Raw genomic sequence first — 72,089 nt, forward strand, 5'->3', positions numbered from 1 at the left:
TTTCCAAATTATCCCCCCTCCCTCTACTCCCTCCCCCCGATGACAGGCAATCCCATACATTTTACATGTGTTACAATATAACTTAGATACAATACATGTGTGTAAATACCATTTTCTTGTTGCACAATAAGCATTAGATTCCAAAGGTACCTGTAACCTGGGCAGACAGATATTAGTGCTAACAATTTACATTCACTTCCCAGTGTTTCTTCTCTGGGTGTAGCTACCTCTGTCCATCATTGATCAACTGGAAGTGAGTTGGCTCTTCTTTATGTTGAAGATTTCCACTTCTTGGAGTTCTTTTTTACTATTATCTTTTTCTTATTGTCCAGATCTTATCAGGTGCAAAATATTGCTAATATAAGAAGTAGGAGCACTAGATAATCTCTGTGTTTCCTGTCAACTCTGAGATCTTATGATTCTATAAATGAATAAATGAGCACATGAATTAGTGAATGAAAACTAAAAATGCCATGCTCTTTACATCTTAATGGATTCTCTATATTATTTTTATTCCAGATTCAACATTTGCTCATTTAATATCTTAAGCATTTTTAAAAATATTATACATGCATATATTTTGTATATTAAATGCTATTAAAACAATGTGAATTATTCAAAATCATTAAAGCTAAATGGGACTTTTGAGGGTGTTTAAATTATTCACTTCCTTCTACAGATAAGAAAACTGAGGCTAAGAGAATAGACATTATTTACTCTAGGGTAATAATAAGAAATTACAGGCAGAGCAAAGAAAAAAAAATACTAACTCACATAACTGCCCTCAGAAGTAAGGTTTGCCAGTTTTATTATCTCTGTTTTACACATGAAGCAAGTAAGGTAAAGAAAATTTAAATGACTTTGCCCCAGATTGTATAGTTAGTTAGTTTCAGAATTAGTCCTTAAATAATCCCTGAGGCATATTCATTCTAGTATATCATATCATTATGTAGCATTTTATGGACAATGTGGACAATGAGTTTTAGAGATAAGAAGTGGCTTGCATTTGTGGTTACACAGTGTAAGGTGTTACCTGGGGCAAAATCTAAGACTCCACTTCTAGGTCAATTCTTAGGATTGGGGTTCAAACAGACATAATCAACTCAATCATATGTATGAATTAAATATGAGCAATGTGTAGACATCTAAATTAAATAAATTAAGCCATCTTCAGAATTTTAAACAGTTTGGAAAATACATATTTTGAGATTTGCTAGAAAAACTTGATTGTACTGTAAGCTTTTTTCTATAAAATAACCATACAATTCTGAGGCCAGATGTAGGGCTCTAGCAGCTGGAGGGAGAACAGTTCCTAATTCCTGTAATGAAATAACTTGGGGAGAAAAGAACAACTATATCCTGGATCTCATGACCAGGACATGATTTTGTGACCTTGGGTAGCTTGAGGAATTTGGATATCTCATCATTGTATTAACTGTATTTCTAAGATTGGTACTCATTTCTGCCTCAATAGTTAAGGACAAATTAAATATAATGAAATAAAGGCATTTTTTTGACTCCACAAGGAATAAGGCAGAAAACTACAATGTTCTTTAGGGAAACATTTTGAGGATTTTAACCAAAGGACTTACAGGAGCTGAGTTGACTCCTTTGCCACACATGTTCTAGTTGTGCCCTTTTTTGCTGGACTCTGTATGTACTCATGGGAAAAAAACTGCCCCAGATTTGTAGGGTTTTGCTTTTTTTTCTTTCTGGGTGGGGGGGAAAAGGAATATTTCATATCAACCTAATACAATGCTCCTTTAGTTTCTAAAAATTGTTTAAATTTGGTTGGATAGTTGATTTTAACTGATAATTTAATTGATAAATAATAATCATGGGAGAAAGTAAACTAGTGGGGGATAGTGAGTTAGAGTAATTTCCCAACCACTTTTACTTGTAGGTAACAAGTATCTAGACAAGCTCTGGGAATCAAGCTAACTGGTTCAAGTGTTAGGTAATAGCTTCAGAACATTAAATAGTATGAAATAGCATTAGTGATAACTTCAACGTTGCTTTAACTGGAACAGCCAATACCTGGGATTTATGGTAAGCTTTTTTTCCACAGAACAATTCAGTCACCTGCTGAGAGGCAATGCTTCAAAGGAAGCTGCAAAAGAATGTCTCTCCCAAGTTTGTAGTTACAAAAAAGCTCACATTTTAGAATACTTCATGGTTTATAAAGCTCTTTCCTAGCATTTTTACAGTCAAAGGTTCTGATAAAGTCCTTCTTTCCAAAACATATAGAGAATTGACTCTAATTTATAAGAAATCAAGCCATTCTCCAATTGATAAATGGTCAAAGGATATGAACAGACAATTCTCAGACGAAGAAATTGAAACTATTTCTAGCTATATGAAAAAATGCTCCAAGTCATTATTAATCAGAGAAATGCAAATTAAGACAACTCTGAGATACCACTACACACCTGTCAGATTGGCTAGAATAACAGTGAAAGGTAATGCACAATGTTGGTGGGGATTTGGGAAAACAGGGACACTGATACATTGTTGTGGAATTGTGAATACATCCAGTCATTCTGGAGAGCGATTTGGAATTATGCTCAAAAAGTTATCAAACTGTGCATACCCTTTGATCCAGCAGTGTTACTAGTAGACTTATATCCCAAAGAGATGTTAAAGAAGGGAAAGGGAACTGTATGTGCAAGAATGTTTGTGGCAGCCCTCTTTGTAGTGGCCATAAACTGGAAATTGAGTGGATGCCCATTAATTGGACAATGGCTGAATAAATTGTGGTATATGAATGTTATGGAACATTATTGTTCTGTAAGAAATGACCAACAGGATGATTTCAGAAAGACCTGGAGAGACTTACATGAACTGATGCTGAGTGAAATGATCAGAACCAGGAGATCATTATATACTTCAACAACAATACTATATGGATGAGGCCATCTTCAACAATAAGAGGAACCAAATCAGTTCCAATAGAGCAGTAATGAACTGAACCAGCTATACTCAGCGAAAGAACTCTTGGAGATGACTATGAACCACTACATAGAATTCCCAATCCCTCTATTTTTGTCCTTCTGCATTTCAGATTTTCTTCACAGGCTAATTGTACACCATTTCAAAGTCTGATTCTTTTTGCACAGCAAAGTAACTGTATGGACAAGTATACATATTGTATTTAATTTATACTTTAACATTTAACATGTATTGGTCAAGCTGCCATCAGGGGGAAGAGGTAGAGGGGAAGAGGAGAAAAATTGGAACAAAAGGCTTTGCAATGGTCAGTGCTGAAAAATTACCCATACATATATCTTGTAAATAAAAAGCTATAATTAAAAATAAAAAATAAAGCTCTTTCCTTAGGACACCCCTGTAAGATAGGTTGGGTCAGTTGGATTGCTGCATTTCACCAAGAGTGAACTTTCACCTTAAAGTGGTGCCATGTTGCTCATAGTCAAGCAGCTATTGGGTTTCAATGACCAGATTTATACCCAGGAGTTTTTGACAACAAATTCAGTACTCTAGTGACTCTCCTCTAAATGCTTACAAGCTTGTCAAAGTCCTTAAAATATAGGGTCTAGAAATAAATACAGTATTCTAAATGTGGTATGATTGAGGCTGAGTATAGCAGGACTATCATTTCCATTATTTCCTGGGAATTCTTCCATCCTTAAATGCAGTCCAGCAATACAGTTTTGTGTTGTTCTGTTTTTTGTTTTGACTTTCATGTTGTAGAGTTGATTGGCATTGAACTTCAATTCCCTTAAAACAATAATATTTTTGTCCCAGAAACTTTTCTTGTCTTTACTTCTTATATCTTGCACTTATAGGGTTTTTTCTCTCAAATGCTAAAATTTATTTTATGTATTAAATTTCAATTTATTAGATTTACTCCATCCTTCTAATCTATTGAGATAACTTTGTAATTTTACCCTATCTTTCATTGTATTAACTATTTAATCTCTTAGTTTGGTTTTATTTTTTACTTATATGAAAATCTGGCAAGTCTGGTACCTATTTTCACCAATTCACTGGTGAAAATTTTAATGGCACAGGACCAAAAGCAAGCCCTTAAAATATCATAGAACATATTCCACAAAATGTATTGACCTATTCATTTCAATCATTCAACCAGCTCTGAGTTTACTTAACTATATTATCATCTTTCCCAGGGCTTCTTAGACTTTTTCCACTTGTGACCTCTTTTCACTCCAGAAATTTTTATACAATTTCATATCACATCTGAGCAGAGATGTTTCTGGCAGTGTTCATGCAAACACAGAATAAATTGCATGTGGTGTGTGTTCAGAACCAAGGCTGCAGAGAAGTCACATAATGCAACACAGGCAAGCTCTGCTTAAAACACCTTGGATCTATTACACATTTAACTTTGAATTAATATTTGGTCATTGCATTCAGAAATAATTTTACAGTTGCCAAAATTTTTGCAAACCCCCTCATTCAATTACAGAATTCCCTATAGGGTTACAACCTATAATTTAAGAAGCTTTGATCTAGCCCAGAGAATGGCAGAGCTAGCTCATACTGGCTCTCAAGAGCCAATAGTTAAATTATCAATATGAGTATTTATTATGCTGAAATCATAAAATACTACAAATCAGCTTTGTTTATTGTTTTGTGGACTACTTAGGCTAAAAAAAAAGATGGTGGAGAAAATATTATGATGTAGATTATACTTACAGGTATGCCTTGGGTCATTCCCTTTCTCCTTACTCTCTAAAAGCTGGTATTAAATATTTAGTAGCACACTACTACATCTAATGCATATCCTTCCCATTTTTACTCACAAGGACAGTATAAAATTACGAAGCCTAGAGAAATCAAATTGAGAACATTTTCCTAATCTCATATTGTAATAGTAATATTTTGGTTTGACAGGTCCCATTATGGTTAAAGTGATATTGGATCTTAGTCATCATTGCTTCACATTTTCTAGAAGTTCACATCACTTTAATATTATTTCACCACTTTCTTCAATCACAAAAGATCTATAATTTATTCAAAGTGATTATTCTCAGCTCCAGTGTAGATTGTGACCAATTCACATTATTTCTCCTAATTTTACATCAAAATATTCTCTCATAAATCCTTCAAAAGGTCACCATCTTTTCTGTGTATATTATATATGTATATGTATATAATTTCATTTTTGTCAGATGTGTGTTATAGCAAATTGCTTTTGCTATTTGGTTCATTGAATTCATTACATGCCAATACTTCTTCTTGTATACAGATCAACATTAGAAATTAGTATGCAGCTCCTTTTCAACCACTATGGAATCTTTGATAAATGTGAAGGATGCTAAGGACATAAAATCAACTAGACTTGTGAGATAAATTAAAAAAATATTAGTGGTCATGATTGGCTAGAGAGTGAGGTAAAGGGGAGCTACAGTGATTTCTGCTGTGTTGTAATAGGATGCTAATGGTACTTTGTGCCTCTCAAAGATTTAGTGAGTGTTCTTTTGAGATTTAAAAAAAAAAAGTTAATGAGCTCAGAGTTTTGGACCATATTAGTCAGGGAGATTGCTCCCAGACAATACAAGGATAATGTAAGACACTTCATACATTTATAACATTTTCCTGTTTACAAAACAATTTCAACAACTCTGTGAAATATAGTTCAAGCATCATTATACTGATTTTATAGATGACAAAACTGAGAATCAGTGAGGCTAAGTGAATTGCCCAAATCTGCATCACTTAAAAGTGGAAGATCTGGGAGTAGAATACAATTTGCTCCCACCTAATTTAAATCATTTTCTACCATCCTGCACTTACTATGTCCCCCATTTATTTACTCACAGCCATCAGGAATTTAATTTTCCCTTGAATAACACAATCACAGTCAGAAGAGAACACAATAACCATTTAGTTTAAACAATAATGAAAATGAATCACCGGTATGATATTTCAGAAAACTCTTGTCCTATTTGGATTTGACTTCCACTGATGGGAACTCCTGAGCTCCTAAGGCAGTCCATTCAATTAATCAATTAATAAACATTTATTGAATGCCTATTATATGTCAGGAATTGTGCTAAATACTGAGGTGAAGATCAACAAGAGATGAAAGATGATCCCTATCCTCAAGGATCTTACCCTCTGATTGTTTGGGAATATATTACTTGAGCCAAGTCCAAATTTTTCATTTTTGCAACTTCTACCCATCATTCTAGATTCAGTCCTTTGGGGCCAATAGATCATGTCTAATACTTCTCCCATTTGACAGCCCTGGAAAAGTGTGATATTTAGGAATGTAATATTTGGTAAATCAACAATGACTTATTTAGCACTAACTGTATAGTAGGAACCACATTAGGCACTAGGGATATGGAGAAAAACAGTAAGTTACCTATTCTCAGAAAGTTTAAAAGCCAAACAAATATTAATATTTGATCCTACAGGTAATAGAGAGCTAATGGAATTTATTGAGTAGAGGAATATTATGGTTAGACCTGGATGAAAGGAAAATCACTTTGGCAACCATTAGATTTCTACTTACTTGAGATAGATCAAAATGGAAGAGAGATTTGAACCAGGGAGACCACTCATAAGAACAGTATAAGAACATTTCATATCTTACTCTTCCAGGCTAAAACAAGTCTTTTGTCAAATTGATACAGGGATTTTTAATTACTGTGTAATTTAACTTCTGCCTGTCTCAGTTTCCTCATATACAAAATGGGAGTTATATAATAACATGTCTCCCTGGATTGTTGTGAGAATCAATTGAAAGAATATTTTAAATAGCTTTGCAAACCTTATTTACAAATAGCTTTGCAAACCTTAAAGTGATTCTTAATAATAATTGCTAGAATTTATAGAGTGTTTTAAGGTTTGCAACTTCACAAATAATATCTTATTTAATTCTCACAATAATTAAGGGAATTTAGATCTTATTACCCATAATATACAGCTGAGGAATCTGAGAGATGCAGAGGTCAAGTGACTGGACAACCAGAGTCATAAAACTAAAAAATTTAGAGGCCAGATTTGAATTCAAGGACTCTGATTTTAGGTACAGTGCTTTAGCTACTGAAGCATGTAGCTGTTGTAGAAATGCCTTATTATTATTAATAGTATTGCAATGATGATGACGATGATGTAGTAGTAGTATAGATTTCCTTCCCTAGCAGCCTGGTAAGACCTATGAGCCTTTTCTCTAAATAATCCTAATAAATGCATAAAATAAAATTTTAAAATAACAAAGGAAATATTAGATTGAAATAGAACTATCAAAATGCATATATATGTTAAGAGTTCAAACATCCAAGCTTAAGAAAGAAAAGGAAATATAAAGATATAATAGAACACTGCTGTTAAATTCAAAGGACCATTTAAATATAAACTAACAACTCATGTGATCCTAGGCAAATCAATTTGCCTAGGCAAATCAATGATAAATTGATTATCACTCTGTATCTTATTTTTTATCTATAAAATATGCTTGATTATAATTGCTTTCCCCTGACTCACAGGGATACTGTAAGGAAAGTGGTGTATAGATCTTAAATTGTGATATGAACTGAGTTGTTATTATTAATATAGAATCTCAGAGTTTAAAGTGATTTCAGAAGTCATATGGGCCTCCATACCTTATTCAGACATGTTATTACCCTCTGCCTATAATATTTCTGAGCAAAGGAACCTAGCCTCTGTTCAAATGCCTCTAGAAATAGGCAATAAGTTATTCTTCTGAGAAAGCCTTTCCTATTTTTGGATAGTTCTAATTGTGTTTGTTATTTAATGGTTTATATATTTTGTTTTTTTATAAAAGTAAATCCTAATTTTATTTATTAGTATACTAGTTTTCTTACTTTCCATTTTATTAATCTCTGTTTTTATTTATCTAGTTTTTTCTAGCTACATGTGAAAAAATTTTAATATGTTTTCAAAACTCTGAGTTCCAGATTCTTTTCCTTCCTTCCTTCCCACACCTGTCATTGAGAAGGCAAGCAATTCAATGTGGGTTATACGTGTGTAGTGATGCAAAACATTTCTGTAATAGTCATGTTGTAAAAGAAAACAGACAAAAACCCTCAAGAAAACTAAAATTTAAAAGTATGCTTTAATCTGTATTAAGGCACTGTCAATTCTTTCTCTGGACAGCATTTTTTTCATCATGTCTTTCAGAGTTGTCTTTTACCATTGTATTGTTGAGAATGCCCAAGTCATTCAAAGCTGATGATCTTATTATTGCTATAAGTTTGTTCACAGTACATTTTAGTTTGCATAAGCTCATGGAAGTTTTATCATGTTTTTCTGAAAACATCATGCTCATCATTTTTTGTAGCACAATAATATTGCATCATAATATATCACAATTTGTTCAGCCATTCTCCAGTTGATGGGCATCCCCTTCAGTTCCAATTCTTTAATCCAAGAAAAGAGCTACTGTACATATATGTCTTTTCTTTTCTTGTTTTCATCACTTTTTGGATACAAACCTAGTAGTAGTATTGCTTGGTCAAAGGGTATGCTCACTTTTATAGCCCTTTGGGCATAGTTCCAAATTGCTCTACAGAATAGTTGAATCATTTCACAATTCCACCAACAATGCATTAATATATTAATTTTCCCACATCCCCTCCAGAATTTGTCATTTTTCTCTTCTGTTCTATTAGCCAATCTAAGAGGTAAGGATAGTTGTACTTGCTAAAAAATGTTTTCTTTACATCAGTTTTAAATCAATGTCCCTGTTCTTGTCCTCTAGGGCCAAAGTAGAACTAGTTTAATCCCTCATTGTTTCTTATGTTTAGAGATGAAAGAAACTGTAGAATGAAAGGGCTGAAATGAGTTTTATTTTCCTATTTTTGTGACTCATGAATGGGATAATGTTATCAGCTGAGATAATAACACCTTTAAATGGCTTGGAATTTATTTGGTTCACAAAATCCATGAGAAGATTGACAGCATCTTAAACAGCAGCAGTCAGAGAGGCACTGGTGGTCATATTGACAGCAGCGATTTTGTGAGTAATGAAGGAGGTTATATGATTAAGTTTCCTGAAGCATAGAATGCCCACCATGTACACTTACTGTATATTGCCACCCTTCTGTGCAGTGGAACGGCTCCACTGCTTCTCAGTCCAGGATCAATAGGATTAGGGGATTTGCTCTGAAAGCTGGCCTGTGGCTTCTTGTTAAGCAGGTAGGGTGCTTGCAAGTTCCCCTTGCTCGTTTTTTTGTACCAGTCCCTGTATTCATCACATAAAAAGCTATCCCTGGGTTCTATTTTTTTACTTGTTTTTTTCTCAGTCACACCTTTTAATGCTCAGTTTTGGAATTTATAAAAAACTTGGATAGATGTATAAGCTCTTGCTTGGGGCAGTATCCCAGGTGGATATTTCCAGGGGACAGGTTTTGAGGGTGTTGGGAAAATAACAGTTTAGCTATTTCAGTAGAACAGAGGAAAGATGCTATACATTTATACATAACAAAACTGAGGTCAATTTCCTTTATATCTAGAAACCAGGTTGCCTGGAAACATGAGACTAGGTCCTCACTACTTAAATTTCTTCATTTATAAAATAATGGATCTTGAAAATAGAACTTTGGAGGTCCTTTTTTAATTTTTGAACTTTTTAGGTTCTAGTTCTAATATCCTGTGTTCTAAGGTACCTCCTGATTCCACATTCTAAAATACCTTCCAGATAGGATATTCTATTTTCTGAATTCTAGATCTTTTTCAGAACTACCAACATCTGTTCTGAGGTCAGCTAGCTAATTATTTACCTAGAGCGTAAGTTAACTACTTCTATTATGATACACACCATGATAAGAGCTGGAAACATAAATTAAAGCATACTAAACAATCTCTGTCCTTGAGAAGCTTACATTCTAACAGGGGACTTTGCAAGGGGTAGGAGGAGTGGTGATATGGCTGGAGAAGTCCCAGAGGCATGGGACAGAACAAGATTAGTCCAAGGCTAACTCATCAAAAGCCTGGGAGATTCCAGAGACAAGAATCCTAGACTAGGAGTGAAGGTCTGAGGACTCTATATTATAATATTGTTAATTCTATCCCTCAGCTGTGGAACTGCTTTATACTTGTGTTCAACATGGAGTTAATATTTGATGCATTTATCCACCTAGTGCATTCTCTGCCAACAGAATATACAACAATCATAGTTCAAATAGCAAAGTAATTATTTGGAACAGAATATCAAAATAAAAGACAGGGAGATATCAAGAAATGAAATTATTCTTATTTCCTATGCACATATGGGTACAATTGCCTATAGACTTGCACACTAGTTTGAAAGGTTATTCTATGAAAGAAACTTGGGTCCAAAGGCAGGGGAGGTTTGTACTTCTGATCTGAATGCCTTGCTTTGAGATTGGAATATTTCTTGCTTAAGATTATATGGACTTACATTTCAAGCTCTTTGGAATGGTCCAGAGTTTCCATATTCTCTTAGCTACTAAGGCAAGAAGCTTGCAGCTTTGTTGTATTATCTTTTGCCATAGATGCCATGAATTAAAACTGTACTCCTGCTGTTATTCTCCATCCTTTCCTTTGGCTGTTTTCAGACTTACCTTCTATCTATTAAGGATTTGTCTGATTTCTCCTTTTTCCTGTTGCTGCAGCCTTTGGCAATTATCCTTATTTTAAAGTAAATCCACCAGAGTCAGGCCCCTTGGGCTAGCCAATATATCTTCACCTCTGCCCATAAATATTCCCACAATCTCTATCTAACTGATGAACAAAAAGGAATCTTCAGACAATTTCAGATGTTTGATTACTGACCTCTTTTATCAGAAGGTTCCCCCATAATTTACTCTTAGAAAAGTTAAGGATCCCTTAGTCTATTCACTTTTGTCTCACCTTGGGGTCATGGCAACATGATTTCCCCTATACCCTTCCCAGTCTATGCCTCCTACTAATTTTCTCTGAAGTTGGAATTATACCTATTTACAAATGTCCTTTCAACTTTGGTCATATCCCTAGTCTCCAGTTGAGATTTTTAAATGACCCTGCAGTTCTGTTAAGTCCTTTACTAAGAATTATAAATACTAAAGGGGAAGGGGGCAAGTTGAGAGCTTCTATGGATATTGCTGTCTCCATATCAAGATTTCCCTGTCTCCCTATTATTTCTATATTCTGTTATTAGCTATTCTAAGTTCTCTTTGAATATTAGCATTCTGTCTTTTAAAGTGTCTTCAATTTCTGAAACTGCAAAATTTACAGATCTCTTCAAATGCAAAATTTTATGCTCTTATTCCCTCCATTTCCTAGATTCTGTTATACAATAATGTTTTCAGGTCCCTTCAAACCCTTACATTCTAGCTTCTAGATTCTTACAGGATATTTTCTAATGGTTTTTCAAGATCCTAGTTTAATATCTATATAGTTACTCTCAAATTCACATTCTTGATGATGTTGACACAAAGAAATGAAAATTTAAAATAATAAAATGGGTCAACTCAAAATTCCTTCTGGATTGGGTCCCAGTTTGTATTGATGGAATTTTGATCCCCAACTTGTTTCACCTTGAACCAGCCCTGAACCCTGCACAAATAATTAATTATGGATCTCACCAAAACAATGAGTAGGCCAGCATATTCTATAATCACATCACCAGGTTATTCCATGATGGTTACTACAAAACATAATACAGCAATCAGCAAATAAGAAAGTAGCACTAACAGGATGCAGACAGAACATTGGACTGAAAACCTCATTAAATCTTTTTCCCAACATGGCACCTGTGAAGTTCCTCTTCTTTGCTGTCCTTAGATGAACCTATTCTACGTATAATATCATATTATATATTACCCCTCCAAGTGGATTTTTCTGTATGCATTCTGAGTAACTGCATGCCCATTTCCACCAAGGCTTTAGGACTTTCCCATGTTAGCAAATCCCAATTGCCTTAGCCAAAATAAATAAATAAATAAAATACTTGCCTTCATTTGTTGACCTGCTGACTCTTTCAGGGAACTTGGTCCACCACCTTAGTATGAAAATCTCATTAAAATGTCTTTGTTTGGGTTAGAGATTGTTTGTGCCTAAATGCTTTCAGAAGTTACATCATGACACATTCTTGATACCTCACCAATATCATGTAATAAATCTGGGGCACAGGATCTCTTCTCATTCTATACTTCTTAAATTCTATGACTTTATATTTCCTTCTACTTCCTGTTATTCATTTGCTTTTCTATATGTAATCATTGGTGAGTTTGTGGGATCTGAAAATAAAAATGATCTATGATAGCAATGAGCAGTATCTGGGGAAATCTATGAATTCATGTGGTTGATGTGGGCAGTTCAATGACATTTAGGATGTTGAGAGGCAGTGTGGAGTAGTAGAAAGATCAATGGTTGTAAAATAAGAAGACCTAAGATATATCCTCATCATTTTGTGGAAACTGCTCTCTCCAAACTAGCAATTATCTATCTTAATTGGCAAACCAATCACTCTTTCTCAATTCTCATCTTCCATGACCTCTGTAGCCTTTGCTATTGTTGATCAACCTCTTTTCCTTGATCCTCTCTTCTTTAAAGATTTTCAGATCACCAGTTTCTCTGAAATTGATGCCTATAGCACTTAGCCCAAATACAATTCTAATTTCTCTTCTAAATGTCAACAATCCAAATATAGGAAGACTACTGTAATTTCCTCACCCCAAAATCTTCTCTCCTCTTCACTGAAAAATAATTTCTTGGTCAATAAATTGGAGATAATCACATATTTACTACCTGCATTATAGGATTATGAAAATTAAAATGAGACCATGTATGTAAAATTCTTAGCAATTAGAGATGATCATGAGAATATAAACTAGATACTCTTAGTACTTTCAGGTGACATCTCAAAGTTACTGCTTTCCAGGTTTAGAGAAACAGAAAACCCAATCCTATTGCAAAGCAAATCACCAAGCATTTATTAAAATCCTAGCATGTACCAGGTACACTATGATAAGTACTGTGGTTTAAAAATAAAGACAACAACAATACAAATGTTCAAGGAATTGACATCATAATGAGGGATAAAACATGCAAACAACTACATAGAATAAAATGTATATAAGATAATTTGGAGAAAAGCATACTGAAAAAGGAAAGAAGACAGGAAACAGAAAGACAGAGAGAAAGAGAGAGAGACAGAGAGAAACAGACAGACAGATAGAATCTTAGAATTAAAAGGAACCTCAAGTACCACCTAGTTTAACTTGTACCTAATTAAAAATATTTTCAATAATATCTGATAGAATCATTTGGGTTCTATTTGAAGTCTCCCAATGAAATAGGTAAATAATCACCCCTCCCAGTAGTCTATTCAATTTAAGAATATGCCTATTATCAGTTTCCTTCATGCTGAGCTGAGAGTTGCCTTCTTCCATCCTTAACTCAGGTGTATGTAAAAACAACAACAAAATTATACTATCCACCTGTGATTGCCTGCTAGGTATTTTCCATGTTTCAAGTGGGCCCAGTAAGCCTCAGAAGTAAGTGGAGGCAGGTGGATTTTCACTTGAGGGGCAGCATATGAGAGTAAATGGTGATGAAATGTAGAACAGAGGATGGTACATATTTCATATGATAGCCCTTCAAATATTGACATTTTACACTACATCCACTCTTCTACAAACTAAATGCTTTATTCCCCCATTCCTTTTGTGGAATGAATCAGTATAGTAAAATGGAAAGAGTCACAAGTTTTGTCTCAAAGAACTTCAATTTGCTAGATGACTCATTGCCTATTTATGACCATGGATAAGACCATTAACATTTTGAGACAATATTTCTCCTTCCATACAATGAAATGTTGTTATGCTCTAAGGCATTTTACAGCTCTAAACCCGTGATGCTCTGAGTCCCAAGGGAAGGGTTTAAGACACATCGCATTTAAAAGACAATTGGGGGCAGCTAGCCCTGACTTCAGTAAGACCTGAGTTCAAATGTGGCCTCAGAAACTTAATGCTTCCTAGCTATATTGTCATCCTGGGCAAGTCACTTAAACTCAATTGCCTCAGCCAAAAGAAAAAAAGACATTTTGGATTGAGACAGAAAGGATACATTCTTTTCCTGAACAGGGAGCGGGAGAATGGAGGAAGGTTCAACCATCCATTTATCTATCTATTTTATTCAAATCCAATTTATTCTCATCTTCTCATCTTTAATGATAATCTTTTCTGGGTTCTAAATGTCATTTGAGTCAGATGTTTTCCAAAATGAATGATATCACTTTCCTTTCCTTCATTTTGAGCAGTCCCTATTTATAATATTGCCAACTTCTGGAGCTAGGACTGATTTACTTAACTTCTCCACAATTCAGTCTCATCTGTTGCCCCTGAAGTGACAATCCACCTGCCTTCACTTACTTCTGAAGCTTGCTGGGCCTACTTGCAACTTGAAAAATGCCCAGCAGGCAATCACAGGTGGATAGGATACTTCTGCTGTTGTTTTTAAACATATACACCTGAATTAAATATTCTTGAAATTTGGCTGCAGGCTCAGAAGACATAATTTTGAATTCATATAGCCTTGTATTAAACACACACACACACACACACACACACACACACACACACACACACACACACACACACACACACACACACAGGCAAGCACTGGCCAAGTAGTACAACACAGTACTAAAAAGTTGAGATTTTCTTTGTTAGAAAGAATGAGTTATGAATTGGAGTAGTGACAGTGATCAGAAAGGAGATGTGAGAAGCAGAGAAAGAACAGAAGAGTGGGAAAGGAGGGGAGAAGAAAGAAGAGATTTCAAGGAAACATTTAAAAAATAAACAGAAGAAAGTAGAAGTAGGTTGGAATGAAATATAGAAAAACAGGATAATTTTGGAACTTTTTGTTGAATTTGTTATATATTTTACCAAACCTAGTCCAAAAAAAATCAAGATATATAATAGAGATTTATACTTTCACATATAATTTTCTTTTTTATTGTTGTTTTTTTCTGTCTGTATAGAGATGACAATTGTTTGTCAAGTTCAGAACAATAAAAAAGAAAAAAAAGCGGCTTTCATATAGTCATTGGAAATAATATCTCACACATATAACTTTGACCAATAAAGGAAAATGGAGGCAGACGAATCAATTAAGAAATAAATATGTGCAAATGCTGCTAAGCAGATTTAATGAATTTATAAAGTAAATTCCCTTTATTGCTATAATATATGTTAGTATTTAAAACTCATACCAAATACATGAATGAGCCTGATTTTTTTGTTTGCTTGTTTGTTTTATATTGTTTTAATGAAGCAGTGCTTACCACTTCTCTGAACATTCTGTAATGAACAAATTAGCATGCAAAAATTAACTGACTTCTGTTGTCAGGTCATGTTCTCAAGTATGTCTTGAGGCAGCACTGGGTTTAGAAAGCTGCTAAATCTGTTGGAAATGGCACTAAGCTTGAATTTAGAAAACCTGGGTCTAAATCCCTATCACTACATGATGCTAGGTAAAATCCTCAGTTTTCTTATCTTTAATATGAGGTTAATGGTAGTTGAATTTTCTGGATAGTATGGTTGAAGAGTTAAGTGGCTGATAGTGCTATTAAAAAAGGGAGTTATCACTGAACAGAGAGGTATGTTTCTATTCCTGTTTATCTCATAAAATGCCTAAGCAACTTCCTGTCCCCAGTTTTCTGACTTTCTCTCTTAAGGTACCCACCAGTACAATCTTGCTATTCCTAGCATCAACATTCCTTTCATGGTTCCTGAGAACTCTGTTAGTTTATATAAACATAGTTTTTTCCCCCCGCAGTCCCAAGATAATAATAATGATAATATTTTTCATTCAATACTTCAAAGATTTGGTGGTGTGCTTGTGCGATTGTCCCTTCATCAACACTAGCTGATTGTAACTCCTTCAATTCTCATGATGTATTTGTCATTGTCATTCCATTTTAAATGATCAATCATCCTGATCTATTAAGACTATTTAGGGTCCTACTTGTTTCATTAAACTTGCGGACTATCACTCATAGTTTCATGTCACTTACAGAGAAATATGGGTGGCTCAGCATGTAGAATGCTAGGTCTGGATTCAATTTAAGACACTCTAGACTAAGACACTCACTAGCTGTATGATGCTGGGACAATCATCTAAGCTATATTTGCTTCCTTTTCCTAATATGTAAAATTGAGTTAATAATAGTAGCTACCTCTCAGAGCTGTGAAAATAAAATGAAATATTTTTAAACTACCTGTGTGCAGTAGGTGCTATTATAAATACTAATATATAATTTATGTAATATATAATATAATGTCATTAAATTGTTGTTCTGTCATTTTTTTTCAGTCTTGTCCAACTCTTCCTGATCCCATTTGGAGTTTTCTTGGGAAAGAAAATGAGTGCTTCAATTCCTTCCCCATCTCATTTTACAGATGAGGAAACTGAGGCAAACAGAGTTAAGTGAATTATTTAGGATCATACAATTAATGTCTGAGGCCAAAATGGAACTCAAGAAGAGGAGTTTTCCTGACTCCAAGTCCCATAGTACAGAGAAGGTAACTGGAAGTTAGATAAGTAAACATATGAGGTAATGGGAAAGCTAGGTCCTGCTATGGATAGAGTCCCATGTCCAGAATGAGAAGATCTGAGTTCAAGTAGAAGTATTGCTTCAGTTTCATCATCTGCAAAAGGATCCTACCTGTGAGGATCAGAAGATCAATTGAAGCAATAATTTAAAGTGGGTATATTTTTGTTAATTGTTATCATTATTGGCAGCAGTAACAGCAGCAGCTGCAGCAACAGAAATAGTAATAGTAGCAATAGCAGCAGTAATAATTGTAGCAGCAATAGCAATAGCAAAAGCAATAGTAACATTAGAAAAGGCAGCAGCAACAATAAAAATAATAGCAGCAGCATTAGTAATAGTAGCAATAGCACCAATAGCAATAATAAGGGCAGCAGCAGTAGTAGAATTATTTTTTATTAAAGCTTTTTAATTTCCAAAAGATATACATAATTTTTCAACATTAACCCTTGCAAATCCTTGAATTCCAATTTTCCCCCTTTTCCCCACCCCCCTTGACTAGATAACAAGTAATCCAATATATGTTAAAGACTTTTAAAAATGTATGGTAAATCCAATATATATGCATATGTATTTACACAATCATCTTGTTGTATAAGAAAAATCAAATCAAAAAGGAAAAAAAAATGAGAAAAAATTAAATGCAAGCAATCAACAACAAAAACAGAGAGAATGCTATGTTGTGATCCACACTCAATTCCCACAGTCCTCTCTTTGGATAAGAATGGCTCTCTTTATCACAAGATCATTGGAACTGCTCTAAATCATCTCATTGTTGAGAAGTGCCATATGCATCAGAATTGATCATCCTATAATATTGACGTTGCCATATACAACAATCTCCAAATTCTGCTCGCTTCACGTAACATCATATAAGTCTTTCCCGGACTCTCTAAAATCTTCCTCTTAATGGTTTCTTACAGAATAACAATATTCCATAACAATCATATACTATAACTTATTCAGCCATTCTCTACCTGATGGGCATCTATTCAGTTTCCTGTTTCTTACCACTAAAAAAAGGGTTGTCACAAACATTTTTGCATATATGGGACCCTTTACCTGCTTTGAGATCTCTTTAGGATACAAGCCCAGTAGGAATACTGCTGGACCAAAAGATATGCACAGTTTGATAGCCCTTTGGGCATAGTTCTCTCCATAAGGGCTGGATCTGTTCACAATTCCACCAACAATGTATCAGTGTCCCAGTTTTGCCATGTCCCCTCCAACATTGGTACTTCTCTTTTCCTGTCATTTTAGCCAATCTGAGAGGTGTGTAGTGATACCTCAGAGTTATTTTTAATTTGCATTAACCAATAGTTATTTGGAGCACCTTTTCATGTGTCAACACAAAGTTTCAATTTCTTCATCTGAAAATTTCATATCGTTGGAGAATGGCTTGAATTCTTATAAATTTGAGGCAATTCTCTCTCTCTCTCTCTCTCTCTCTCTCTCTCTCTCTCTCTATATATATATATATATATATATATATATATATATATATATATATATATATATATATATATATATATATATTAGAAACACAGCCTTTATTAGAACATTTAAATGTGAAAATGTTTTCCCAGTTTATTGTTTCTCTTCTAATGTGACCTGTATTCATTTTGTTTGTACAAACATTTTTTAACTTAATATAATCAAAATTGTCTATTTTTTGTCCAATAATGATTTCCAGTTCTTCTTTGGCCACAAATCTGTTCCTTTTCCACAGATCTGAGAATTAAATATACTTTGTTCTTCTTTGCTTATCACTCTTTATGTCTAAATCATGAACCTATTTTGACCTTATCTTGCTATATAATGTTATGTGTGGATCAATGCCTAGTTTTTGCCATACTAGTTTCCAGTTTTCCCAGTAATTTTTGTCAAATGGTAAATTTTATCCCAAAATACAGGGTTTTGAGATTTCTCAAATATTAGATTACTATAGTCATTGACTTTTTTGTCCTGTGAAAACCTATTCCACTGATCAACTACTCTATTTCTTAGACCAAATGGTTTAATGACTGCTGCTTTGTAATATAGTTTTAGATTTGACACACTAGACCATCTTCATTTGTATTTTTTTCAGTAATTTGCTTGAAGTTCTTGACCTTTTGTTCTTTTAGATGAACTTTGTTATTATGTTTTCTAGCTCTGTAAAATAATTTTTGGGAGTTTGATTAGTATAGCACTGAATAAGTAGATAAATTTAGATAGTATCTTCATTTTTATTGTATTATCTCAGTCTACCCATGAACACTTTCTATTTTTCTAGTTGATTAGATCTGACTTTATTTGTGTGAAAAGTGTTTTGTGGTTGTGTTGATATAGTTTCTGACTTTACCTCAGGAGGTAGACTCCTAAATATTTTATATTATTGACATTCATTTTAAATGCTGTTGGACTTTGTTGGTAATATATAAAATTGCTGATGATTTATGTGGATATATTTTGTATCCTGCAACTTTGTTAAAGATGTGAATCATTTCTAATAGTTTTTAGTTGATTCTCTAGGGTTCTCTAAATATACTATCATATCTTCTGCCAAGAATGATAATTTGGTTTCCTCATTACCTACTCTAATTCCTTTAATCTCTTTTTCTTCTCTTATTGCCAATGCTAACATTTCTAATACAATATTGAATAGTAATGGTAATAGTGGGCAACCTTGTTTGATTCTTGATCTTATTGGGAATGGTTCAGTTTGTCTCCATTACATTAATGCTTGCTGATGGTTTTAATAGATGCTACTGATCATTCTAAGGAAAACTCCATCTATTGCTATATTCTCTAGTGTTTTTAATAGGAATGGATGTTGAATTTTATCAAATGCTTTTTCTGCATCTATTGAGATGATCATATGATTTTTGCTTGTTTTGTTATTGTTATAGTCAATCGTGCTAATCATTTTCCTAATATTGAAACAGCCCTACATTCCTGCAATAAATTCTACTTGCTCATAGTGTATTATTTTGGGTATGATTTGATGTAATTCCTTTGCTAATATAAAATTTTTGCATCAATATTTATTAGGGAAATTGGCCTATGAATTTATTTTTCTGTTTTCACTCTACCTAATATCCCAGCAACATATCTGTGTCATAAAAGGAATTTGGTAGGACTCCTTCTTTCCCTATTTGTCCAAAGAGTTTGCACAATATTGGAATTAATTGCTTTTTAAATGTTTGGTAGAATTCACATGCCCCTGGAGATTTTTTCTTAGGGAGTTGAGTAATAACTTGTTCTTTTTCTTTTTCTAAAATGGGACTATTTAAGTAATTTATTTCTTCTTCTGTTAATCTGGAAAAACTATGTTTTTGTAGGTATTCCTCCATTTCACTTAGATTATCATATTTATTGACATGTAATTGGGCAAAATAACTCCTAATTATTGTTTTAATTTCCTCTTTATTGGGCGGAGCCAAGATGGCGGAGAAGAAACACACGTCTCTGTGAACGTCCTCACTCCCTCACAACCAATTAGATAAATTAAGTCTCAGAATTAGCTCAGGACTGATAGATACCATAAGGACTGGAAGCATGACTTACCAGCTGAAGAGAATCTGGAGTTTCAACAGGAAAGGTCAGTTCCCCGGGGGAGGAATAAGAGAGACCAGCACAGACGGTGGGGTAGTGGCACACTGCGCCCATTGCGCTGGGAAGGGCTATGGGATCAGAGAAGCCACTGAGGTAAAGGAATCTGGCACAGGCTGTTAGCTCTTCTCTGCTAATTATTTAGCAGTTCAGAAGAGAAAGCCAAAATATTTTAAAACTCAGATTAGATTTTCCCCGGACCCTGGAGGTGACTCAGCAGATCTCAGCACCAGGGGGTGTGGCCTCAGCTACCACCTGAGAATAGTTAAGAGATTGACAACTGGGTGGATACGGCCCAAGGCAACACACACTGCCTAGCTTAGCTGGAGGGAGTGGAACTCAGCTCCAGGAAGTCCCAGAGAAGCGGAACCTTTGAACTAGGGACCACGGTTTCTGGCAGACACTTCCAGTTTGAGCACAGGGGCTTTTCACATCACCTGCTGCAGACATCCACTCCCCACCCAGACACATAGGCTGGGCTTTGTGCTGTCTTTACTATTCTATGCCCCCGAAGCACAGTAGTGCAAATCACCTCTGAGGCACCTCCAAGGAGGGGGTGGGGAACTCTCTGCCAGAGCTCTATCTTAGCTCAGGCGCAGGAGCCTCTGCATCCATCTGGTCTGGGAGGAAGCTGGTAAAGAAGTAAATAAATAATTTCCTACCCCAGGGACAGACCCTAAAAGATTTTTTTAAATATGAGCAAAAAAGCTAGAAAAACCATAGATTCCTTCTATACAGAGAAAGAGCGGGTATCCAACCCCGAGGAAGTTAACAGCAGAGAGTCAGCAGATAACAACCCAAAGGGGAACGATTACTGCCCCCCATCACATAACTCTCTCCTAGAAGAAACTCTTAAAAAATTGTGGGAGATTGAAGAAAAATGGGGAAAGGAAAGGGAAGCTATGATAGAGAATAACAACGTCCGAAATTGGAGTTGGAAAAAATAAAGAATTCACAGGAGATGCAGGGAAACAAAATTTATGAATTAGAAAATGTTAAAAAAAAAAAAACACAGGAAAGAAGGATTTCTGAATTGGAAAAGATAAAAAAGTCTCAAGAAAATAGAATTTCTGAATTGGAAAAAGAAAATAATTCTCAAAAAAAATTAGGGAAATGGAAAAAAATTCAATAGAGCAAAATAATTCATTTAAAAACGAAATTGGGCATTTACAAAAAGAACTAAAAACTGTGAAAGAAGAAAATAACTCCTTAAAAGTCAGGATGGAACAAATAGAAATGAATGATTCACAGAGAACCCAAGAATCAGTCAAACAAAACAAAAAAAATGAGAAGTTGGAGAACAACGTCAAATACTTACTGGGAAAATCTATAGACCTGGAAAATAGATCTAGGAGAGATAATCTGCGGATTATTGGACTTCCAGAAAACTATGACCAAAAAAAGGGCCTAGATTCTATTTTACAGGAAATTATCAAAGAGAACTGTCCAGAGATAATAGAAACAGAAGGGAAAGTAGATGTGGAAAGAATTCATCGAACTCCTTCTGAAATAGACCCTAAAAAAAAAACACCACGGAATATAGTGGCTAAGATGCAGAATTACCACACAAAGGAGAAAATCCTGCAAGCAGCTAGAAAAAAACAATTTAAATACCAAGGTGCCACAATAAGGGTCACCCAAGATCTGGCTGCCTCCACATTAAAAGATAGAAGGGCCTGGAACCTGATATTCCGTAAGGCAAAAGATCAAGGACTGCAACCAAGAATGAACTACCCAGCTAAGTTTAGCATCTTTTTCCATGGAAGAAGATGGTCATTCAATGAAACAGAGGAATTCTATATGTTTCTAATAAAAAAAGCAGACTTAAACAAAAAATTTGATCTACATCCACAAGACTGAAGAGAAACAGAAAAAGGTACACAGAACCCTTGAGAACTGTAACTCTGTTGTGGGTATATAAAAAATACTCAAGGATAATTTGATTTTACTGATATAAAAGAAAAAAAAGGGGGGGTGTAGTAAAGGGAAGGAGGTCGGTTCAGAAAAAGGGGAAGGAGTGATAAAAAGAGGGAAACTACATCCCAGGAAGAGGCATAGAAAATACACCATATCTGAGGGAACTTAGTGAGGGGGAGAATCATTGTGCGAATCTTACTCTCATCAGGAGAGGCTCAAAGAGTAAATAATTAACATATTTGTTTTTCAGAGAATTTTCTCTCACCTCATTAAAAGGGGGGAGAGGAAAAGGGAAAAGGAAAAGGAGAATAAGTGAAGGGACTTGGAGGGATGGGGGAGGGATCCTAAAAAAAAAAAAAAAAAAGAGGGAGGGTTGCGCGTCACAAGGGGGGTCTGTAAATTAAGTATCGGGGAGGGGGATCAGGGGGGTTAAGGGAAAAAAGCATAATCTGGGGATAATACGATGGCAGGAAATACAGAATTAGTAATTTTAACTGTAAATGTAAATGGGATGAACGATCCCATCAAACGGAGACGGATAGTAGATTGGATCAAAAAGCAGAACCCTACAATATGTTGCCTACAGGAAACACACTTAAAGCAGGGAGATACATACAGAATAAAGGTAAAAGGTTGGAACAGAGCCTATTATGCTTCAGGTAAAGCCAAAAAAGCAGGGGTAGCTATCCTTATCTCAGATCAAGCAAAAGCAGAAGTAGATCTCGTTAAAAAAGATAAGGAAGGAAACTATATCCTGCTGAAAGGTAGCATAAATAATGAAGCCATATCAATACTAAACATATATGCACCAAGTGGTATAGCATCTAACTTTCTAAAGGAAAAGTTAAGAGAACTGCAAGAAGAAATAGACAGTAAAACTATAATAGTGGGAGATCTCAACCTTGCACTCTCAGATTTAGACAAATCAAACCACAAAACAAACAAGAAAGAAATTAAAAAAGTAAATAGAATATTAGAAAAACTAGGTATGATAGACCTTTGGAGAAAACTGAATGGCAATAGAAAGGAATATACTTTTTTCTCAGCAGTTCATGGATCCTATTAAAAAATTGACCATATATTAGGACATAAAGATCTCAAAATTAAATGTAGTAAGGCAGAAATAATAAATGCCTTCTTCTCAGATCACAATGCAATAAAAGCTACTTTCAGTAAAAAGTTAGGGGTAAATAGACCAAAAAGTAATTGGAAACTGAATAATCTCATCTTAAAGAATGACTGGGTGAAAGAGCAAATTATAGAAACAATTAACAATTTCACCCAAGATAATGACAATGATGAGACATCATATCAAAATCTTTGGGATGCAGCTAAAGCAGTAATAAGGGGAAATTTTACATCTTTAGAGGCTTATTTGAAGAAAATTGAGAAAGAGAAGATTAACGAATTGGGCTTACAACTTAAAAGGCTAGAAAAAGACCAAATTATAAACCCCCAACCAAAAATTAAACTTGAAATACAAAAATTAAAAGGAGAAATCAATAAAATTGAAAGTAAAAAAACTATTGAATTAATAAATAAAACCAAGAGTTGGTTTTATGAAAAAGCCAATAAAATAGATAAACCTTTGGTAAATTTGATCAAAAAAAAGAAAGAGGAAAATCAAATTGATAGTCTTACAAATGAAAAGGGGGATCTTTCCACCAATGAAGAGGAACTTAGAGAAATAATAAGGAGTTACTTTGCCCAACTTTATGCCAATAAATTTGATAACTTAAGTGAAATGGATGACTTCCTCCAAAAATATAGGCTTCCTAGATTAACAGAGGAGGAGATAAATTGCTTAAATAGTCCCATTTCAGAAAAAGAAATAGAACAAGCTATTAATCAACTCCCCAGGAAAAAATCCCCAGGGCCAGATGGATTCACATGTGAATTCTACCAAACATTTAAAGAACAATTAGCCCCAATGTTATATAAATTATTTGAAAAAATAGGGGATGAAGGAGTCCTACCAAACTCCTTTTATGACACAGATATGGTACTGATACCTAAACCAGGTAGATCGAAAACTGAGAAAGAAAATTATAGACCAATCTCCTTAATGAATATTGATGCTAAAATCTTAAATAAGATATTAGCAAAAACACTTCAGAAAATCATCTCCAAGATAATACACTATGATCAAGTAGGATTTATACCAGGAATGCAGGGCTGGTTTAATATTAGGAAAACTATTAATATAATTGACCATATTAATAATCAAATTAATAAGAACCATATGATCATCTCAATAGATGCAGAAAAAGCATTTGACAAAATCCAACATCCATTCCTACTAAAAACTCTTGAGAGTATAGGAATAAATGGACTATTCCTTAGAATAATCAGGAGCATATATTTAAGACCTTCAGTAAGCATAATATGCAATAGAAATAAACTGCAACCTTTCCCAGTAAGATCAGGAGTGAAACAAGTTTGCCCACTATCACCATTACTATTCAATATAGTACTAGAAACGCTAGCCTCGGCAATAAGAGCCGAGAAAGAGATTCAAGGAATTAGAGTAGGAAATGAGGAAATTAAACTATCACTTTTTGCAGATGACATGATGGTATACTTAGAGAACCCCAAAGACTCTGCTAAAAAGCTACTAGAAATAATTCAAAGTTTCAGCAAAGTGGCAGGATACAAAATAAATCCACATAAATCCTCGGCATTTTTATATATCACTAACAAAATGCAACAGCAAGAGATACAAAGAGAAATTCCATTCCAAACAAATGTTGAGAGTATAAAATATTTGGGAATCCATCTACCAAAGAAAAGTCAGGAATTATATGAGAAAAATTACAAAACACTTGCCACAAAAATAAAATCAGATTTAAATAATTGGAAAGACATTCAGTGCTCTTGGATAGGCCGAGCAAATATAATAAAGATGACAATACTCCCCAAACTAATCTATTTATTTAGTGCTATACCAATCAGACTCCCAAGAAACTATTTCAATGACCTAGAAAAAATAACAACAAAATTCATATGGAAGAATAAAAGGTCGAGAATTGCAAGGGAACTAATGAAAAAAAACTCAGAGGAAGGTGGTCTAAGTGTACCTGATCTAAAGCTATATTATATAGCAGCAGTCACCAAAACCATTTGGTATTGGCTAAGAAATAGACCTGTAGATCAGTGGAACAGATTAGATACAAAGGACAAAAAAGGGTACATCTATAGCAATCTAATCTTTGACAAACCCAAAGATTCCAACATTAGGGATAAAAATTCATTATTCAGAAAAAACTGTTGGGAAAACTGGAAATTAGTATGGCAGAAATTAGATATGGATCCACACTTAACACCATATACCAAGATAAGATAAAATGGATCCATGATTTAGGCATAAAGAGGGAGATAATAAATAGATTAGAGGAACAGAGGATAATCTACCTCTCAGACTTGTGGAGGAGGAAGGAATTTATGACCAGAGGAGAACTAGAGATCATTATTGATCACAAAATAGAAGATTTTGATTACATCAAACTAAAAAGTTTCTGTACAAATAATACTAATGCAAACAAGATTAGAAGGGAAGTAACAAATTGGGAAAATATTTTTAAAAACAAAGGTTCTGACAAAGGTCTCATTTCCAAAATATATAGAGAACTGACCCTAATTTATAAGAAACCGAACCATTCTCCAATTGATAAATGGTCAAAGGATATGAACAGACAATTCTCAGAGGAAGAAATTGAAACTATATCCACTCACATGAAAGAGTGTTCCAAATCACTACTGATCAGAGAAATGCAAATTAAGACCACTCTGAGATACCACTACACACCTGTCAGATTGGCTAAGATGACAGGAACAAATAACGATGAATGTTGGAGGGGATGTGGGGAAACTGGGACACTAATTCATTGCTGGTGGAGTTGCGAAAGAATCCAGCCATTCTGAAGAGCAATCTGGAATTATGCCCAAAAAGTTATCAAATTGTGCATACCCTTTGACCCAGCAGCGCTTCTACTGGGATTATATCCCAAAGAAATACTAAAGAGCAGAAAGAGACATATATGTGCCAAAATGTTTGTGGCAGCTCTTTTTGTTGTAGCTAGAAACTGGAAGATGAATGGATGTCCATCAATTGGAGAATGGCTGGGTAAATTGTGGTATATGAAGGTTATGGAATATTATTGCTCTGTAAGAAATGACCAGCAGGAGGAATACAGAGAGGCCTGGAGAGACTTAAATCAACTGATGCTGAGTGAAATGAGCAGAACCAGAAGATCACTATACACTTCAACAACAATACTGTATGAGGATGTATTCTGATGGAAGTGGAAATCTTCAACATAAAGAAGATCCAACTCACTTCCAGTTGATCAATGATGGACAGAGGTAGCTACACCCAGAGAAGAAACACTGGGAAGTGAATGTAAATTGTTAGCACTAATATCTGTCTGCCCAGGTTGCATGTACCTTCGGATTCTAATGTTTATTGTGCAACAAGAAAATGATATTCACACACATGTATTGTACCTAGACTATATTGTAACACATGTAAAATGTATGGGATTGCCTGTCATCGGGGGGAGGGAACAGAGGGAGGGGGGGTAATTTGGAAAAATGAATACAAGGGATAATATTATAAATATATATATATATATATATATATATATATATATATATATATATATATATATATATATATATATATATATATAATAAAAAAAATTAAAAAAAAATGTCTCTCCAAAAAGAGACTGCAATTTCCAACTCAACATTATATACATGGCAAACTTACATGAGCCCTTAAATCAGTCTAATTAAATGAATCAACAACCTTGAAAAAAAAAATTCCTCTTTATTAGTGGAAAATTCTCCCTTTTCATTTTTGAGATTAATAATTTGATGTTCATCTTTCCTTTTTCTAATCATATTAACTAAATATTTATATATTTTGTTGGTTTTTACATAAAACCATCTCAGTTTTATTTATTAATTAGTTTTCTTACTTTCAATTTTATTAATCTCCCCTTTGAATTTCAGAATTTCTAATTTGGTATTTAATTGGGGGGTTAATTTTCCCCTAGCTTTTTAGTTGAATGCCCAATTCATTGATCTTCTCTTTCTCTATTTTATGCAAATAAGCATCTACAGATACAAAATTTCCTCTAATAACCACTTTGGCTGCATTCCCCAAATTTTGGTATGTTGTTTTGTTATTGTCATTCTCTTGGATGAAATTATTGATTGTGTCTTTGATTTGTTGTTTCACCCATTCATTCTTTAGGATTAGATTACTTAGTTTCCAATTATTTTTTGATTTATTTTCCCTTGGCCTTTTATTGTATGTAATTTTTATTGCATTATGATCTGATTAAAATTACATTTACATTTTTTGCCTTTCTGCATTTGATTTTGAGGTTTTTATGCCCTAACACACGGTCAGTTTTTGTACATATTCCAAGCATTGATATTACTTCATTATCTTTGGAAGCAGGTAGTTTCCTTCTTATATATTTTAATTAGTTTAATAGATCTGTTGTTGTTTTTACTTGATCTGAGATCAGAATTTCTACTCCTGCCTTTTTTTTTTCTGAGGCAGTTGGGGTTATTTGACTTTTCCAGGGTTTTACAGCTAGGAAATGTTAAATGTTTCAGGCCAAATTTGAACTCAGGTCCTCCTGACTTCAGGATTGGTGCTCTATACATGGTGCCATATAGCTACCCCTTATACCTGTTTTTGTTTTTGTTTTGTTTTGTTTTAACCTCAACTGAAGCATAAGAGATTTTGCTCCAGCCTCTTCTCTTTACTCTAAATGAAAAACTCTGCTTTAAATGAGTTTCTTGCAAATAAAAATTGTAGGATTCTGACTTTTAATCCAGTCTACTATCTACTTCCATTTTATGGGAAAGTTCATCCCATTCACATTGACAGATAAAATTACTATCTATGTATTTCCTGACATATTGTTTACCCCCAATTATATTTTTCTCCTCCCCAGTATTTTGTCACTGACCATCCCCTCCTTCAAACAGCCTTCCCCTTTTGCAACTCCTTTTTTTATACATTTCCCTTTCTACTTCTCTTCTCCCTTCTATTAGCCTCCCCTTTTCTTTCTCCCTTCCCCTCCTACTTCCCTATAGGGTAAAATGAGCTTCTCTGTGAAGCTAAATGTGTCTGATATTCTCTCTTTGAGCCAAATCTGATGAGAGTAAGATTTGCACAATGCTCATCCCCTTTGCCTCTACCTTAATTGCAAGAGATCTTTCCTTCTCATGAGATGTAATTTATCCATTTTAATTCCATTTTGCTCTTCTTCAAGTAGAATCACCATTTCTTCTCTAATTTCTTTTTAAAATCATTAATTTTTAAAGGAGCGTCCTTCAGATAATTTCTGGTTTTCCTTTTCCATACCCTATTGCAAAGACCTTATTTGCTTTCCCCATTTTTATTCTGTCTTTTAAAATATATTTTAATTTTTTTCAAGACAACTTTGTGAAATGGGGACCAACTCATCTCACACTTTCAGCCTTCATCTAGAGCTTGCCTTTAGGATCCTCAGGGTTTGAGATCTATTCTTTTCTTTCTCCATAAAAGCTGTCTATGGTCAGAGTTCTTTTTGATTTTTTATTTTGTTAATTTTTGTAAAATTTGAAGTCTGTTCTTAAGGCAAAGGGCAATAGCCATTTGCCCTGGGGCAGTTCTACTGATTTCTGGTTCTGGGTAAGCATTGCCAGATCCCCTGTTCTAGGCCTCAGAGGTCTTTTGTATAGGCTTTTGAGTGTCTGTCAGCAAATCTGCTTAACCACTGGCTTGCAACCAGGACAAAGTAGCCTAAGTAGATTTCCCAGTATGTGGATGCTGGAATGACCTGGCTCTCTGCCCAGTCTCTCTGGGCTCAAGTCTGATCTCAGCAGCCTCTCCCCATGACCAATTGAAGCAGATCTTTTCTGAAGTTTTTCCACAGTATCTTCTTCTGGACATTTCTTGTACTACAAATATTTGTGGTTTGTGTCACTCCAAAACCTGTTTAGAGGCTTAACCTGCTTTCATTTGAAGGAAAATCAGAGGACACAAAAAGTCATGTCTGCTCTCTGCCATCTTGAGTAGTAGCATTATTAATAGGAGCCACAGTAGTAGCAGCAACAATAATTATGACAATAACAATAACAATAATAGCAGTAGTACCATTAGTAATAGCAACAACAATAGAGCAGCAATAGTAAGGCAGCAGCAGCAGCAAAAGTAGTAGCAGCAGCAGCAGCAATAATTGTAGCAGCAATAGCAATAGCACAGCTGTAGTAGCATTAGTGAAGGCAGCAGAAACAGTAATAATGATAGCAGCAGCATTAGTGAAAATAGCAGTAGCACAAGCAACAATAGTAAGGGTAGCAGTGGTAGTAGCATTATTAATATCAACAATTGCAGTAGCAGCAGCAAATGTTATGGCAATAGCAATAACAATAGCAGTATTAGTAGCATTAGTAATGACAGCAGCAATAATAGCATTAGTAAGAGGAGCAACAGCAGTAGCATCAGCAATAGTAATGGCAATAGCAATAGTTACAGTAGTAGCATTAGAAATAACAGCAATAGCAGTAGCAGCAACAGTAGTTATGATATAGCAATATCAGTAGGAATCGCATTAGTAATAGCAGCAGCAGCAACAGCAGCGACAGCAGCAGCAGCAGCAATGGTTATGGCAATAGAAATATCAATAACAGCAGCAATAGTATTAGTAGTAGCAGCAGCAATAGTTATGGCAATAGCAATAGCTGAAATAATAGTATTAATAATAGCAGCAGTAACAATAACAGCAGCGATAATTATGGCAGTAGCAATATTAGCAGAAATATCATTAATAATAGCATCAGCAGCAGCAGTTGGCTGATTTGGCATAGAATACATTCTAGATATCGGAGAAAGCTTAGCAAATACACAAAAATATAAGAGGTTAAAATCTCTGAACAACTTGTAGTATACAATGAGAGGAATAAGAAGTATACATAGGACATTGATAAGAAATAGTGATTAAAAGTTAGGTTGGAATCAGGTGTGAAACATTTTAAGTTTAAGGAAGAATAAGGCCTTAGAGCTTTCCTCTGATTTGGGTTATTTATTAATTGATAATTGAAACCTGAAGAAGATAAAGAGATAATAAAAGAACATTAAACTCTCCTTTTGACTTCAAGTTACCAGGATCTGATAAACTATATACAATTAATCCCCAATATTCAGGAGTTTAGCTTTCCCAAATCCAAGCATTTGTGATTGTATTACTAACCCATTTTCACTTTCACACTGCAGAGAAAAAAAATAAGAAACCCCAGTGCATAAGTTTATTTTGTATCTGCAAAAGGAAGAAAGTATTTGTAAAAGCGTTCTTAAATCTTCTCCACAAAGTGCTAAATTAATCTCTCAAGTGCCACTGGGGAACTGGGGGAAAATGGAAAAGCAACTAAATTTGTAGCTTAATGAGATGGCAGTCACCCCTACCCCCAGAGTCTAGTTCCTTGCTATTGAGAGTCTGTTGGCCTATGACTGAAGTTCTCTATATGCATGGACTGGGACTCACTCCCTGGTGTGTGCTTTTCATGAAGAAGAGTTCAGAGTCAAAAAAGAGATTTGAGATAGCAGGTGTTACCTGTCCCCTTCCCTTTTTTACCTGAAGTTTCTTTCATTGTTTATCCTGTTCTTGGAATAACCCATTAAATGCCCAGAAGTGGAGAAGCAACACTGATTGTTTGTTATTTGTCCTTTCTTCTGAAAAAGGGCTTAAGGCATAAGGAAGATGAAGTCTTGGCTTGCAAATGAGTTAGATTTAAATGAGGGAGGACTGTGCAAAGTCACCAGTTTCATTCTCTCTTCCAGAGCTCTCTGCATCTAATGGCAAGGCATAGATTAAAACAACTGGAGAAGGACCCAGATGAGATGAGAAGTCTTGACTTTTTAAAGCTAAGTTCTTCCCCAAGTTTTAGTTTGCTGGAGGAAGAAAACAGGATCTTTTACCTAGTCAAAATTAAATTAAATTAAATTAAATTAAATTAAATTAATAAATCCATCTGGGAGGGGAATACTCTCAACCAAAATAGTAGGAATTGCTATTGATAGTCACTCCAAATAATCAAAACCCAAACATTGGCCAGAAGACTGATTATATTGAAGAACTATCACATGTGATTGTTAAGACACTATAAATAATCTCTGAAACATCTTAGAGAAGGATTGAGGTGTGGTAGGCCTGCAGAAAGACACATCTTACCACAGTCTTCAGCTAGGGAAGAAGTTGGACACTGCAAAGTAAAGATCAGTGAGCAAAATTGTGAATCTGGCCCAAAAACCCCTAATGTATTATTTTTAATGAATCATATTGGGAAAGAAATATTAGAGCAAAAGGGAAAAACCATGGGAGAGAATAAAAAAAAAGAGAGAGAAAAAAAGAACTGAACATAGCATGTGTTAATTTAAATTTGGTCTCCTTAGTTCTTTTTTTAAGCATAGATGACATTTTCTGTCAAAAGTCTTCTGGGGTTGCTTTGGATCATTTAACTATTTAGAAGAACCAATCCTTTCATAATGGATCATCACACTTTCTTGCTCTTATTGTATGCAATATATTCCTAGTTCTACTTCTTTTGCTCAAATTAGTTCATGTAAATATTTCTAGGCCTTTCTAAAATGTTCAGCATTTTTGTAGAATAGTAACATTCTATTACTTTTATGTACCACAACTTGTTCAACCATTCCTCAGTGGATGGGCATCTACTCATTTTCCATTGCTTTGCTACCACAAAAAGAGCTGCTATAAACATTTTTGTATATGTGGGTCTTTTTTTCTCCTTTATGATTTTCTTGGGATATAGATCCCATGATGGCACTTCTAGATCAAAGGGTATACACAATTTTATAGCCCTTTGGACATAGTTCCAGACTGCTCTCTAGAAGTATTGGATAATTTCACAACTTCACCAATAATACATTAGTGTCCCTGTTTTCCCACATCCCCTCAAATATTTATCATTATCTTTTCCTGTCATCCTAGCCAGTCTGACAGGTGTGAGGTACTACCTCAGAGTTATTTTAATTTTAATTTTTCTAATAAATAATGATTTAGAGCATTTTTCATATAACTCTACATGGCTTTAATTTAGTCATCTGAAAATTATCTGTTCATATATTTTGACCATTTATCAATTGGGGAAAAGAATGTATTATTAAATAGATAATTTGTAAACATCTAAAAACAGAAGTAATGATCATTGAGGATCATAGCATAGCTTCATCAAAAATATGTCAAGTATGCCAAGTAATATTTATTTTCTATTTTTTACCAAAGGGACCAGACTTTTGGAAAATGAAAATATAAAATGAATAGTTTTGTCCAGATTTATTTTTAAAATATTTGTAAAAGTTATGTATTCAGGAAATTTGAGAACTGGTTTAATGATTAAGCTGAAATTAATGGTTTTATACAAATTTGCAAGGAGGTTTTAGAATTCTATCCTGAGTCCTTTTCTATTATTTTTATTTATTTGTAAAAAGAAATATCATGCAAAATAAATGGAAACTGTCACATTGCTAGGAGATACAACTATCTCATTGGAAGAAAGAAGCAGTATACAAAATGAATTCAATAAGTAAACTAATGGGTTGAGTTAAAAAAGCATGCATATATATATATGTGTGTGTGTGTGTATGTGTGTGTATGTGTACATATACATACATACACACATACACGCACACACACACACACACACACACACACACACACACACACATATATATATATATATATATATATATATATATATATATATATATATATACACATACATATATATTTAGATAAATGTAAATCCACATAATTTGAGAGTTGGGAGGATCCCTTCAGACTATCTAGTCTGATCCGTACATAATAAAAAAAAATACAGATGTTTATTAATTTATTAATGTTTATTAATAATAAATAGATAAAAGGGCAGACCAAAAATAATAAAATGTATATATCTCTTTGACATTTGCAAAGTAATTTACACATATTTTCTCATTTTACCCTCAAACAAATTTCCAGAAGGAAAGATGCTATTATGATCTTTATTTTGATGAAACAATTAATTAGGCAGAGATTAAATGATATAGGCAAGGATTTCCTACTTTTACATACACAAAAATGGTCATACAATCTTTGTCTGCAGACTCCCAAGGAGTAGGAAACGACTACCTTCTAAGGCAAATCATATTATGTTTAGAAAGCTCTAATTGTTGATTTTTTCCTCTTTTATATCAAGTATAAATTTCCTTCTTTACAACTTCTACTGCTCCCAATTTTCCCTTCAGAGTTCAAACAAATATATGTCCTCCACTTATTTGACTATTCTTCAAATACCTGAAAGCTTTCATGTCTTCTCAAGACTAAACATTTCAATTCATTAATTTAACCAATGTATGACCAATGGAATCAAGATCCTTCATCATTCTGATTGTTCTCCTCTGAAAATGTTATATTTTGTTTTAAGGAATACTGTCCTGATCACAAGATTGGAGAAGCATAACTGAAATGAGTTCATGTAGATTTTTGTGAATAGTAGGTAATGTCAGTAAATGGGGCATCATGGTTTAAAATAGCAAGATATTCCTTGCCTGAATGAGAGGTATGTGTTTAGTATGAGAGAGGTGGTAATCTTGTTTTATTCTATTATATCTATTATTCAGATTATATCTGAATTGGTATGTTTCCTTCTAAATTTGACATTTTAGGACAAGAATAATCTGGAGATTATACAGAGTATGACCAATATTGTAAGAGGCCTTTGCCATATTATGATTCATTGATAGTACTTGAAATGTTTATACTTTTAAAGTAAAGATTTGGGGTGGAGATGTTGGCTTTAATTCTATGAAGAACTTTATGTGGAAGAGACATCAAAATGTCTCTGATTTTATCTTAAAGGACAGAAATAGGAACCGTGTAGGAAGGATTTTTGGAACTAGTTTGTTATTTGTTTGTTTTAAACTGGGTCTCTCTATCTCACTTACCTGAAAGTACAGCCCATGGATAATCATGGGCCCAGATCCGTAGCTTAGCAGTACAAAAGTTTTGACCTGTTCAATTCTTGATCTGATGTGGGCTAGTTTACTTTTCTGTAGGCAACTTGGCAGCCTCCCTCATTGGCTTACATATTGGTGCTGGACTTAATTCAGACACCAAGCTTAGCACACTGCAACTCAAAACTCCTATACACAAGTGATTTAGCTGCCTTAGCCTATCTGTTATCAAGAACAGCAGGCATGCACGACCACATTCAATGGGACAAATTACAGAGACAGGTATTTCAACTGAATCTAAAGAGGGGGGAAGAGGGGAAGGAGAACTTCCTAAAAAGAAGGACCACTTCATAAGATATGAGTTCATTTTTCTATGCCCAAAAAGTTGTCCAACTGTGCATACCCTTTGACCCAGCATTCCTGTTATTGGGATTATATCCCAAAGAAATACTAAAGAGTGGAAAGGGACCTGTATGTGCCAAAATGTTTGTGGCAGCTCTTTTTGTTGTAGCTAGAAACTGGAAGTTGAATGGATATCTATCAATTGGAGAATGGTTGGGTAAAATGTGGTATATGAAGGTTATGGAATATTATTGCTCTGTAAGAAATGACCAGCAGGAGGAATACAGAGAGGCTTGGAGAGACTTAAATCAACAGTTGCTGAGTGAAATGAGCAGAACCAGAAGATCACTATACACTTCAACAACAATACTGTATGAGGATGTATTCTGATGGAAGTGGAAATCTTCAACATAAAGAAGAGCCAACTCACTTCCAGTTGATCAATGATGGACAGAAATAACTATACCCAGAGAAGGAACACTGGGAAGCGAATGTAAATTGTTAGCACTAATATCTGTCTGCCCAGGTTACTTATGCCTTCGGAAGCTAATTATTAATGTGCAACAAGAAAATGGTATTTACACACATATATTGTATCTAGGTTATACTGTAACACAAGTAAAATGTATGGGATTACCTGCCTTCGGGGGGAGGGAGTGGAGGGAGGAAGGGGATAATTTGGAAAAATGAATAAAAAAAAATAAAAATAAATAAATAAAAGATATGAGTTCATTTTCACTACAAGTCTTCAAGTGAAAAATGGATAATCATTTGATGAGAATATTTTATAGAAGAGTCTTCCTCCAATATGGATTTGACGCCTGCATTTTGTATTTCTTTCACAGGCTAATTGTACACTATTTCAAAGTCCAATTATTTTTGTACAGAAAAACAACTGTCTGGACTTGTATACATATATTGTATTTAATTTATACTTTAACATATTTAACACATATTGGTCAACCTGCCATCTGGGGGAGGGAAGGAGGAGAAAAATTAGAACAAAGGGTTTGGCAATTGTCAATGCATATATCTGGTAAATAAAAAATTAAAATAATAATAATAATAATAATAACAAATAATAAAATATATGTCATCTATTGATATCTTACTGTCATTAGCACAGAAAAAGCAATAGATTGTAAATGAAGAGGTTTGATGTCAAATTTGGGGGCTCTTCTTCTAATTAGTTATCTGACTATGGACCAGCTTCCTGAAACTTAATAGTTTTCAGAACCTCTAATGAAAAATAAGGCATTTGAATTAATTAACTCATTATTCCTTTGCAGCTCCAAAATTCTATTCTAAAGCAACCATTTTAAATCTCTCTCTCTCTCTCTCTCTCTCTCTCTCTCTCTCTCTCTCTCTCTCTCTCTCTCTCTCTCTCTCTCTCTCTTTCTCTCTCTCTCTCTCTCTCTGTCTGTCTCTCTTTCTCTCTCTCTCTCTCTGTGTGTGTATGTTTCTGTCTTTATCTGTCTCTCTCTGTGTGTCTATCTATGCCTCTGTTTCCCTCTCATGCACTCACAGACATATACACACACATTCCAGATTCAGATGAGACATTAGAACAAAGGAGTACATTGATTCCCTATAAGTTAATTGTTTATCATTATGTTTCCCCTTACTCTAACAAAATAGAACAGTTCAATACTACATTCTTCTACTAATATGGTTCTACCACACCAGTTTATATATTAAGACATTTAACCATGCATAACCATCAAAATCTGACTGTTTTATTCTGAAACATTTTTTGACTCATATGGAGACATAAGCTAAGTGAGGTAAATAATATAAATATAGCTTTTAGCTACATAAGTTGGTCTACAACATTAAAATGCACCTAATCTGTTTTAGCTTTTAAAAGCATCTAGCTTTTTGTTGTTGTTCTAATGGTCTTTCTCTTACTTGTGTGTTGTGGCTGTTGCAGCAAGTTAGAAAACAGGTTTCTGTAAGCATTATGCATTATTTAGTCTGAATTTACATACTCTTAGGTTAGAAGTGCTTTGAAAATGTCCTATAAATATGTAAAATTATGTGTCTAGCCAATACAAGACAACTAAGTTATGTTATAGACTTTGTAGTGTAGTGTAGTGGTCAGGGCCCAAAAAAGAAAATGTCAGACTCAATTCTTAATTCAATTCCATTAAAGAAGCATTTATTAAGTGCATGCTGGGTATGCAACCATCATAAGTCCTCAAAGTATAAATCCCAAACAAAAAATAGTTTCTGTCCTCAAAGAATATGCATTCTATAGGACTATGGGGGGGGGAGAAATATAATATTTGCCCAGATAAGTAAATCCAATATAATTGGAGAATGAAAAGTATGCTTAAATCAAATTAGATCAAGAAGGACTTCCATATGGATATAGTGAATCAGCTAAACTTTGAATGAAACTAGAGATTTTAGCCATTAGAAATAAGGAAGAAGTGAATTATAGGAATGGGGGCAATCTATGCAAAGCAAAGAAAGAGGAAATAGAATGCTGATTTTGGTGAATATCAAATTGGATAGTTTAACTAGAAAGTAAAGAGTAAAGAGCAGAGCAAGAAGAAATGTGAAACAAGCCTAGTTTGGGAGGCTTGATTTTTGTGGTGAAGAATTTTAAATACCAAGCTGTAATGGAAATTTTTTGGTCAGGGGGATGACACTGTCAGAAGATTACTGTCAAAAAAAAAAGAGAGAGAGACTATTTTGATAGTTGCACACATTATATGTTAGAGAATGGAGAGTAATTAGGAGGCTATTATTATAGGTTAAGTGAGAGATGATGTAGGTGTGAAAAAGGGTGGTAGCCCCCTGAGGCAACTGATGGGGGGTTGATTCAACTTAACTATTAATTATTTAGGGTGGAGGGCTTAAAGAATAGTTATGAATGAAATCTGAGTCTGACCTGATTGAAAAGTTGGGAGACCTTCAACAGAAATAAATAAATTTGGAGAAGGAAAGTTTTAGGAGTGTGATAATGAATTTTCTTTTGAATATATTAAAGCTGAAATACATATGAGATATCTTGGTGGAGGTGTCTAATTATTAATTAAGATTATTAACGTGCTATTAGTACTCAGGAGAAAAGTGGAAGTAAGAGATAGATTTTAAAGATACTGAAGTCAGTCAATAAATATTTTTAAACTCTTACTGTATGATATTCACTGTACTAAGTGATGGGGTTACAAAGACAGGTAAGAAACAACTCTTGCTCTCTAAGAGCTTAAAATCTAGGCACCTTAATATAGATGGCAAGTGGAACATAGTAGCTGGAGAGAGTACCAAGAAAGAGTCATCACAATTTTCAGACATCTCAAGAACTACAAAAGCTAATAAAAGATACTTACATTTAGTAATTAACTTTAGTAACCTTGGAAAGAGTAGCTCTAGAAAAGTAATGGGATTATGTCAGATCTCAAGTCACTGAGAAACAAATGAGATATATAGAAATGGAAATAAGTTTTACTTTTTCTGGAGTTTGACTGTAAATGGGAAACAAAAGCTTATGAGCACAGAAACATCAGCTGAGCTTTTGTAAGGATGCAGTGATCTACCATCTTTGTAGGTAGTAAAGAAAGACTCAAGTGAGAAGAATAGACTGAAGATGAAGAGTAGAGATAAAAGTGATATGAAAAAAGGACTGTTTGTCTGAAGGATGCAGAAAATATTGGGCCAAGGACAGAAATAGAAATTTTAGTCTTTGTAATGAGAAATGTCACCTCTTAATCAGAGAAGGGTAGTGAAAAAGGAGAAAATAGGGAATGATTTGTAGTGGTTTTGAAGTGAGTCGTTTTGAGAAAGGAAGAAAAAAATTTATAATGAATTATCTACATTTTCTTAGTAAAGAAAGTGTCAAGTCATCTCACGAGAGTCAACAGAGAGAAGGTGGTATAGGAAATTTGAGGACATAGAATTTATCCCACATATAGCTTGTATAGTTTGTATACAGTATAGTTTGTACATAGTTTGTATGTTGCCTCTCCTGTTAGACTGAGGGGATGGAGGTAGGTGAGGATTGTAACAGTCTTTAAGAATATTTTGTATCCCCATCATTGCACATTGCCTGGCACAAATTCAGGATTTAATAGATATTTAATAACTGTAAATCAGAAAATGGAGGTTCAGAATGGTTAATTGAGTTGCTTTGCATCATACAGGTAGTAATCTAACTATGTGACGAGAAGATATTAGATGATTACTAATTTTGCTTTCATATCTAAACTCTATGATTCTAAATTATAGTCTTAAATGGAAAGTGAGTGATCCATCCCCATAACTAGTATATACCAAAACAAACCATCTAAGCCTTTTCCTTTCTGTATCATTCCACAATGCTGTTGTGGAACTTCTATTCTATAAAAGTCAAGAATGCCATTTTTATCACTTCAGAAGATATGTGATTGCATTTTTGTAAATCTCTCTTCCACCATTTCAGATTTTAATTCCCTCCCTGACCCTAGATATAACAGATCTTTATGAATCACCATGATAATAATGAAGATGAGATTACAATAGTAATAAAGACCAATTCTTTGGGGATTGATCTCTAGCCTCTCTACAAATCTCTAGGTTCATCTAATGTAGTGCTGGATAAACTGAGGCAATATAGAGATTAGAGAGTTATAATATTTTATTTGAAAGGGAAAAATTTACTGGGACCAAATGGATCCATGGTTTAGTCCCAGGGCTGAATGAGACTATCATCTCCAAGAATCCAGCCAACAATGTGAATTCTCAAGGACATATATACACATGGCTCAGGCTCAGGGGGTAAACTGAGGCAGGGGCAGAGTCAGGGTGCTGAGAGTGGGAAAGGACTCTGACAGGGTGGGGTGAGCCTCTGAAGAGGGGGATGACATAAAAGGGGAAGGAACCCTGGAGATGGACAGATGCATCTTGATAAGATAGTATATGATATGCTGATAGCTTGGGATGGGGAGAGGAGATTCTAAAATATAAGATCTTTTATCCTTATTAAATATGCTGATTATTAAGAGGGAGTGGTGTTTTTGCAGGATTGAGCAGAGAAATTGAGGCAGAACAATTCAGGAAAACTGAGGCAGGACAATTTAGGGAAAATGAGTCAGGATAATTAGGGAAACTAAGTCAAGATAATAAAAGAGAACTGTGGCATAATACTACTATTTGGTTTGTGCTCAAAGTCTTTCTAACTTGGTAGGAACTGGTGAAGACTGTGTTCTACTGGCATAGTTGAAGAAGTAGACATCACCTCTATGCTTTGAATCTATCATGGTCATCCTCATTGTCACTGTCATCATTATATTAACATTATCCTTTAAAGTAATTTAAATCAATTTAAATTAATTTACATAAATTCATTTATTCCTTTCAATAAGCCTATGAATTAGATGTCATTATTATCTTTAATTTATTTGTTTGTTTGTCTGTTTAATAAGAGAAAGGGATTCCATTGTATTATTTTTGTACCTAAAAAAATAAATGAAAGGATAACTGTTATCAACATGGTGTTCAGTCCTATCTGACTCCATAGACACCAGTATAATTCATGGGATTTTCTTGGGAAAGATACTGGAGTGGTTTGCTATTTTTTTTTCCTATGGATTAAGGCAAACAGAGGTTAAATGATTTATCCAGGTTTAGCAGGTGTGTCATGTGGGATTTACTCTCAGGTCTTCATGACCCCAGATTTAATGTTTGCTCCCTGCAGAGTCATCTAGCTGTTGATAGAGAATATTCAAATAATTAAAAGGTGACTGAATAAAAACCATGTTGGACTTGTCAAAATTCAATAGGTTTTTATTTCAAAAACAAAAAATAAAATTCTAGGACCTTTCTAAAAAACCCTACTGTCTTATTTTATTCCTCATCATTTCCAGAGAACTGTGAAAAGTTCTAAATAAAAGCAAGAAGAGTGTCTCAGAAGTATTTAAGTGGTATTGCCTATGTATAAAATTTACATACCAATAAAGGTAGTTTAAGAGTCCCCCAAGAAATGTGCTGCTTTGGTTTAAAATCCTTAGAGTTTTTAAGTGAATAGATTTTTTGGGGTAATTGTAAGTGAGGATGTTCTTGTAAAAAACACTGGAGACTATTGAATCTAATTCACTTATAGCTGGTGCTGATTTGGGGTTACATAATATTTTTGTTTTGGTATGAAGCTTGATGACTGATGGGAACTTGTGATGAAGACCTCTCTTTTACCATTATTCCTGCTTTTTTTATTCCATTGTCATTCCGAGAGAGGATCAACTAAATTGTGATAATAGTCTTTTAGTTTGTTTTTCTGACTCCTGCCTTTCTGCTCCCCAATCCATACCTCCTGTAGCTACCAAAGTAATCTTTGTAAATTCACAGACCTCACTATACAGCTCTCCTCACAAAAATTAGCATTGTCTCACTATTGCCAATGGGTTAAAAAATAGAAACTCCTTAAATAATATTTTAGGAGAGCTTCATACTCTGGCTCAAATCTAACTTTTAATTTTTTTTTCTATTTCCTTTCACACACTAATCACTCTAGACAAGCTGGAATATCAGCTAACTCTCACTTAGGCCTCTCTTATCTACATTTTTAGAATAGACTAATAATTGTTGAAGTTTTTCATCTCAGAAGCCATTTACACTCTTAAAAATTACTGATGAACTTTGGTTTATGTGGGTTATAGTTAGTGACAATCATCATACTAAAAATTAAGACATAATTATGAAAATAGTTTCTCCTCCTGGAGCCCTTGAAGTTTCCAGAAAGTTATTTGAAAATAACTGGCATAGAATATTCTCCTATATCTGGATATATTTCTTTCACATGTCTGTTTATGTCTTCTTGATGAGGAGTAAACTGTGGTCTAAACAGAGATGGGTCAGTTCCTTTTCTCTCTCTCCTTCCTTCCCCAAAGTAACCAAGGGTGGGTTCCACAGCAAAAGAATTTGCTACTTAGTGCTATATGGAAACATAGTCTTTATTGATTAGAATGGAAACACCAGAGAGCTGGTGGGCAAAAAGGCTGCATGGTGCAAGGCCATTTTTGCAAAGAATAGATTTTTGAGTTCTCTCTTTTATACCAGAGCACAGTCATTCAGCCTGAGAGTGATGTAAATAAGATAAGGACTCTCTTGTTATCTTTTAAGGACAGACCAAAGTCTCTTCCCAAAAAGGAATTTCCTGATGACATTTGGTCTATCTGAGCAGATTAGAATGGGGGGCTGTAAAACCCCATCCAGCTCAAATAGCCCAAACTAGTTTGACCAGATCTTGTATCAAAGGTTCAAGTCCCAAAGGAAGTTGGAGATCAAACAAGGAATATCAAGGGGCTACCCCACTCAACATAACCCCCCTCAAGCAGTTAACTCTTAAATTCTTTTAAGAAAAAAATTTTGGGGCAGGGTCTCTTATTTGAGGAAGATTTTCTCAAAGGATCTTCAGAGTAGCGGGGTCCCCTCTTGTTCCCCCCTCAAGCAAGTCACCTCGACATGCATGTGGGAATAGGGGTGATGAACTCTTCTTTAACTACTTTCAGCTGACAAGGGTCTTAGAGATTTGGGGTTCATGCCAGGAGATGAGGTGTGAGGTGTGGGGATGGCAACAGGGCATCTAAGGGGTGTCCCAGTCAGATGTCCCATCAATTTTCTCCAGCTGAGAATCCAGATGAGAATACAAAACTTGAAGCCTAGAGAAAACAGATCTCAGGAACAGATTAAAAGTGGGGTGTCATCCAGAGTAGAGATGGTAACACCTGGAAATGGGGAAATATCTCAGATCCCCTCTGTGGGCTCTTGGTAAAATGCTAATGGCTCATCTATTAAAGAGAAGTAGGAGAAAATGCTGAGAAAATTTTACATATAAAAGGGTGGAGCTTTACAACTCCCAAAAAAGCATTAACTAACTTTAAGTTCAAGAAAATTTTTATCTCCAATAATAAATTCCATTAATCATATTTCTGATAAATTCTAAACAAATATTTATCATAACCTTATATTGATAACAATAAGGAATTTGTCTCAATAATTTCACAATTTAAACAATTATCATATTCAAATAGATGTTTCATAAATGAGCATTATACATACAATTCATATTGCTTTTAAAATACTCAATACATAGTAAAATATCCCAAATTGCATATTGTCCTTAACAGAAACATTTTCAAAAGGACAAAGAGGAAAAAAAAAAAACAAAACGATTATTTTTGAGTCTCTTTAAATAATCTCAGAATGACCCAATATAATCTTTAAACTTATATGCTTTAAACTTATACAAAATGTCCAAATACCACATATAAGAATTCAAGAAGTTCTTAAAATAGCAATTAAACTTTTAATATGGATCATATTTATGGCTATATTGCACAAACATTAAAACCCATTTTGTATCAAGAAACAAATATTCAATCAATTAACCTAAACTTGATCCAGTCTCTTTAAATCACTCTTTTGTTGCTACAGCAGCAACTTGACAAAAAAAAAAGGGGGGGGGGCAGGAAACACGGGGGGGGGGAGGGGAGGAAAGTATTCCATGTGCTCACCCTTCCCCTATTCAAAAACACTTTTTTCCTTTCATCCTTCCATTAAAACTTTTCTTCTTGTAACATGCCTTCTAATGCCTTGCAAATCTTTAATTGCTCAATCCTTTTTTCCTTCAAAACTTGTAAAATTCACGCTGTATAGCCTATAAACCGAATCAAACCAAATAATTTCTTTCTTTCTGAAGGTTTGCCTAACTGCAATTAGCAAATCTCTCTTTTAGCAGTAAAAGCATCAATATTCAAACAAATACCAAGATCTTATACTCAGAATAAACAACCTGCTATGCAAAGATACTAGCCAAATTTTATTTACTATAATCAAATGTTTTTTTCTACTGCTTGAATTTCAATCAGATAAGGGTTTATAGCCTTTACTCTAGCTTGCTCTAAAGACTGCTTCAAAGGAAAAGAAACTTTCTAGTCACTTTAAAATAGCCAAGTTCCATTCACTTACAACAGGTTAAAATTTAAATCACAAATAACCAATTCCCAAATTTCTTAATCCTTGTTCTTAAAACTGCTATTTCCTCCCAGATTTCACAGAGAATGTGAGAGGGTGTGGTATTATTTGGAGATTTTAATCAGAGAGAATTGAGCTGCTAGTTTTCCTTTATCAAATTCCTACCCATCAATAGGCTAGATAGGAAGGGATAGTTGGAAACAAGAGGTCCTCAAGCTGGCAAGGCAGGGAGGGGTTTCCAAACAATTTTTCCTTCAATTCCAGTACCTTGGGGGGGATAGGCAAGTAGGATCTGAATGGAGGAGTAGAACAACAGAGGCTTCCAGTAAGAAAAAAAAAAAAAAAAAGCAAGATTGTCGTACCTGCTAAGTCCAAATTTACCCAGGGCAGCTTGGCTTTGCTGATAGAAGAAGGTGGGCCTGGTCCAGGGGCAAGCCACCTCAAATCTGGAGAGGCCTGGGGGGGCGAGGCTAGAGTCCAAGGTCCTTTCCTTCTCTGGGCTGTCTCTCTTCCAGTGTCCTTCCCATTCATACTTAGGGTAAGGGCTAGAGTCTGCGGGCAATTCCTCGCCCAGTGGCTGACGGAATCTGAACCACAAACTTTGGGGCCCATGGAGAATAGCGGTAGCCAGAATCTGTGCCTACTGTCTGCTCTTTACTCCTAGCCTTCCGTCCTCCTCCCAATCCCTTTATACCCCAAAGGCGACTTCTGATAATTGAGTCGTGGAATTTTGGGATTCTAGAGCCAATTTCTGCCAATTATATCTTATATCTGGGGAAGACTGATTGAAAAAATGCATGGAAATGACAGCAATCCCCTCTAGAAAAGTGGGGTGCAGGTTAGTGAATTCTCTAATAGGATTCTTATCAGTTGTTTGCATAAGCTTCTCATAATCTACCTGCTTTGTATTCCCCTTTTCCATTCCTTCAGTGGGACAGGTTAAAAGATGATCCTTCATCTCTGTATCACCACTCCCCTTCTCTCTGTTCCCACTCCCCTCTTCTATGTCCCCACTCCCCTCTTCAGAGTTCCCCCCGGAATCTGCAAAGGGAATAAACAAGGACCCCCATCTGGTACCTCCCAGTCATGTTAGCCACAAACCTTGGCGCTAGCTCCCGAATCATTCTTATCTCCTGTATGGTGGGATAAGAAGAGGCAACATCTCCCCAGGTCAGATCGCTCTGAAAAGGAAAGGCTGTAAACCCCGCAATAAGTTCCATTATGTGGGAAAAAATCCCAAGAAGGGAGGGACCTTTGCATTCTAAGCGTTTCCCCCAAAGAGCTGGCCATTTTTCTTGGGAAGGCAAGGCTTAGAGATAGCTAAATCAGAGTCCTGGGCCACAGCTGTGGTAGAGTCAGGCTGCTGGGAGGGGTAGAAGGGTGGAGGCTCTGGGGCAGGGAAACCTGATTAGGAGCCGGGAGGGAGCAGGGTGAGGAGGAAGGGTCTCCGCTTCTCAGCCGAGAAGGGCAAAGCATCAGAGTATTCCTGGAGTCCAGCTCTGGGATTAAGTTCTGCTGGAGATCAGCGTCTCTCCCCAGTTCCACCTCAGTAAACTTAGGCAGAAACATCCTTCAAGTTAACCGCTATTTGGGATCCCTATAGAGGGCCCAGAAAGCTTGCACGTATGCAACTTCTGACCATTTACCATGTCTTCTGCAATATAGATCTAATTCCCTAATAGTAGAGAAAATAATAGATCCCTTAACAGGCCAAGCCACATTGATAAAGTTGATAAAGTGGCCATACTTCGTTGCAGAAGTGAATAAGACTTTTTAATTTGAAATCCTTGAGGCCTAATTTTTCCTGTTTCTCAAGAGATATCCCAGAGGTGAATCTTTAGGGATGGAAGAGAAGAGTTGACCCATTTTTACCACTACACAAGCCCGAAAATTTCCACTTTTATAGCACAACCTGATCAGACTTCTCTGTCAGGTCCCACAAATATTTCTCTCTTATAGAGGAAATATCTGCCCAAAAAAACAGAATCCATTTGCATCTAGCATCCCAGATCAAACGATTCCCAGAGCTCTTTCAGCTCCCTGCAGTTTAAAACCACTATTTTTCCCGGGATTTTGGTTTTAATCTGCCCACGCTTATAAAAGGGAGAATTCCCAATTTACCTCAATAAAATTACCTGGAAATATCAGGCCACCAAATGATGAGGAGTAAATGACGGAGTAAACTGTGGTCTAAACAGAGATGGGTCAGTTCCTTTTCTCTCTCTCCTTCTCTCCCCAAAGTAACCAAGGGTGGGTTGGCAGCAAAGGAATTTGCTACTTAATGATGTATGGAAACATAGTCTTTATTGATTAGAATGGAAACACCAGAGAGCTGGTGGGCAAAATGGCTGCATGGTACAAGGCCATTTTTGCAGAGTAGATTTTTGAGTTCTCTCTTTTATACCAGAGCACAATCATTCAGCCTGAGAGTGATGTAAATAAGATAAGGACTCTTTTGTTATCTTTTGGGGACAGACTGAAGTCTCTTCCCAAAAAGGAATTTCCTGATGGCATTTGGTCTATCTGAGCAGAATAGAATGGGGGCTGTAAAACCCCAGCTAGCTCAGATAGCCCAAACTAGTTTGACCAGATCTTGTATCAAAGGTTCAAGTCCCAAAGGAAGTTGGAGATCAAACAAGGAATATCAAGGGGCTACCACCCTCAACATTCTCTTCCTGCAACATACAGTTCAGTTGTCTTTATGTGTCTCTCCTATACTTCTTTGATGGAAATCTTTTTTTCCTGCTTCACATAGTTGACAATTCTTTGCTTAAAGATCTCAAGGGTTCACAAACTACATCCCTCAGGCCAGACAGATGAGGCCCACTGAGGATGTTTATGTGGCCTGCTGGGTTATGGCAAATGGGCTGAAGGGCAGAGACAGAGTGTGAATTTTTGTTTTTACTATAGTCCAGCCCTCCAACAGTCTGAGGGACAGTGAACTGGCCCCCTATTTAAAAAGCTTGAGGACCACTGAAAATCTTTGTCATAACTACATACAATATTGTATCACTTTTCATAGAATAATGGAATTTGAGAGTTGAGAAGGAAAGTTAAAAGTGGCCATCTAATTGTAATTTAAAATATGAAAGGAATCCCAATTATGAGATAATATTTATACAGTGCATACTATATTTCAGGTACTGTGCTAAGCACTTTAAAATTATAATTTCATTTAGTCTTTGATATAATTGAGGTTCAGGCACCAAATGATGAGGTTGAGGAGAGTAATTAGCACTAAATGTCGGTATACATTCATGTGAAGAATTCACAATGGCTATTCTCTTTGCCAAAAGAGATATTTATTTAGGGGAAGTGGTTACAGACAAAATGAAGTGGTAAAGTAGTCACCTGGAATGGTTAATATAAAATAGATTTGGGAGATGCATATAATTAGACAGGAAAGGGCTTTTTACAATTAACAATAGATGGCATGAGCCATGAACAGATTTGTAGAAGAAATTTAACTTTGGGGGTTTGACATAACTTGATTATTATAATTGATTAGATTAATTGATTAGTTACAATAAGGTAAGGTTACCCACAAACTCCATAGGGTATAGGACTACAAGGTTTAGCTGATCCCCAATAATGCTCTTCCTTGCTTGTCTAAGGGAGTAATCTTATCAGTACTTCAAGATTTTTTTCTGCCAATCCCATCTAAAGACCCAGGATTTAATCATTCTTTACAGTAACCCTTAGGAATTTGAAGCAAAGACTATTATTATCCTCATTTTACAGATGGGAAAATAAAGGCTTAACAAGGTTAAGTGTCTTTCCCAGTGTCACATATCTACTAACTACATATCTGAAACTACATTTGACAAGACCTGTAACAAAAAAGTAGTCATCCAGCCTCTCCTTGAAGACCTCCAGTGAAGGAAACTCATCACTTCTAGAAGCAGACCATTTTCCTTTTAGGCAGTTCTGATCCTTAGAAAGTTTTTCCCTGCCATTAAGTATCAGTTGATTATTTTGCAATTCCTACCCTTGGCTCCTGTTTTTGTCCTTTGAGGCCAAGCAGAATGAGACTAATCCCTCTTTCACATGACAGCCCTTCAAATACTTGATCACAGCTGTCATTGTCTCCCCTGAATCTTCTCTTTTTTATACTAAATATGACCAATATCTTCAAATTTCAACATATGTTTATGCATATGCACTATCTCCCCTGGAGAGCAAAAGGGAAGTTACATTATAGGCTCAGTGAAGAAAGGGACTATTATGTTTTATATTTACATTTCTATATCCTATAATGCATATAGGTTCCTATTCCAAAGAGGCTGCCTTTTACTTAGAACTTCTTTTCTGGAATAGCCTTCAGAAATACTTTATAAACTTTAATTATGAATTGGAATCAGAGGCTTTGAATTTAAATCCTAGCTGTTCTACTTCTTACCTATGCCATCTGGGGAGGTCACAACCTTAGAAGACATCAGTTTTCTTTTAAAATAAGTGAGTGTTATTAAATGACTTCTTAGTTCCCCTGAAGTTCCAAATCTGTAATTCTATGATTGGTAGAATCAATATACTTAATGTACTTGAACAGTTTAGGTACAACCATTGACTATTAGTTTGAAATTGGAAAAGCTGGATTATGAAAAATGCATTGGACATGGGAACAGGTTTATATTTGAGCGTCTATAAATGCAGGCTTAGGAAATTTATGATACCAAAAGCTTAGTATAAGAAAATATAGAATTCACCATAAGATAGAAAAGCAAGGAAGAGGTACACATAAAATGAATGACTATCAGAGAAAATGATGGAGGCAAGCCTTCTTGGTTCCTAGGTGAAATTAATGGAGAATCCTGCTGAACTGTGGAGGGAACAGAGCACATCCTCTCCCAAAACAGAGTTTATTTATTTATTTTTATTAATTTTATAATTATAATTTTTGACAGTACATATGCATGGGTAATTTTTACAACATTATCCCTTGTACTCACTTCTGTTCAGAATTTTTGCCTCCTTCCCTTCACCCCCTCCTCTAGATGACAGGCAGTCCCATACATGTTAAATGTGTTATAGTATATCCTAGATGCAATATATGTGTGCAGATCGGAATTTCTTGTTGCACCAGAAGAATTGGATTTAGAAGGTAAAAATAACCTGGGAAGAAAGACAAAAGTGCAAACAGTTTACACTCATTTCCCAGTGCAAAACAGAATTTATAAGGTGCTCAATTTCTTCCAGTAGATACGAATTTCATTTGGGAATATATTTATTTGATATTTGATTTTTTAAGGACCCCCATCCCCAAAAGAGTAATTTCTTGTTATTAAAAACTAATGTGGTCTTCATAATAACCTTGGGAAGTAGAGACCATTATTATTCTCACAGTCTCACATATCTAGTATGTATCTAAAACCAGTTTTAAACATGGGCATTCCAGAACTTGCACCACCTTGCTAACTGGTATGACAAGACATGCAGCAAATAGTTATCCAGCCTGTTCTTGAAGATCTCCAGTGAGAGGAAATTCACCATTTCTAGAGGCCTTCAAAACAAAATTATTTTACTTACAAATAAAGAGGGACTACAGCAAAAGGGGAAATACTATTATAGATTCATACGTTAACTTTTAAATAGATTTAAAACTATATCTCATATTTTTATGTGTGTTCTTCAGTTTACAAGATGATTTCCAACAATACTGTGACTACAAATATTATCATCTCCATTTCATAAATTACATATTTGGAACAAAAAGGTCCAGTGACTTGACCATCACTGACTAAGCTAGTTAAATATCAACAGCAAAATTGGACCCTAGATCTTCTGACTTTAGATACTCAGATTTTTTTCACTATAGCTACCAATTATCACACCTTACTTTGCTATAGCAAGGGAATTCTTAAGCTTTTTTGACTCACAACCTTTTTTAACCTGAGAAATTTTTATATTATATCGGATACATAAGTATATTATATATAATATAAATAACAAGACTAAAAAAAATTCCCTATTTTCTAGCAGCATTTTTTGCTTTTTTTTTTTTTTATTTCTTAGCACTTAACACAATGTCTGCCATATAGTACATACTTAAAAATGTATTTTTAGTTAGTTTTCAGTGATGATGATGATGATGATGATGATGATGATGATGATGATTCTGACTGCTTTTTCACGTTCATTATTTTTCCTATATAATCAGGTGGCAACTTTAGTATCTGAATTGTGAAGTGACCTGAAATTGAGCAAGGACTGAATATTATAGATGATAACATGCTATACTATAAAACCATATAATCATAGCCCTGGAGTGCTGGAAGAAGCACAGGATTCAAGTAATCCTTCACATTTCAAATTCTTCTCTGGATAATATAAATAGAGAGATAGTTTAGCAAAGAAGAAATGAAAGCCAGAAGTCAGGAGATATGAATTTGGATCCTGCTACAGGTATTTTCTTTTCTTGTTAATATAGGTTTGAATATAAACAACATGAGTTAGTAAAGCAAGATCCCAAACTCAAACCCAGATATCCAAATTGCCATCCAACACTATATCTCTTATGATGAGGACATAAAAGTGATCTTTAAATATATGATGGATGCTTGTAAAAGAGGATTTAGATTTTTGTGTAGCACTAGGAGAAGTGAATGATAATTAGAGAGATAAGTAAGTCTCTACAAAACAGAAAGACAAATTCCCTAATATTAGAGATGCTAAAAAGATTCCTAAGAAGGTAATGGCTTCTTTTGCACCTGAGTTCAAAGAGAGGATAGATACTCTCTCAGAAATACTATAAAGAAGTTTCTGTTCAAATAGTAGTTGAAATCAGGGCTTCTTAATTTGGAGGTCTAGGAATCTTTAAAAATTGATAACTATGTTTCAGTAAAATTGATTTCCTTTATATCTCACATATTTTTATTTTAAAATCCTTTTGAAAAGAGGTGTCCAAGCTTCATCTGATTGACAGAAGAGTCCATGATTAAAAAAAAAAAAAATGGAAAGAATCCCTGATACAAACTCAATTTCCTTCCAACTCAGAGTCAGTGGTTCTGTACCATCTTCCTTTTTCTGTTATAGTTTTGTAATTCTATATATCAAATGTCAAACATTGAAGCCTGCCAACATTTAAAGAAAGTACTATCAAAAGACCAATATTTTCATATAGTTATTAAACATTTAAATAAATCTGTACATGTGTGTTTGCTCTGTTATTGTGTAATTAATCTATGAACTATTCATGATAATTGGGCATCATTTGCTGTGATTGCATATGGATAGAGGCTGATTGGATAAATTTATAAGGACTTTAAAAAAATCTTCCTTCCTTCCTTCTTTTCTCCCTCCTTCCTTCCCTACTTCTCTGCCTCCCTCTCTCCCTTTTTCTTTCTTTTTTTTTCTTTCTCTATTCTTTTCTGTATTTTTATGTTTACCTTTTGTAGAAGCTGATAATGGAAATTATGTTTCTCTATCAAAACTACAGTGAAGATGCCATCAGTTAAAATCCTTTTTGCAATATGGCATTAGTAATGGAGCAATGAACATGGGAAAATGACTGTCTTGGAAAGATGACTAAAGTGACATCAGATAACTGGAAATAATACCTTAGTTTTGCCATTCTCTGAGTGACCATGAAAAATTTCCTTTGCCTTTTTTGGGTCTCAATTCCATCTTTTGCATTCCTTGCTTTAATATCCTGTGTTCCAAGGTAATTGTCTGCTCCAACTATCTATGACTTTTTAAAACTCTGTTTTACCATAAATTCAGTTCTCACTACTTTATTCATTTATTCTGAATTCTATATTTCATCTCCCTCCCCCATCTCCTTCAATGTATAGTCTTTTACTTCCTGTTTTACCCATATTTCTCTCCCCCGTTTTTCTGTGATCCATATATTTTCAAATCCCTCACCCAGGGACCACAGATATCCATGTGTTTTAGACAGGAGGTGAGGAGGAGGCGAAGGGGGAATGGGAATGCAAGAATGAGCTGGAGAGCGCTAGGGAATTGAAGAATGGGAAAATAGAAGAGAGCAGCCGGGAGCAGTGGGACGAGACATTCTGTGAGTTGAGATATGTAACATTTATAGCCCAACCTTATGTCTTCTGGACCACTTTTGGCTCTGAGTTCTCCTTTGCCATGTTATGCATGACATTTTATAGTTAAACCAGGCCCCAAACTGCAGGATGAGTGTCCCATAATTTTGTGGTTCTCAGGGAATTTATGACAATGTTTAATGATGTGTTCTGCAATCATTTACCACTCAGTTGATATAATACCTTGCACTTGTTCAAAGCTTTTAACTTTTTCAAAATTCTTTCCCATGTGTTAACTCACTTACTTTCACATTCTCACAGCATTTTATTCTGTGAGATGGGCAGAGCAGGCATTATGATCCAATTTCACAAAGGGAAAGTGGAGATATAGCTTTGAGCAAATGTTTCAATGCATTAGAATGATAGCATCTTAGAGGTAGATGGGTTCTTAGAACATAGATAATTAGAAGTGTCTATTCAATTCTAAATTTACCCTTTGATTAATTCTATTCTGATGACCCACATTATATCTCTGAGACCTGCAGAGTAGGCAGCTGGTTGGCATAGAGGATTTTAGAACTTACTTGTTGAGTGATATTCAGCAAGTCACCTAATCTCTGTCTGTCTCAGTTTCCTCATCTGCAAAATAAAAATAATAATAGCATATATCTTGCAAGGTTGTTGTGAATATAAAATGAGATTATGTAATTGCTTTAAAAACCTTAAAGGACTATATAAGCACTAGTACTATAAGCAAAAGCATCAATATTATCTCCATCATAATTAATTTTTCTTAAAGCTTTGCCTATTTTGTCCCTCCTGTCTTTCTCCTTAATATTTGATCATTGTATGCCTTCTCCATTGTGTCCCTTTGTCTTTTGCCAAGAATGGCTTTGTTCATAGATATTTCTCAGATTTCACCCTATATCAGTGGGATGAAAGAACTGCTGCCTGCTGCTACATGGCTTTACCTCTACTTTACTTCATAATTTCTTCTCATCTCTGCCTTGATGCCCTCAATGTGGTTTTACCTCATTACTTTAAAAAATGCAATAGGCAATCCTCTTAATACTTCAGTGTGCAGCTGTTTTCTCAACCTGTTTCTCCTGATAGCCTCTCATTCCTTTCCCAATACCTTTAAAGTGTCTCACATCAGTCATAAATAGTTCTTATTCACAAATTACATAAGTTTTTTTCTTTATATCTAGTAAGATAATATTTGTAAAGCATTTGACTCACAATTACTGGAATATATTCTTTGCTTAATAAATGATTGTTACTTTCCCCTTTCCTTTCTATCTCTCTTAGTCATTTAATATGTTGTTCTTGGTCTTATGTTTATTTGTGCACATAATTTATGTTTCTCCTAATAGTCTGCTTTATGGTGTGAGCACTGCAGAATATGATAGAATATCCATTGACCAGAATGCAACTTCTACTTCCTGTCTCAGCTGCCTAATCTCCTACCTGCTTTCTGGTTCAAAGAGGAATGATTTTCTTTCTGACTGTATTCCTTCTATCCCTTGCTGATTGTACCCTAAAAGAAGAGAAAGTCACAAGTTTGAAGAAAGCAACTATATAAGTATATGGTATACTGGTTCAATTTCCATTTCCTGCTGTACTTTCTCCTGCTTGATCTTCAGCCTCTTCTGGAAAGAAGAAGGATAGGTTCCTTTTACTTAATGATGATTATTCTTGTACCTTGTCATGACTTCCAAAATGATATCCAAGTGACTCCAAACTACTATGTCATCAGCCAAACATTTTCTTACATTCCCCATGATTCCTTAGTCTCATTCTTATCAATCCTATCTCATCAATTTCCTAACCAATGCACTCCTTCCAATGTGCCTTCTGAATCACCTGTTCTGTAATCAACACATTTACTTTATCTTAAATCTTTTCTTTACCTATTTCTTACAAATTCTGGCAATCACTAAGACTTGACTTTACCCCAATAACACAGACTTCTTGGCTACCCTTTCTAGCACTTTTACTCACTCTTTACTCACTGATGAACATTTTTGTACCTGTTCATATCCTTTATATCCAAATGATTCCAAATTTCTTAAGATGATCAACCAAATCTCAGTCTCCACCTCACCCCTTCCCACTGAATTTCAACTTAAAATTTCCATCCTTTGTAATCCTCTCACCCCAAAGTTTTAACTATCTTCCACCTAGATCATCCACTTTGCCCTCCAGAATAACTGTCCCATAAGCAAGAAGCTTTTCTTCATCTTATATATTTTCCTCTCTCATTATTTCCATCCATTAACTATTACTGAAACCTGGTTTCCTATTGATCACACAGTCTTCCTGGCCACTCTTTCCATTACTGGCTTCACATTCCCTCACTATTGTCAACTCAGTGGTTGAAGTGGGAAGTTGAAATACTCCTTTTAAAGTACTTCTTGCTCCTTGTTGTTACTTCCAAATTTTCCCCTTAGCTTCATTATTTAATAACCTCTATTCCTTTGAGGATCATAATATTCCTATCTACCACCTCCAAAAAATCCTCGTATTTATTGTTTACAGATCAATCCCTCAAGTCACTTCCCTTCCATTCAGTTCTTCAATCTATTCAATTCCTTTGCTCTATTCCTCATCCCAACTTCTCACAAAGATTATTGATTTTTCAGTAACCCACAGATGTACTACCTCTGTGTTCAAGAATTCCCAAATCCTCTCATCCAACCATGATCTATTGGATTTTTATACCTCCATCTCTGTTCCTTTACAAAACCCTACTCTAGTGTGATATCTAATCCATTTACCCCTCAAATCTCTCTCTTGGTATCTCTCTTGGACTAATCATTCTTTCTTCTTTTCTACATCTTGATAAACTGGTAAATTCAACTCTATACTTCTCTGAAATCCCTGCCTCCTTAATCATATTGTTGATCATACTAAGCCAAGACTCAACTATAGATTACTCCTATTATTCTCCTTGACTAAAACCCTCTACAATGGTTGTGGTCTATACAATTCATATCTTCCACCCAATCAAAATTCTTTTCACTGTTTTCTACAGATTACCTTTTCTTCCTCAACAAGTTCAGAATCTGGCCCACAATCTTTCTTTTCTCCCCAAATTCTATTATTTACTAATGGACCAATTTACTAGTGAACTTCAACATACATAAATATTGATACTGTTTAAATACCCTAAGTCTTCAGTTTATCAATCAGCTAATTTCCCATAATTTTATTCCTCAATCCAACCTAAGCCAAACAAGTATAAGGCTATTTAAGGGATAAGTACTTTAAAGAATAAATCTGTATAAAATTGTTTTCTTGGGATAAAAACTAGTGTTTATCTATTTCAAATTTGTATTTAGCTTTCGTTTGGAATTGGAAAAACAGAGGTCTAAATAAAATAGATTAAAGTTAAAAACAAAACAAAAACCAAAACAAAACAATAAAAATACTGTACTCCAGATCTAGCCTGCAGCCACAAATGTTCCATCTCCATTTTCAAAAGCTTTGAAAGTTGTTTTTCCAACTATAAATTATTGGATTTCTTCTCTCCCTTTGCTTTCTCCTGCCAAACCCTATTTCCTTCCCTGCAACATAACTTCTAATCTTTCAATCTCTCAGTTTTCTCCTAAGATATCATCCCTGCCTTAGCCACTTTTTATTCCTTTCAAAATTTTGGCCCTCTGGTGAACTAATTCAGCTTTGTATGATCTCCTGATCCTTTGGGCTCCATATTATATGGTTTTATGTGTCTTGTCAAACCTCTGTCTACTCATAGCTTCTTTACATTTGCCATTTAATGAAGATTAGTTCAATTAAAAACTTTATTTGTGGTTTGATAAGTTGCCTAGCAAAGGAATGCTTAATGTTGTTCTCACTCATCATGTTCCACTTCCATGATGAAGAGTTCTGTTATTCATATATCTCATAATAATATACTTCATTTTATCTCTTGTTATGCCATTAGTCCTTCTAAACCTATTTTTCTTCTTCTCCATGACTTACAATCCTTCTGCTCTTGATCTTTTTGTAGCCCATCACTAGTTCTCTGGCTATATATTCTTCTTCTTTTCCAATCTTAAGCCATCAATAATCTAGGTCACTTCTATATTATCCTTTTCTCTTATATCTCTTGCTTTATTCTTCTATCATCACGACTTTCCAAACTTCAGAGCTAGATTACTTCTACCATCTACTTCATCCAATCTTATTTAGGAATTTCAGAATGGAGTTAAAGGAAATGATATAATCATATTGAGTTGTATTTTTGCAGCAAGACAATTCTTTATCTCTGTCCTAATGGGTCCTCTATCCTCATTATCCCTTACACTTGTCATTCTAAACCTTCTTTTCTCTCATCAAGACTCCTATAGCATATCTACAATTGATGTCCTAATATCAGATCACATTTTTACATTTTATCAAGATTGCTTCTTTTTGCTTCCTCTTCTCACATCTCCATGAAATCATTACTAGTGATCTTTTCATTAATCTAATCTTTGATGATATGATCCTGTTCCTTAACCTATTCCTATATCTTTCAAATATTCTTTACCCTATCATCTTCTGTCTTCTCCAACACATTGTCCCTACTTTCATGCTTTCACTTTCTATCATATTCAGCTTTTGTCTATGTACTGATTGTTTCCCTGCTTCCTAAAATCTCCTCATCTTCCCAAAGCTTAAACAAAATAAACAAACAAAAACTCTACTAGCTCCAATCATCTCAAATACCTATCATCCTATATATTGCCTTGCTTTCTTAGACAACTTTCTCGAAAAAGCTATCAACACTTAGGATGTTCAATTCTTTTCTTTGAAACCTATTGAATCTGCTGTCTAACTTCATCACTGCTACTGTTCTCTCCAAAGTTATAAATTATCTCTTAATTCCCAAATGCAATGGTCTCTTTTTCATTCTTTTATAGAATCTGCTCTGTTGATCATGCTTTTCTCTAAGATATTCTTTCTGAGTTTTCTTTATACTTTTCTTTCCTTGTTTTCATTGTAAATCTCTGGCTGCTTTTTAGTCTCTTTTGCTATAATATCATCCGTATCAAAACTACTAATTATAAAGGAGTGCCCATGGCTCTACCTCAACATTTTCTTCTTCCTAATCTATTGCTTGACGGTCTCATCACCTCTTATATGTATTATCTCAAAACATATAAGATACTCACAGACTTTTATATTTAGTCTTATTCTAATACATCATGAACCTGGATGTTTTATAAGTATCTGAAAACTAACATGACCAAAAGAACTCATTTTTTTCTTCCAATCCCACCCATCTTTGAAACTTCTTTATTTTGGCTGATGATATTAGTATCCTAGCTATTGAGATGAAAACCACTGGACCAAGCAGAGAATCTGCACTTTGAGAAGAGCAGAATGATTAAGCAGCTTTTATGACCCATCCATAGAGCCTGATATGGAGAGAGCATAACTTATAAATTGGTCAGATGGAAATATGGTGCCTTGCAAAGACCTACTTCTGTAAATTCATAGTGAATTTTTTTGTACTCTAGATTTTTTTCTATAATATCCCAGCTCTTTATCCTGAAGCCTGAGTCCAACCCTGAAATTTTTACTTTAGAAGTGATTTCTAGCCCTGGTAACAATCTTTTTGATTGGGTGGCTCCTTTTATGAATGGAATTTAGATAAGAAATGCATCATTCCTCTCTGGGCATCACTGTGGACTTTCTTTTCTTTGATTCTCACTTTGAGTACTTTTATCTACCTTTTCTTGCCTCATCCCGTTCAGCTTTCTTTTATGCATTATCTATGCATTATCTCTCCATTAGAATGTAAGCTCTTTAACAACAGACAGTATTTTTCAACTTGTATTTGCATTTCTAGCATTTAACTGTGTCTAGCCTATGATAAGGAGCTTAATAAATTCTAGTTTACTGACTTTCTTTCATTCTTGGTGTTATCTGTATTTCTGTGCTATTCAATCCACATAGACAATCAGTTATGATATATTATTGTTTTCTTTCACAACTATCCATTTCTCTCCACTCACACAGTTCAATTCACTTACTTCGGGAACTTTTGCTCAAATTGTTGCAATAGTTTCCTCTTTGGTCTTTATAACTCATGCCTCCCCATAATCTCAGACTTGAAAGAGTAAAAAGTCTTCTTGACTATTACATAAGGTATTGATGGTACAGTTTGAGTTAAAAACAAGTTCTTCTGACTCCCAGAATAGAGTCCAGTCCATTGTGCCACTGCAGATTTCAAAAAATGAATTAAAAATAATTTCAAATTGATTTGTAAAGAAAAAAAATTCTTTCAATGTGATCATGACTTTCATTTGCATTTTAAAAACTGATAATGAGGAACATCAGCACAACTAGCATTTATATAGAGTTTTAAAGTTACTTTACAAATATTATCACATTTCATCCTTACAAAAGTTTGAGAGAGTGGTAGTTGTATGATGCAAGATTATTATTATTCCCATCTTGGAGGTGAGGAAACTGAGTCATGATGGTTCTGAAATTACTTTTCCATGTCATATAGCTACTAAATGTATGTTGCAAGATCTCAACTCAGATCTTCCTTATTCCAGGTTTAATAATTTATCCTATAGGTACCAGGAGTAAGAACAGAAAAAAATGTGTTGAAACATTCTCAGAGCATATGCATGCCATGTGCTTTAAAGACACAATCAGTAGAAGAATAGAAAAAAATAAGACAGATGGCTTATATTCATGTAGTATATTTTACAACATTACAATGAAGAAGGTAATTACAATTATTTTTTTCTCATTTTGCCCATAGGGAACCTGAGGTTCAGTGCTCCAAGGCTGAAAGTTATAGTATAAAGGACATTGGGCTTGGGATCAGAAGCCCTGGGTTTGAATTCCTGCTGTTCTACTTACTGGTTATATAATCTTGAGAAAGATACTTAACCCCTCTGAAACTCAATTTCCTCATCCTTAATAGGAGGTATTAGACTAGGTAATCTCTAAAGGTCTTTCCATCTCTGAAGACCTATGTATAATTCTATCACTTTCCTACTTTCATATGGCTAGTAAATGACAGTGATTTGACTAAAACCCTAATCTTCTGTCACCAAGTTTGATATTCTTTCCTAAGGGTCTGTCCTAAAAGAGGGTTATGGGGATGTCCTGCTAGGCTGCAGATTTAAAATATCTACCTCCACAGCAGGCAGGAATGAGTGGAAACATTTAGCCAAAGAATAGAGAAACACCTGGGAAGTACTGATCTAATTATGGACAGTTAGGCATGATTTCTCTTTTGTAAATTTATGCTAACAATGCTCTCTGAATTTTTCAAAGAAATAACAGAAAGAGCTGAGTAGAGGAAGTGTGGACATAATTTCTCAGGAAATTTCAAAAAAGCATTTGATATATAGTAGAACTGTACAAAGGACTAATCAGCACATGGGGGTGCAAATGATGAGCTCCTCAAGGGATAAAACCTGATTTGGATATCAATGACAGGAGTCAGTCACAGCAGTGTCTGACAAGAGTTCATAATGGAGGGAGATGGTGCACGCCTGCTGGCCAGAATCCTCAGAAAGATAGAGATGTCCAGCTTTTTCATAATAAATGGTATGAAACAATATAAAGCTGAAAACATTGTGATAATACCAATGTAGAGAAGAACAGGCAGTTCTGGTAAAAAGAAGCTGTTTGGATATATAGATAAAAAAGAAAGTAATACACTTTAAAAAAATTAAAAACAACATCATCCTAATATGCCAAAGCATTGGTTTCAATATAACCCCAAAATTTTGACTACTCATCTTAAGGTAACCATAGATATGTAGTCAATTGCTTTCTTTTTTCTTTTCAAATGAGAAAACTAATATCTAAAAATGACACACTTTGTCTTTGTTCATCCTTTAAATTGTAATATAAATGTCAACTATTATTGTTGATGTTATTATGCTTCTGTACTTCAAGGACCTCTCCTTTCATTGGTGAAGATAACATCTACTAGACAGTACTGGAGAGTTACAATGGCCATTGTTGCAAGTCAGTTTGATTACCTTTTTCAAAAAGAAAGGCACAAAGGAATTATACATATAGAGACAGCTGACATGACTATTGAGTTATATCAATAGCAGAGTTGAAATTCAAACTCTGGTCCAGTGACTCTAAATTCAATGCTCTTTCAACAGCCTTGATTCACTAGATTTGGGACCATTAGACCCAGGTTTGAGACTTTATCACTTTCATTTTTTAGATCTGTGACCATTGACAACTTAACTGTATAGAACTTAGTTTTTTCATTCATAAAAAGAAGACAGCAAAGTACCATAAAAGAGATTTTATAAATTATCTGCTAGAACTCACTTATATTTTAAATGAGGAAATAAAGTCCGAGTAAAGAAAAATGATTTGAAATTGAAGATAAGGATACATATTCAAGTCTTCAATTCAAAATTCAAAGCTCTTCCAACTGCTTGCTACTTACTATTGCTTAGCTCACAGAGCTTCTATAAATTAAGCACTTATAAACTGTAAAATACATACAAATGTGATATATTGCTGAACTATTTTAAACTGGGAAGGGGAGATGTGTGTAGAAAACCAAGCTATAAGTTGTTGGGGAGGTATCCCATTTCAAGGTGAATAAACAGAGGGGAGCATTTTATTATGGGGAAGAGCCTATATAAAACTATAAAGCACTATTAGGAACATGAGCTCTTACCATTGGAGTTATTTTCTTTGTCTTTGCTCCTCCTGTAAACTGCTGTATAAATGTCAGCTATTATTATTGCTGTTATTATACTTCCATACTTCAGGGACCTGTGATTTCATTGGCAGGGGCTCCATCTGGTAGACAGTATTTGAGAGTTACAATGGCCAATAGTGCAGGGCATTTTGATTAGCTCTTTCAAAAAAAAAAAAAAAAAAAAAAAGGAGGGGACAAGGGAATCATGCATATGGAGACAGCTAAGTTGACTATTGAATATCCATGAATACAGGGTCTCATTCCAAAGAATTCTACCAAAGCTGCTTTTTAGCCTTACCTGAGTTACTTGAAATTGGTACATTTATAAAAAGCTGCTAGCTCCCTTTGTGTTCCTCAGAATAAAACATAACCACCTACATGATCCTTTCCATTCTTGTTTGAATAAAACTCACTTTCTGAAACCAGTCACCTCTGCAGCCTTATGTTCTTTTCCCAGTCAAGGATGAGGAACAAGTCAGTGAAAGTGAAACAAACCCAAGATGCAAACATGTCTTCTCCAACCATCTTGTGTGAGTGAGAATGCCTGTGGGCTTTGTGTACTACTTAATAGTTTAGAGGTACTTAATAGAAGGCTTTGTTGATGCTCCTTAAAATTCTGAAATGGACTAGCAACATCTGAACTCTTTCTTACCCTTATTGCCAACCTAGTGATTTGAGCATCTATATTTAGTTAGTTTGGCATTAGTGTTTATCTGTGACTCTAAGAAGCTATAGCATGTGTAGCAGCCATACTCTAGTAAATTCATATTAGCAGATGGACTACATTAGATTGAAAGTAACCAGAAATGCTCAAACCCATTGTTGAATTAAAGGGAAGCCTCCTTCAAGCATATGAAGAGTATTCCTAGGGGAATGGGTGGATGAGATCAATTTTTCCCCAAAGGCCATGAAGATGTATGGAGTAGGCTTTGTGGAATGCTTAGAGCTGGATCATGCATTGAAGACACCAAGGTAATTAATTTCATTATAGGACTTTCATGACTCTGTAAGAGAAAATGAGGCTGAAGACTTTGGGCAAATCTGTCCCACATTAATCCATTTAATGTACAAATCAAGATATTATCCAATGATATCTTAAATCCTCTTTGAAAACAAAGGATGGTCAACAATCTGACACTAGACATACAGATCATCCACTGGCCCAGATTATAAATTTTTCTAGCATATTATGCAACACACACATATATATATATATATATATATATATATATATATATATATATATATATATATATATATATATATATATATATATATATATACTCCAGAATTAATGATGCATTGGTAAAATCTTTGGAAACCTATTATTATCTCTTTGCTACCATTATGTAATAAAGGAATACTTTGATACTGTGCTTATTATTTTTACTACTGTTCATTCTGTCTAAGAGGTGTTACTGGTGATAATTATTGTTTTGTCCTTCAAATTTTAAAAAGGATCAATGATATCTTGAGTGGCATCTTGACTTGTATATAAATTGTATTTAATTAAGTGAGGCAGAATTGCACAGTCATGAGTTGTTAGGTTCGTACTAAGTGCTAATGAGATAATGAGATATTAGGTTTTTACTAAGTGCTAAGTTGGTACTTAACAATTCTCTAATTCCGGCCTTTACTGGGAGTTTTACTTGTGAATTCCTGGGGAGGAACTTGCATGACTAGGAGGAGCAAGTCCATTGGTTGAAGTAATTTTTTCCCAGAAGTCCTTGCATTATCCCATGCCCATTCTCTGGGAGGATAAAAGAGTGCAGCACTCAAGAGATAGAGAGTCTCTGCTCTAGGCCAGAGTTGAGGCAACTCTCTGGAGGAAGAAGTCTCTCCTCTAGACCAGAGAGCGATTCGCAGTCTCTGAAGATGACACCACATTACATTGGCGCCCAACATGGGGCAAGGACTCTTGCTTGTCCTGACAAGGACTTATTCTGAGCCCTTCAGAGGAGCTAGACCGGACCATCGCAATTTGGCGCCTGAACAGGGACCCACAGCAGTCCTTCATCAAGGAGACAGTGTGATTGAGTGGGAGAACCTCCCAGCATAAGCAGAACAAAGCCTTACTCCTTACCCAGTGCTTGTGGCTAGAATTTTATTAAAGGTTATTAAGAGAGTAATACAATTATCTGGAATAAGTCCTGAAAAAATACACACATTCTATACTAAAGCACAAATTAATGTAAGCTGTGAGACCATCCCAGAATGGCAAATTTTATTGGCCACAACTCCAAATTTTGCACATGGATCTCTATTAAAGATAACCCGGCTACTACATAATTGGCAATGGATTTTTGAAGAAAAGGTTTCTAAGGTTCCTTTTAAAGGACCAACAATCTTTACAGATGCCTCCAAAGAAAATATTTGTGCTGTATACTCTCATGATTTAACCATAAAGAGAGTAGTCAGGACTCCTTTTCAGTCCACTCAACAGAATGAATTATTTGCTATCATGGTAGCTCTTACTTATTACTCAGGAGATGTAAATATAATTACTGATTCAGCCTATTCAGTAGGTGTAGTACAAGAATTGCCACAGCCCTAATAAAATTTGCAACCTCTAATATTTATCAGCTTTTTAAGGAACTTCAAGAGCTAGTGAGAAAGCATCCAGGCAAGATTTATATCTTGCATGTCCACTCACATAGTGGATTTCCAGGTCCTATTTTTGATGGAAATTCAAAGGCAGATAGCCTTCTAACCATGTTAGCCAGTACTCCTTTATTTCAGGAAGCACAGGAATCTCATTCTAAATATCATCAGGCTGCTTGAGCTTTATGTTTACAATTTGGAATCACAAGAGAGGAAGCTAGGAGCATAGTAAAAAGCTGTACAGCTTGTCTTCCTTTCCACACTCCTACACTCCCTCCAGGGAAGAATCCTCGTGGTTTGAGACCCAATGAAATCTGGCAAATGGATGTGACCTATTATAAATCTTTCAGTCGTCTGTCTTTCATCCATATGGCAGTAGATACCTTTTCAGGATTCACTTTTGCAGTGCCAACAGCAAAAGAGATAGCCCAAGTGGTCACTGAATTCCTTATCCAAGCATTTGCAATTATGGGTGTGCCACAAGAAATAAAAACAGATAATGGACCTGCATATAGTTCTAAATATTTTGCTCACTTCTGCGCGCAGTATAAGATTTCACAAACTACTGGAATATCTTTTAGGTCAAACAATAGTAGAGAGAAGAAACAGAGACATTAAGACACTCCTCCAAAAACAAAAGAAAGGAGGAGCCACAGGTAGCCCTAGAGAACTTCTAAATTTAGTTCTCTATACCATTAATTTTCTAATTTTTGACAAAGATGCACTGGCTCCAGCAGACAGGTTTTATAACCCACCAGAAGGGCAGTGTCCAGTGCGAGCAGCTCCACTGTCCTTAGATAATCACCAGATGATGTGGAGAGACCCAGAAAGTGGTGAATGGAAGGGACTTGATAAGTTAACTGCCTGGGGGAGAGGGTTTGCTTGTATTTCTTCAGATGGAGAAGGAATCAGATGGGTGCCAACGAGTCATATTCACCTTATCCATTGGAGAGAGACAGGAAAAGAGAAAGACCTCAAAACAAAGGAGAAAATCTAAGAAACATCTGACACTGAAAGAGCATGGCTAATAAGAAGACTGTTAAAGACCTTTAAAACCAGCGGGAATCATTGGATTTCCTAACACAAGATGAGACTAATGGACAATGGACTTATGGACATTTATAAATTCTCAATTTATGGTTATTTGATCATGTTAATTGTTACATACTTCTAGTATGTACTATGTTACTATGTTATTATGTTACTATGTGTTTATGTAATCTATGTAATTATGTGTAATACCTCCCATATTGATGAATTTATGTTTCAAGGTCATGACCACCCTTTGTTCTAAATCAAAAGAAAGGGGGAGATGTTAGGTTCTTACTAAGTGTTAATGAGATAATGAGATATTAGGTTTTTACTAAGTGCTACATCGGTACTTAACAATTCTCTAGTTTTGGCCTTTACTGGGAGTTTTACTTGTGAATTCCTGGGCAGGAGCCTCAACTCTGGCCTAGAGCAGAGACTCTCTATCTCTTGAGGGCCGCCCTCTTTTACCCTCCCAGAGAATTGGCAAGGGATAATGCAAGGGCTTCTGGGAAAAATTACTTCAACCAATGAACTTGCTCCTCCTAAGCAAGCAAACTCCTCCCCAGGAATTCACAAGTAAAACTCCCAGTAAAGGCCAGAACTAGAGAATTGTTAAGGACCAACTTAGCATTTAGTAAAAAAACTAATATCTCATTATCTCATTAGCACTTAGTAAGAAACTAACAATGAGTCTTATTCTCTCACCCTGAGTCATCAAAGTCCCATGGAGGGACAAAAGTCAAGATGATTGCTGATGGCCTAGGATATAGTATATGACTTTGGTGTCTTCTGATCAAGCTCTAAATGTTCCACAGCACATGCTTTAGTCACATTCATGGTCACTGGGGGAAAAATATTCTTGTTTGTCCATTTTGCCAAGAGATCTTCCTCCTAGCTCACTGATAAATTTGGGGCCTATTTAGTATCTTCAACCTGTTTTAACCTGTTGCCTGTTCAGTTTTACCAGAGTGGTTTCTGTGCATGTCATAGTTTCTTCGAGCCACAGGTGAAAGTTGGGTGAAAGGTGGACACTAAAAGTGAATGAACAGAAAAGGTCTTGGCAAGCCTTCCCACCAGAGGGAGAAGTCTTCCTAAGCACTCCATATCATATAGCCCACCAGTACAGTAATAGTAGTTTAGTATTATTTTCTTTTCAATATGATTAATTTTGCTTTAAAAAGGGAAGCAGATAAAAAACACATAGTTTTTAGAAAATATATTTAGAGCTATTTTTTAGTTATCTGTATTAAAGTTGAAATGGATGACCAAGAAGTTCAAAACCTCCTAAACAGAGCACTAAACTTTAAAGCACCATGGGGAAAAAAAATCATTGCAAGTTGGTTAAGATAGCATCATAGATCTAGAGCTGAAAGAAACCTACTTCTGAGATCATCTAGCTTTAAATTTCTCTTTTCACTCTCAAGGAGCATGAGACCTAAGGAGGTTAAGTAACATGATCATAGTCACGTAGTTAGCAAGTGAAATCAGGTTGTGATGCCCACACTGGCAAGCTTTCCACTATATCATATTGTTAATAACACAAATAGGTAATGGTTTAATATTTTACTTCAGTACTTCCTTGGAATTGAAAGCTCCTCATTGTGAGATTTATAGGCCACTAGTATAAATCTTTTCATTATTCTTTGTAGGACACATAATTTTGATTCTTTGGAAGACATGGCACTCCATTTCTTTAGTCTATATACTAAAAGAAATATGTTGTTTAAAACAATGGATTTGGATTTCAGAGAGAAGCTTATAGCCATTAAATGTGCTTAAAGTCATTAAAATACATAAACATATATTAAAATCACTAAAAATAGTTTCTTCAGGATGCTCCTTTCCCTGTTTATAGGTTCTGATTTTTCAAGATATTTGTACTTATTGGCAAGTTTCATGAACAGTCAATACAATACATTATAATATAGTAATTGTTCATCCACTTTTTTAATCCCTTAGATGAATAAATTAAACCTTCTTGTCCACTTGCAAATCCCATTTGAAAGATTTTGCTGCTCAAGAGGATAGTGCTATCAACAAAATGTCATCCACAAATAAGAGTATCTTAAAATATCTCATTAATAGATCATCCCTCTTACATTTTTGCTCTATGGTGAATAATAGAAGACCTTTTTAGTGAGTCTAGATCCCTATTCTACATCTCTCTTGATATTTAATCAGAAGTTAATTGAATAGATACCTTTGTTGTTTTATGTATAATTTTTTTTTCACATTGGTAATTGTAATTTGTGTTTTTTATTGAATCACTCAGTATCTTCTTCAATAAATTATAGTCTAACTAACATAAGGATTGAATCTATGGATTAATTCTGACTTCTTTTCCCAAATGTGAATTGTGTTTATTTAGCAGAGTCAGAAAGGCAATGTTGCACTTCCTTTAACCAGGAAGACAAGGATTTAAGGATTGCTTCTGACGTTCACTGACTATATGACCTAAGACAAGTAGACTTAACTTCTTAGAACTCTTGGTAGAGCCTTTGCAGAGGTTATGGCCATTACCCTGGTGATACGGGATGATGGAGTGGTAGAATAGAAAAAAACTCACTGATGTACTAGACAGAAGAATTGGCTCTGCCATTAATTAGCTTTGTGACCCTGGACAAGTCACCTAGCCCATCTGAGCTCAAGTTTCCTCAGCTTTAAAATAACCATTATATTATCAACTTTGCAGTGAATAAACAATAATGAATCTTCAAATACTATGCATATCAATCAATCAACATTCATTAACCACTGTATGTCAATTATTCAACAATAATCACATTATTTTGTACCAGATATTGTGTAAAACACTGAGAACCTTAAGAAAGACCAAAAAAAAAAAAAATTCCTCTCTTCAAGAAGCATATATTCTAATGGAGACACATGCATAGAAATAGGTACATATACATACAGAGTAGGTAGCCAGTAGTCTTAGAGAGAAAGGTACTAGCAGTTAGAGACACCAGGTTAGAGCTCCTACAGGAGGTGGGATCTGAGGTAAGTCTTAAAGGAAGCCAGAAATTTTAAGAGGTCGAGCTAAAGAGGGACATAGAAAAGCTAGTGTAAAGACATAGAAGTAAGAGAGAGAATATTGTTTGGGAAGAGTAACAGGTAAACTAGTTTGCTTAGATATTATTACCATCTGCTATGTGTGTATGTCTGTGTGTGTGTGTGTGTGTGTGTGTGTGTGTGTGTGTGTGTGTGTGTGTCTGTGTGGTTAGGGGGAGTGGGAGCTAAGCCCACTGCTTTTTTTTTTTTCTGGCATCAGCAGAATGCATCACCTTAGGTACAGTATTTCTGCCAAAGAAAACAACTTGACAACATAAAAGGTTCAATGTAACTTGGCTAATATGGTTTCAATTGAGGCATATTGGAGAAGAAAAGAAGAACAACTAATTCAGTCCAGAAAGGCAATAGGTTTTAGATTTCTTTCCAAGTACATTGAGGTGTGTGTGTGTGTGTGTGTGCATGTGAGTGTGTGGAAGAGCTGATTCATGTACCAGCTTAATATTCTATTGGAAAATATATACCAGTAATACCTTTCCTTTTTTCAATGTTATTGATCTTTACCTAGAATACAATTTTTCCTTTCATTCTTATCTTCCTCCAAACAACTCCCAAGTCCAATCCCTTATATTCCACACTGCCTTTCTCTTTGATAGAATTAGATGACAGAAGTAGATATATTTATTACATAAATATAAAATAATATAAATCAAAATAAACATCACATCAAAATGAAATACAAAATAAATTTATAAATATTTATAACAAATGTGTATATATATATATATATATACACACACACATATATTATATATAGTTTATGGTCCATAGTTATCCCATATCTATCTTCACACACACACACACACATATTTCTTTAAGAATTTGGGCAGTCACTGACCCAGGTCAAATCAATTATCAATTCCAGTTGTCCTTTGCATACTTCTTTCTTTGGTTCTGCTAAATAATCAGATATTTTTGAGGTAAGCTACCTGTTATGTAGAAATAAGAAGTGATCTGAGAGCTATAACAATAAATGAATGCAGAGAACGTGTCCACAAACCATTTTTGTGCCTAATTATGCCAGTATACAAATCAGTCAAAGCAGCTGTTTGGGGGACTGCATTTCATTGAATGTGGATTAGGAGAGCTTTCCAAACGTATTCATCAACTGTGACACTGCGCCTGTCTTTTTCATCCTTCGTAGCCTGCTCTGTAAGGTGCTGTTATGATTCACACGTCATTCACACTGGAATATCAGTAACAAAGCAGGGTTTCAAGCAGGAGAAGTTCTAATTAGGAGTATAATATTTGCTTTTTGTCAGTGCCTAATTAGTTTCACTATATTCCCATTTACGAAGGTGATTTGGTTATAATCACAGTTCAATGAGGAAGAATTATGTAATATATTCTATTGTGGAATAATATGGCTAAGATCCCTAGAGGTCTTCCCCTTCATTCTGTCCACACACCAACACACATAGCATAGAGATATCAAATAGTCACATTTCACTCTCCTCACTATTTCTTCACAGTATGACAGATATATTAATCAGTAGAGGAGAAAATGTATTATTATTTTACCATCCAATAAATCCCATTCCAAGAGCTCATAGGTTTGTGAATTTTTCAATCATTAAAGGTTCCTAGCATTTCCCTCATTTTGTGGGATGTCTTTTTTGTCAAATAAGATAGAATGAAGTGTGCATGACAGAAATTATTGGTAAAATTCTGTCAAAAAAAAGTAAGTGTTATAATTAGATTTATAGAGAATTTAGGATGGATAGCACCCAAAATATATATGTTAGAAGACAGAATGAATGCAAGAGCCAGAAGGGATTTTAAAATCTGGAATATCTCAGTGTAAGAACTGGACCCAGCATAGGAAAAGAACACAGAATGCCAAGTCATAATATTGAAAGTTAGAGTCAGAAAGGGATGTTGAAGATAATCTAGTCAACATTTTTGATTTTACAGATAACTAAACTGAGGCCCAAAAACAAAGATTTGGTGATTTCTTCAAGGTTGCTTACTGGAAAAAAAAAAGTAGGAATAGAATGCTCATCTTCCTTGTAGGCCAGTCTTCTTAAAATAAATGAAAGTGTATGCAAAGGTATAGGTATAGGATGTAAAGGATCTCTTCCTGAAAACTTAAATTCTTTTTAATATGACAGGTTAGGAATGGCCATTGTTTTGGATTACCCTTTTTAAAGAGTTCCTTTAGGAAGTCTGTGGATAATTAGAATCTTTTCTTTTGTGGCAAGAGAGAAGTAGTTACATATAATTACATAACATTATGATAATGGACTTGAAGAAGGATGGATGTTCAAAAAGAAACAAGAGGCTAGTTTGGTTACATAGTGGATAGTGCACTGGCCTTGGAATCGGGAAGACCTGAATTCAAGACAGTTTTTACTGTGTGACCCTGAATGTCTAATCTCTCTACTCGTAAGTAAAATAAGTATGGAATAGAAAGTATTTCATAAGTTTATTGTGAGGATCAAATGGGATCTATGTAAAACACTTTGGAAAACTCAGAGCTATCTAAAGTCATTATTATGATTAGTTAGTCTAACTCCCTTATTTTACAAATAAAAACAGAAGAATATATATGGGATCCTTGAGAGCAGAGATTTTCTTTTGTTTTACTTTTTATCTTCCATAGTAACTGCACAAAGTAAGTGCTTAAATGTTTATTGGTGTTTGAAATTATATTCTAGAGCTAGAAGCATTCTTCAAGATTATGAAGACCAACCATTTCATTCTATAGATAAGGAATTTTCATAAGGTACCACAGCTAGCATAATCATTAATAAAACAATAGGCTTTGTATGTTTTGATGTGTTTGGAGGACCGTACTGTGGGGTGAGTGCTACCATTGGTCTTTCCCTTTTTTTGCCTTCCCTTTCCTTGCCTTGTCAAGGCCTTGCCTATCAAACTGACTGACAATATAATAGGAACAGTTAGGTGGTTTAGTGCCTGGCTTGAAGTAAAGAACACTCATCTTCCTGAGTTCAAATCACACCTCAGAAAATTCCTATGTGTGTGACCTTGGGCAAGTCATTTATCCCTGTTTGATTCAGTTTCCTCATTAAAATGATTGGGAGAGGGAAATGACAAACTAGTATTTTTGCCAAGAAAATCCTAAATGGAGCCACAAACAGTTGGATACAACTGAAAAACAATTGAACCACAATGAGATTAGAAGTGATAAACTTATGATTGAAAGGGAATCTTATTCCTTGGAGACAAAACCTGCAGAGGAGAAGGTATAAATTTGAGACCCTTTTAACTTCCCAGTTCTTTGAGTCTTCTCTCCAAGTGTGTGCTGGGATTTGCATTGTTAAATTTTCAATATGAGCATTCACTTCTTAGAAACTGAAAAAAATACTGTAAATTGGATTTTGATTTATTATTTTTTGATTATCTAAACTTTAGAAAATGATGGAAAAATGCAAATTTTGAAAATTAAATTTTAAATGTATGTCATATTGATAAACATTTACTACAAGACTCCTGATTTCCCTCCAGTTATCCAAGTCTTCCCAATGAGAAAACTATTTTTCTCCTACAAGAATTATCCTCTCCTTAACTGTTCTGTACTGCTAAATCACTTTTCATTCCTCTACCTAAATATCTACTAAGTATCTTTAATTTTTCATTTAACTGTTCCTGATTAAAATAGGAATTAGTATCATTAATATAATTTATAGTATGCTTTCAATGTCTTATCAATTAACCTGAACCAGTGATATTCTCAGGTTAAAAACTGAGTTAAATTAAGGAAAAGAAACTTGAGAGAATGTTTGGGGAGGGGGAGATTACCTCCTTTGTCTCTGACATACATACATACATCCTGATTGTTCCAAAAACAATATCAAGGGTGTATATGTGTTGGGTTTTGTGAGACAATCATTACTATTCAAACTCATCTTAAAATTTTGTAAAGTATATTTAAAACATTATTTTATAAAAGCCTCACATAAGATCTATAAGTCAGATTTAGCTCCATTTTACTAATGAGTAAACTGAGACAAAGTGGTTAAGTGACAAACAGGAGAGCATAGATTTTTTTACTGTCAAAAGCAATATTTGAATTAAATTCTCATTCCAAGGTAAGCACTAGATCTACTGAACCCCCCTTTTTACTTTTGTTGGTTTTTTTTGCTTTTTTGTTTATTCATGGTGTTTTGTAAATCCAGTAATTGCCTAATTTTCTGTACCCAAAATCTCTAAGGGGAATACCATGTTTCTACAGAAAACAAAGTATCCCAAACTCAAATTGACACTTAGTGAAAGCATCTAAGGAAAACTAAACTCTGGCATCCATGCTATGCCACTGTGAGAATTTCTCATTATTTGGTTCATTACCTTTCCTTTCTTCAAGGACTACAAAATTTAGTAGGATGGACTAGCCTTTAAACACTAGGCAAAGGGTCCAGGGAGGTGATCAAGGGACCAAATATTTCTTAGCTATCTACTGTGTGCTAACATTTAACAATGGTGTTTTATTTGATTCTCCCAATATCGCTATGTAATGTTTTAATGATCTCATTTTACAGATGAAGAAACAAACACAGAAAGATTAAATGATTCACTTTTGGTCACATGAGTTAATAAATATTTGAGGTCATATTTGAACTCAGATCTTCCTACTTGAGACCCAGCACACTTATAAATAAAGCTAGCCTTCTGCTTCAAAGAAACCTTTCTGCTCTTGGTTAACATTAATTTGGCATTGGTAACTCTAGTGTGTGTGTGTGTGTGTGTGTGTGTGTGTGTGTGTGTGTGTGTGTGTGTGTGTATAAGATAGGCCTTGAACCCTCAGTCACTTGGCTTGAATTTTTGTCTTGTGCCTGTGCTGTTCAATTACTATGTCTTTTCAATTTGAACTAAAACCTCCTTTTTCCAGCTTCCTATATAAAAAATTAGGGCATCAGTGAGATACCCTGTTTCTAAGCTGTTAAAATGCAAATAACCCATGGGCAAGATTATTTGCTTACATTGTAGTGTAAATAAGTTCATCAGAACATTTTCTGGAGCCAGCTTTGGGCAAGGTAAAAGGAAGGAAGGGGAAGAGAAAGTACCAGTCACCAGTAGAGGAAAATATAGATGGAGGAAAGGACAATGAAAAGTGATTCCAAACTTGCATTTAAAAAAAAAATATATATATATATATATATATATATATATATATATATATATATATGCCTGCTGGGGAAACAGATAGTAACTTAATGGTGGCAGAACTGAAAACTAATAGGTTCATTTTTAGAAGGAAATTTGACAGTACACAGTGAAAGTTTCTAAAATAACCATACCATTTGACTCAATAATTATATTTCTGCAAATATACATTGAGAATATTATCATAAAGAAAATAAAAAGAACCATCTCTTTAAAGATTTTTATAGCAGCATTATTTGTAATTACAAG

The sequence above is a fragment of the Sminthopsis crassicaudata genome, chromosome 2 (genome assembly GCF_048593235.1).
Source record: "Sminthopsis crassicaudata isolate SCR6 chromosome 2, ASM4859323v1, whole genome shotgun sequence".
Lineage (NCBI taxonomy): Eukaryota > Metazoa > Chordata > Mammalia > Dasyuromorphia > Dasyuridae > Sminthopsis > Sminthopsis crassicaudata.